The sequence below is a fragment of the Thermobia domestica genome, chromosome 7 (assembly GCF_964235325.1).
Source record: "Thermobia domestica chromosome 7, izTheDome1.hap1.1, whole genome shotgun sequence".
Lineage (NCBI taxonomy): Eukaryota > Metazoa > Arthropoda > Insecta > Zygentoma > Lepismatidae > Thermobia > Thermobia domestica.
In genome coordinates this window covers 29,108,485-29,180,573 of record NC_137460.1, presented here as the reverse complement: position 1 = coordinate 29,180,573, position 72,089 = coordinate 29,108,485, and the positions used below count along the sequence as shown (strand labels likewise).

Genomic DNA, 72,089 nt, shown 5'->3' with positions numbered 1-72,089 from the left:
AACTGATTAAATTCGCACTCCCACATTTCATGTACAATGTACCCCAATTCACGCAGTCTTGCATTTTTGCGTTGCGTTCGTTCATAACGGAATTCCATGGTGTCTTCTGGATTGCTGTAGATGGGCTGATTACGGCCTGTAGTAAAACATACTTTACACCCGTGGTAAAAACAGCCGGCATGCTCGTAGACGTGCTCCTCTAACGTCTCAGGATCTTGGTAGTAACCATCAACATGGAATCCCGCAATAAACACTTCTTTTTGTCGGGCCGCATGTAAGATTTGTTTTTCTTCGGTTTTTTCAATGTAGGCCAGCCATTGCATTGCAGCGATCGATTGGGTACTTCTCCATCGATAGCCATGTGCCGGTAGAATTCCAATGGTGTTGGGTTTAAGGAAATTCCGGCGGAATACTAAATTGGAAGCACTGGCAATCGTGATCGTCTCCAAGAAGGGATTCACTTTGGTTTCTGTTTCAAATGACGTCATAAACGAAACGCATGCTTGTCGCAGTACATTGACATCTTGAATACAATACTTGAGAATTTCTTTCTGAAAATCAAACGTGTCATTACGATGATCGTTGTACCACTGCATGAACTTGTTTCTGTCTTCGACGGCCATTTCATCTGCACCATAATACTTCGTTTCTGGAAGTGGTCCAATATACGATTGATTCTCCTTGGTGTTGAAGAAATGCGGGAAGTAGCCTTTGGTTGCGGGTAAATTGAACGCTTTTGACAATTTACTTAATGCCATAGGTAGGAAGTTCAACGAGTCAATGAACGTCAGATTATTCAACGTTAAACTCAGTATCTTGGTCCCATTTAATATGACGTCAGGTCTCCATTGGCATTGTTCTACCATAGCCTTTAAAATGAAATGTCCATCGTAGCCCTTAGCGTTGTGAGCGACACAGAAAATCCTATTTATATTGGGACGACGTTCCCGCAAGTACTGGAGAAAATTATAAACTGGATCCTCTCCTTGGAAAATATGCTGGCGCTGACCACACGTACTGCAAGACTGCTGGATATTATTGTTTTCAACACATGCGTAACATACTTGTTCTGCAACCAATAAATTTGGAATGTGTACATACGTATTATCGCCAATATTCGTGTCCTGCATAGATTCTATATCATAGAATATCAACAAGGCTTTCTTTGCGTGCATGAGTGAAGGAACACCAGGTTTCAAGCATTGGCGATCAGGAAGCATAAAACATTGATGTGATCCCGGAACAATCTTCTTACAAACATTGCAAAAGATCTCATTGCAATCATGATGTCGTTGTCCAGTATGCACAAAAGAATATACTCTGTAACATCTAGTACATTGCTTCACCATTTTGCATATAGGTTCCCCTTGATGATATACAATATTACGATGATTGTTAAAACATTCTTCGCCGTAAAATTGCCGATTGCAGTCGTTGCATAATATCAGCGTTTGATTCTTGTCGCATAGAGGTCTCTGTAAACATTTGGAGCACGTTACAGGACAATTTTTTACATGTCTGTTACGATGATCATACTTTTTATGGCACGCCTCACAGTAGAACTTGGTTGCAAAACAAGCAGTTAAAGATTGGATGATGTCAAAATGGCCAGCCAAACAAATCAAATTTATGGGAGTGCGATTTTCATCATTCGGTCCCTCGTACATGATGTCACGGCCTGTGAAACTAGTATACACAGTAATTTTATATTCTTTGAGGTATGCCTGGAATTGTCGAATTTCATTTACACTGGCACCATGATCCAAATTCACTCCTGCATTTGCACATAACGCATTCACTTCATCGTCCACAACACATTTCGATTGGCGTTGATATTGCCAATAACGTTGCATATCTACATTCTTGTATGCCTTCAGGCCAATAGCAATAACAAGGGCGTACGCCAAGCACCTTGAATCTTGATTTTGTACACGTACAATCCCTTTTTTGCAACGTAACAATTCTTCATTTTGAAGTACTCCTTGCCGCAAACCACCATAGCCACGTGGAATATCGACACGATGGAAATGCACGGTGAATGGCTCGTGCAGGAGAAATGCATTGTTACTTTGTAACACTCTTTCGAACGAGGCCCACATCGTTTCCAGTGTCAAGTTTCGTGCTTGGCGAAAACTCACCCAAAACGGTTTATTCGTGTTGCGTGGTGATATTACTGATAAACCAACCATCGCCTCATCGTCGACATTGGCTAACAAATGGTCTAGCATTGCTTGGAAACTATTATGTACATACTGTATGATATCGGTTCCTACGGGCGGTGCGTTGAATTGAATTTCGAGCATTCTGCCCTCAATGTTAAATCGTCTATAATGACGAGTGATTTCATTGCGAACAGTAAAACCCGATTCGGCCATATTAATAAAAGGAGAAAACAAACAGGTAGGTACGGTAAAACAAATATGTAATGTGGGGAAAAAAAGGAATTATGCAGCGTGAATTTACTACAAAAGAAAAGAAGAAAGAAAAATCTTAATCACCTGATAACATTCATGATAAATTCTTAACTAAGCAATTCATGTAAAGGTCCTGAGTTTGATTCCCTGGCGGTGCCGTTCAAAATCTCATTATGAAAGCACGTGTACTAGAAATCAAAGTTTTTTTTAAATAATTATGTTACTGAAATGAGTGTTTTATTGTCGTCAAACTCGAGAGCATTACATCAGCATATAACTGACCTACGATTCTATAGTGATAAAAAGAATGCATGAATGAATGTTTCATCAGTGCTGAGATGTGACAAAGTACGCGTCAGCATTTTTTCTACCCACAACGACCTTTAAATGATGCATTTGCAAGTTGAAGAGATTCATCAAGCATTAACGATACACATACGTAATTGTCGAAACAAAATCTGTATAGCGTATTTTTTTTATTATTATTGTGACTAAGCGGTTAGCGTACATGGTTCGGACGTGGAAGGTCCTGGTTCAAGCCTCGGTGGGTTGCTTTCCACGTCGGGGCATGTCAAGCCTATTCTGTAATTTAATATTCTCACGCGTTATCATACATTCTTTTCAAAACTAAGCTAAATGGTTGACGTGCACACCTCATAATACATAAACGTACATAAATCGTCTATAATGACGAGTGATTTCATTGCGAACAGTAAAACCGATTGGACCATGATTAAAAAATGAAAACAACAAACAGGTACGGTAAAACAAATATGTAATGGGAAAAAAAGGAATTGAGCAGTGTGAATTTGAGTTGATTTTTTGATTTTTTAATTTAGCGTCCCTTTCAGCAGCGAGGCTATATGAGACGTGGACCTACTGATTAACGTGGAATCCGAACCACATGAGCTCCCCGCCGGGAATCGAACCCTGGTCTCCCACGCCAAAGGAGCGTATGCTAACCGCTTAGTCCAGGAAATCATAACATTCATGATAAATTCTTAACTAAGCAATTCATGTAAAGGTCCTGAGTTTGATTCCTGGCGGTGACGTTCAGAATCTCATTATGAAAGCACATGTACTAGAAATCAAAGTTTTTTTAAATAATTATGTTACTGAAATGAGTATTTTATTACTGTCAAACTCGATCCCCGCCGGGAATCGAACCCTGGTCTCCCACGCCAAAGGCGCGTATGCTAACCGCTTAGTCCAGGAAATCATAACATTCATGATAAATTCTTAACTAAGCAATTCATGTAAAGGTCCTGAGTTTGATTCCTGGCGGTGACGTTCAGAATCTCATTATGAAAGCACATGTACTAGAAATCAAAGTTTTTTTTAAATAATTATGTTACTGAAATGAGTATTTTATTACTGTCAAACTCGAGAGCACTACATCAGCATGTAACTGACCTACCATTCTATAGTGATAAAAAGAATGCATGAAATGAATGAATGTTTCAACAGTACTGAGATGTTAGAAAGTACGCGTAAGCATTTTTTTTTCCCCACTCACAACGACCTTTAAATGATGCGTTTGCAAGTTGAAGAGATTCATCAACCATTAACGTTACACATACGTAATTGTCAAAACAAAATCTGTATAGCGTATTTTTTTATTATTGTGACTAAGCGGCTAGCGTACATGCTTCGGATGTGGAAGGTCCTGGTTCAATCCTCGGTGGGTTTGCTTTCCCACATCGGATCGCTGTCAAGCCTTTTTTGAAATTTAATATTCTCATGCGTTATCATACATTCTTTTCAAAACCAAGCTAAATGATTGACGTACACGCCTCTGGCCCTGGTTCAATCCCGGGGCGGTTGCTCGAATATCACGTTAAACTGAAGGGGCCGCTAATGCTTTCAAAGGGTATCGAACCATATTATTCTCAGACATAGTTTCTGAAATTTTGTAATGTATTCTTTTCAAAACTAAGCGCACACATCTTTGGCCATGGTTCAATTCCCGACGGGTGCTCGCTGAAGGGACGCTAAACCATATCGTTTATCGTGCTTAGTTTTAATGTGTGGAGGTTCCTGATTCGTACTCCCACTTTCCCATTCCACTAATTTCTTCATAGTCTAAATATTTCGTACTAAAAGTAAAACAGTGTATGAGTGATCCACCCCCACAAATATGAAATAAAATGATTTTCGAATCTTGGGTGACTCACTGAACTTACCTCAAATTCAATGAACACAAAGTCGGTGTAGTAAAGCTTCTTAAATGAAGACACTTTTCAAGAACAGATCTTCTTCACTTCACAGTTGAGAGCGATGTAGGATTTGAAAAATGAAATTTAGATTTTTATTTAGGTCGCTGTGAAAACGATGTCACCGTCAGCCAATCAGAAACGAGGAAATTTATAAAATGACATCACAACGAACCAATCAAAACGCTCGCTGCTTTTGTCATGAATCACGAACCAAAACGATGTGTAACAATCGATCGTGACGTCATTCAAGTTTCTCAATAGTTACAACATCTAGTATCGCAATTCCGATGCCAATTCCCTTCTGTCAGGATCATGTCACTACTTGTCGTAACTGTGACGACATTTCATTTTCCTCATATTCCATACGAGAATGTCAATGTTTGCTTTTTTTTCCATGAATCATGCTGACACGTTCGTAGTAAAACAAAAAGTAATGCGATCCGCTGACGTTTGCATTTTTTCAATCATATGTGCTTCTATGTCGTCACACAAAGAAGTCTATCAGCATTTTATTTTAATCCACGTTACACTGTCAGATTTATTTTCTTAAAGTGTATGTGTATCCTTTTCAAGAACCATGGTTCGAAACCCACCAAGCATGATTAAATCCGAATTCATTCATAGCTAAGCGGTTAGGATACACGTCTTTGGTTTGAAAGACCTGAGTTCGATTCCTGGAGAAACATTTCTTAGGATTTTTCTAAAACTTGGTTTCAATTTCTAGTTCGAAAATTTTAAAAGTTTAGTTCGATAAAAAGTTTGATTTGAGAAGTGTTACACTGTCAGATTTATTTTCTTAAAGTATATGTGTATCCTTTTCAAGAACCATGGTTCGAAACCCACCAAGCACGATTAAAACCGAATTCATTTAAGCGGTTAGCATACACATCTTTGGTTTGAAAGACCTGAGTTCGATTCCTGGAGAAACATTTCTTAGGATTTTTTCTTAAACTTGGTTTCAATTTCTAGTTCGAAAATTTTAAAAGTTTAGTTCGATAAAAAGTTTGATTTGAGAAGCGTTACACTGTCAGATTTATTTTCTTAAAGTATATGTGTATCCTTTTCAAGGACCATGGTTCGAAACCCACCAAGATCGATTAAAACCGAATTCATTTAAGCGGTTAGCATACACATCTTTGGTTTGAAAGACCTGAGTTCGATTCCTGGAGAAACATTTCTTAGGATTTTTTCTTAAACTTGGTTTCAATTTCTAGTTCGAAAATTTTAAAAGTTTAGTTCGATAAAAAGTTTGATTTGAGAAGCGTTACACTGTCAGATTTATTTTCTTAAAGTATATGTGTATCCTTTTCAAGGACCATGGTTCGAAACCCACCAAGATCGATTAAACCGAATTCATTTAAGCGGTTAGCATACACATCTTTGGTTTGAAAGACCTGAGTTCGATTCCTGAAAAAAACATTTCTTAGGATTTTTTCTTAAACTTGGTTTAAATTTCTAGTTCGAAAATTTTAAAAGTTTAGTTCGATAAAAAGTTTGATTTGAAAATTTTTAGATGTGATTTACATCTTTAGTTCGAAACTTTTGTTTTTAAAAATGTTTTAGTTCGACAAAATTTTGTTTCAATTTTTTTTAGTTCGAAATTTTTTTTGGGTTCGAAAATTTTTTGTTTGAAACTTTTTTTGTTTCAAAATTTTTTTAGTTCGAAATTTTTTTTGGGTTCGAAAATTTTTTGTTTGAAAACTTTTTGTTTCAAAATTTTTTTGTTTAAAATTTTTTTTAGTTACAAAATTTTTTTAGTTCGAAAAATTTTTTAGTTTAAAATTTCTTGTACTCTGCGGAACCGTTTCGAAAAGAATCGGAGCAGTTTAGGTAGAAAAAAATCTGGCAACGCTGTTTCCATAATTGAAGCGCTTACTGAGCGTTTAAAAAATCGCTTAAACTCACAACAATGTGTTATAAGAAATCTACAAGCGACACCTCTCTTTCACCATTGTTACTTCCAGAGACATAGACTACTAATTCAAGGACAGGATCTCCATCAAGGTAAGAATCATCTTATCTGTCAAAGAGAACGATAATATTTAAGGTAAACTTCTGTACAATATCATGATACCAAAAAAAGGGTTATTTAAGGAGGAGGTTGAGCCCTCCATGGGAACTTTAAGGATAACCATAACAGGGAACAAAATTCTAAAATACAGGATCACCGACATATCGCTCTATATTTCACTCATGGGGTGTGTGGCGGGTCTAAGAGCATGTGACCTCTGTCGGCCAATCAGCATCGAGGTACCAAAGGACTCATCTTACTCATAAAAAGGGAACGAATTTTAAAAATCCCAGGGCTTAAGATCACGTGACCTCTATCATTGGGGTACCAAAGGATTCATCTTACCCGTAAAAGGGAACGAATTTTAAAAATCCCAGGGCCTAAGATCACGTGACCTCTATCAGCCAATCATAAACACTCATCTTACCCGTAAAAGGGAACGAATTTCAAATATCGCAGGGTCTAAGATCATGTGACATTTGTCAACCAATCATAAACACTCATCTTACCTGTAAAAGGGAACAAATTTCAAAAATCCCGGTCATAAAAGAGAATGAGGGATTTCCCCGCAGGGTGACTCATGACGTCATACCACGTGACCTGGAAAATTTGAATTTCCCGCGTGGGCGGGGCCTAACGTCACGTGACCTCTCTCAGCCAATCAGAATCGAGGTACCAAAGCATTCATCTTAGCCGTAAAAGGGAACGAAGTTCAAAAATCCTGGTCATAAAAGAGAGTGAGGATGAGTCATTCGCGCATACGGGGGCCACTACTGTTGTCATAGCTATTTTTAACTTCTGACATCACTAAACTGCGTAGCAAACCGAGCTGTTGCCTAGCAACGCGGCGAGACGGAGAGAAAAGGTGCTTTAGTCTGACGAATACACTCAGTGAAGTTACCACGAGAAACTGTGCGAACAACTGAAATGAACAAGCAACTTAAAATAATGTTTAATTTTTGTTAAGTGCGAAATGTAGTAACATTAAACGTCGTAATATTGAATCAACGCTATAATAATGAGGATTACCAATAATTTTAAAATGTTCGTTTAGGAGTGTAAATCTAAAAGTTGTTTCAGCGACATGGTGTAGACAAGCAGCAAAAACCATGTGTTCATCGGAAAGAAGATGGAAGGAAACCAACCCGCAACCTTCTGGACAGCCCCCCTGGAATCACTAAAAATAGTTTCTCTTCAAGTGTCACAGTGAGTAAACAGTGTTAGTGAAATAGTAAAAATCAACAATGTGACGAAATATAACGAATAATTCGTGGCAACCGCGTCAACTGCGTTCTCAATAATAAATGGGCCTAAATTAAAATATCATTATCATTATTAGTTATCCAAACTAAAGTGCCTTTATTAATGTAATATTTGTTCGTGAAGTTCAAGTGTTAATTAAATCAAAAAGTCGAAATCTGAGTATCCTTTCAAAATAATAATCATGGTTTAAATATATATGTGTTACTTTTAAGAAGCAATCTAATTCACTTTTCTTTACAGCACGAGTGATTAGCGCCTATGCAACTTAGTAATTCGTACATTAATAAATTGCATCAGCGCTAAATATACAATTAGAATCTACTTTTATGCTGGTTCTTTAAAACGTTCTGGTTCGAACTCCGAAACATGTGTCCAGTAGCTATATGGTAGGCTTAGATGGATAATCCAAATTGTTGATAAATACTAAAGGAAACATATAAGTTGCAGAGGATCGAATCCCTTACCATTGTAGATGTCCGAGCCCACCTAGGGATATGTAGAATCCGAACTACGTAATGTTATTAAAGGCTTTACTCCGACAACGGACCCCATAAGGATCGAACCCAGTACTATCACAATAAAGGCGTACCGAACAAGACACGAACCCAGACGGGTTATAAATTATGTCTTCGAACAGGGACAGGTTAGAATCGAACCTATCTGTTATAACATACAAGGGAAGAAATCAAACTGAAAATAATATATATGTAAAAACTCAAAGTAATTATATAATAGAAAAAGAAGCAGAACTGTGTGAAGCTGCCGGTGTATATCTCGGTCATGGTGGTGGAATTCCTGAAATTTGTAATTTTCAGGAATATTTAAAGGATTAAAAATTACAGTGTATAGGGGATTATCAGGAAGTGATGTTATGTTTGATGCTCCACCAAGTAATAATGAGACAACAACTTTAAATTTACTGTTCATAGATAATCATTACAACGTCATTGAAAGCTTGACAGCATGTTTTAGCTGTAGTTATTAATGCGAAAGCTGTCATAAGAAATATGAAAAAAAGCATGAACATTTGAAACAATGTAGAGCTGTGTTGTTATTGATGTCATCAAAAACCACCGTGTGACTTTAAAGAAACCCATATTACTTGCAATGATTGCAATCGAGAAATTTATGGCCAGTCATGCTATGACTATCACAAGTCAGCGCCGTATCAAAATGGAAAGCCTTTATGTTCCATTGTGCCCAGTGTTTGTAGGTTTATGTAGTAAAAGAAAAAGGATCTCACGTATGTAGAAAAAAGTATTGCAATGTTTGCTATACTATAATACCACCCAATCATGAATCTTAAATGAAAGTGGATGAAAGAAAATCGAAAAAAGCCAATGAAAAAATTATCATAGAGAAAAAAGCCATGATTGTGTTTTATGATATTGAATGTACACAAAATACGAAAATAGAACATGAGGACGCAAACATATATGAACATATACCTAATGTCTTGGTTAGTCAAGATGCATGTTATCGTTCTTATGAAGATAACATAAAAAATGTTTCGTAAAATAGCTGAATTACTACTACATAGAATGAAACATGATGATAATATCACGTGGGATAATAAAGGAACTGTTTACATCAGAGGTGATAAACTAGAAGGATCTCACATTGTAGATTTAATTTCTGATTTGTCGCGACCCCGAAAACACACAAATCCACCGGGATGGGAGAAATTTTGAAATTATTTATATTCTAAAAACACACCTCAAGAACTTATTGGAAATCCAAAACGTTTGTCATATATTTTACGATGAACTAAAGCATCACCAGCAACATCATCGTCAAGGGAAAAATAGCTCTGAAATAATTTCCAGAAGACGACGACGACGACGATCAAGAAGAAGAAGAAGTGGAAAAGGAAACGTGCCTGTAAACGTCCACTATGGCCAAGATGGAAACCATAAACAAACAGTTAAGCAAGATTTACTAAAACCCTTCACATCCTGCATCGTTTTCAACTGTTAAAAAATTGTGGATAACTACAAAGAGGAAAATTCCTATACATTGTATAAGAAAATGGTTACTACAACAAACAACATATACGTTATTCAAACCAGTACATCGTCGTTTTAAAAAAAGGTTTCTATATAGTGAATAGCATTGATGATATGTGGGAAAGTGATATTAAAGATCTTCAGTATCTTCATAAATGTAATGATGAATATTGTTAATTCTTACAGTGATAGATGGGTTCAGCCGATATGCCTGGGCTGTGCCATTAAAATCTAAAAGTACAAAGGATGTCTTAAAAGGATTAAAAATTGTTTTCAAAGACAGAAAACCAATTACACTAAGAACAGATAAAGGAAGTGAGTTTACTAATAAAGCAGTACCGAAGTTTTTAGAGGAAATCAAAATAAAACATATTAAACTAAAAATCCTGATATAAAAGCTAGTATTTTAGAACGTTTTAACAGAACTCTAAAAGAAAAAATGTGGAAGTATTTCACAAAGTATCAAACATAATTATTTAAAAGTATTACCTCTTCTTGTGAAATCATACAATGAGGGATGTCAATCAAGCATTAAGATGTCACCTGCAAATGATTCTCAAAGTAACCTGTTACAAGGGTGGCATAATCAGTATGATAATAAAATAAAGAAGAAGAAGAATCCAAATTTCTCAAAACATCTTAAGATTGGTGATACAGTACGAATTAGTAAAACTAAACGTATATATCATAAAGGACACATGCAAAACTGGACGTAGGAAATATTTAAAATGAAGAAGATAATAGCAAGAGATCCACCTGTTTATGAAATAGAAGATTTAAATAAGGAACCTGTGGATGGATTATTTTATAGAGAGGAATTACAACCTGTGACGTTATCAAAGAAGTTTTACATAGAGAAAATCATACGTACAAGAAGAAAAGTCAACAGAAAAGAATATCTTGTTCATTGGAAAGGATATCCTTCTTCTTTCGACTCCTGGATACCTGCATCATCCGTAAAGATCGAGAAATACAATGGAACCTGATGGAGATTATTACGTTACGCTTCCCAGTAACGGTTCTATGGAATATTTTCCTGACAATACCTTAACATCATACACTACGAAACATAATGAAAGAATGGAATTCCGTGAAAAGTGGGAAGTGGCTATTGTTGAAATTCATTACCCTAATTCAATATTAAATATTAATGAAAAAATAATTAAATTTTTTACAAACTTGCAAAAAGTGATGAATGGAATTTGTAACTATTCCTGTACGTTATTACACTGACATATCAGAATTGATAAAGTTAATTGATACGAAAAACAGATTCACAAATTTACATGTTTCCTATACTCGTTATAGTAATACCTGTTTTATACGACGTCTTTATAAAGACATAAATGTAGACGTTGCATTATCACCAATGTTAGTACGATGTTGGGATTTGATCCAAACGTTTATTTAAAGGATATGCAACAAGGCCAAAGCATTCCAAATTTATGTTTAGGACTTTCATCTACAATGTATGTGTATTGTGATATGATTCAATCTGTATTTGTTGGAGATACAGTAGCACCATTATTACGTATCATAAATAAGAATCCTGTTAATCATAGGTTTGGAAGTAGTGTTATAGAAATTTTTAATCCTCCACATTATTTGCCTATAGAGAAGATGCATTTTGAACACATCAAAATATATATACAAGATAGTACAGGCTCTCCACTGGCATTTACTTTCGGAACTGTATGCGTTAAACTACATTTTTGACCAGTGCGTCAACATCAACAAATATAAATAATCCATATTCACAACAACATCAATATTCACAACATCTTTTTCTGGAACTGGAAACATTTATATTGGATCCCCTTATCAAGTTGGACATGATATTGGAAGTTTCCTTGGAGGATTATTTCGTTCTGTCATGCAATTAGTAAAACAAGGAGCTAAAACAATAGGAAAGGAATTATTAAAATCTGGAGCAAAAGTCCAGATGCCATCGTCGATAAACAACATATTAACGAATTCTTTCATCAACGAATGGGTGAAGCGAGATCCGTCTTGCAAGAGAAAGCAAAAAATAAATTGAAATCTATGCTAGGATTTGGATATCAACGAAGGAAAAGAAGAATTACACATCATTCCATCTTTAACCCTTCATCATTACACATCATCAAGCGCAAGAAGAAGAAGAAGGGCAAGAGGAAACGTACACAGAAAACAAAGAAAAATCAGTCGTATAAGAAGAGGAAAGTATCACACGATATCTTTGATTAAATCATCACCATCATGGCTTTCTTATATCATCAATCCTGTGAGTGTGTAAAAAGTGAACTAGAAATTTTTTTCTACAAAACCAATGCAAACCAGTACATTGGATAATCATGTTGTTATATACAAACCAATCAGTTCATTAGCTGATAATGCTCCTATAGAATATGTCATCCCAGGAGCAAGTGATGAATACATAGATCTAGAACATACTCTTTTTGACATTGAAGCTCAAGTCGTTAAGCCTGATGGATCAGCATTTGTTGAAAGTGATAAAGATGTGGCTCCTGTTAATGACTTTTTAAATTCTACGTTCAGTGCAGTGGAAATGTATTTAAATAACCAAACTGATTTCATTTCCATCTCATAATCGTCCATATCGATCATACATCGAAAAACTGTTAAATTATGATGATTCTGCTAAAAATACTCATCTTCATTGTGCAGTCTCGTTTCAAGATACTGCCGAACTTATGGACGCAACATCTGGTGGTAATAGAGGATATCAACAACGTTATGAATTAACAAAAAAGTGCAAAATTCGACATGCTTGGACATATTCATTGTAACATTTTTAATCAGGATAAAATTTTAATCCAAGGAGTAGAATTACGCATCAAGTTAATTCCTGCAAAGCCAAACTCATATTCTACTCTTTTGTCTCATCGCTAGTGACTCGTCTGTTGAAACTTAATTGAATATTTTAGACGCTGCTATATATATTAAAAAGATTATTGTTAGTCCTACAATAAAACGAGCACATAAGCTTCTACAATCAACAACAGCCAAATATCCTCTCACAAGAGTGCAAATGAAGTCATTCGTCATTCCAAAGGATCTTCAATCAAAAACAATTGATAATTTATTTATGGAAGTATTAGGAACTCTAGTGATTTTGGCGTTTACTCAAAATGATGCCTATACAGGAACAAAAACTTCAAATCCATTTCATTTTAAACTTTTTGACATCAATTTCTTCTCTCTATACGTTGATGGAAAACCTGCACCTTCAAAACCTTTACAACCAAATTTCGAAAACAACCTCTATGTTTTCTCATATCATACCTTATTCTGTGGATCAGGTATTCACTTTTCCAATCATGGCAACAATATTCCTCGCCTTGCCTTTCCTCAAGGATACACTATCTTAGTTTTCGACATTACTCAAGATGGAGAAGCCAGCGCTGTTCAGTATTGGAATCTCATCAAACATGGATGTGTTCGTCTGGAAGATCATTTTAAGAATCCCCTAAAAGCACCTGTCTCATGCATCACATATGGCGAGTTCCAATCTCTCTTAGAAGAGGATCATCAGAGGAACACCATCAAAGATGTTTAAAGGTACGTTATTTAAATACCTTATCATATATGTACATGTCTGCATTTTTATACATGATGTCCTCTACACTAGATTTATTGAATGCTTTGCAAACAATTTCTTCATTTGACAATTATTTCGTTGGCTTATATGCAGCCAATCAATTACCAACACATGTTCCACTACTTACAGCTATCATAAATACAGATCCCTCACAAAACTTGGCACACACTGGAATTCCGTATATATTCATACTGATGGACGTGCCCAATACTTCGATATATTTGGATTTCCTCCGTATGTAATGCAACATATTCAATTTCTACGTAGAAATTTCATTTTTTATACATTTAATAATAAAAAAATTCAAAGTGTGAAATCGTCCCTGTGGACATTATTCATACAATTTCCTTTGCTTCAAAGCTAAAGGAAAGTCCTTAAATGAATTTCATTACACTTTCTCATCAACTCCAGAAAAAAATGATCGCTTCTTGCTGTATTTAATTTTACAGGTAATCATTTCTCCTGTATACATATCATCATGTCTTCATTCTTCTTCTTCATTTGTTTTGAATACTTTTTATTATAGATAAAATTTTAGCAATTACTATTGCAGATAGTCACTTCTTCTTCTTTATTATAATGTGTTTGTATATATTATCATTTGTTGTTTTTTATTTGTTCATGATTATAGATAAAATAAATTTCAAGCTATGTTTTTCAATTTTTTTTTCATTTCAGAAAACAAAAGATCGTCAACGTGTATATGGACATCATCATTGTACATAATAACGTGTATCTACGATTCATCGTCATCAACAGAAGTAGTATCATCTGTGAAGTTATCATTAATTGAACAATGAATTGTGTATGTGTAAAAACAACATAACTGTGTAAGTGTGAATGAACAGCATCAGTTAACAGTGTATGGCAAATGCGGAGTTATCATCAACTGGACAATGTAAAAATCTAAGGTGTTGTCTTTTAAAATTGTACTATACTTGCTCTCGTTTTAATTGTGTAAATATCTTCATCAACATCAATAAATACTTTGTATTCTTCGTTTTTCTCTTTGAAAACAAATATTTTATTTCTTATTTTTTCCATTTCCTAAGAAATATGATTTATGATCAATTATGTAATTAACTACACATATCATAAATCTTTTTTTAAGTCATTGAATTAAAGAATTTCATAGTTTTTTAAAAAGAATCTAAAACTGATTTTTATTCAATGATGTAATCACATAACTACTTAATAATAATAATAATAATAATAATAATAATAATAATAACAATAATAATAATAATAATAATATTGCAGATTGTCACTTCTTCTTCTTTATTATAATGTTTGTATATATTATCATTTGTTGTTTTTTATTTGTTCATGATTATAGACAAAATAAATTTCAAGCTATGTTTTTCAATTTTTTTCATTTCAGGAAACAAAAGATCGTCAACGTGTATATGGACATCATCATTGTACATAATAACGTGTATCTACGATTCATCGTCATCAACAGAAGTAGTATCATCTGTGAAGTTATCATTAATTGAACAATGAATTGTGTATGTGTAAAAACAACACAACTGTGTAAGTGTGAATGAACAGCATCAGTTAACAGTGTATGGCAAATGCGGAGTTATCATCAACTGGACAATGTAAAAATCTAAGGTGTTGTCTTTTAAAATTGTACTATACTTGCTCTCGTTTTAATTGTGTAAATATCTTCATCAACATCAATAAATACTTTGTATTCTTCGTTTTTCTCTTTGAAAACAAATCTTTTATTTCTTATTTTTTCCATTTCCTAATAAATATGATTTATGATCAATTATGTAATTAACTACAAATATCATAAATCTTTTTTTAAGTCATTGAATTAAAGAATTTCATAGTTTTTTAAAAAGAATCTAAAACTGATTTTTATTCAATGATGTAATCACATAACTACATAATAATAATAATAATAATAATAATAATAATAATAATAATAATAATAATAATAATAATGAATTCAAACACTTAATCAGTTATTCTTTCGTAAATTAAAACAAGTATGTGAATTCAATATTATTATGATAGGACTTTTGTTTTTTAAAAAATGATATTAATTATTTTAGTTCATTTTTTAAAAAATGAAAAAGTTCTATCATACTTAAGACAGAGTTATGTAATAATATTAATAATGTCAAATACTAACTTTTATTTGAACATTCATTTCTAGAATTTGACTTCATTATTATTTTTATTATTATTATACATATCATATATAGTATACGAGGAAAAGTGTGTTAGGATTTTCTCTTGTCATAAAAAATTAGTACACTAATTAAAAATCCTATCATATTGAGGTGTATGAAGCGAACACAAAAAAGACACACACAAATAAAACACTTCACTTTCACTATATATTTTTATTACATTTGTTATTACGTTGTTTAATGTGCATGAAAACCAAATCAATTTTCTTCTTTATGAAGAGACGATCACTTCATTGATGCTATCGGAAAGTTAAATTTCGGTTTCCCCTACCATGGCTGTGTCTGTACACTATCAAATAAATCAGCCATAGTTGAATCTATGATTTTTGTTTGCAAAATACTTTCGTATCCGATTTTAATCTTTCACCATCAATGTTCACATTACTGTTTTTATTAAGAGAGACACTTGGAGAACTGATATTGATACCACTAATTATACTCTGTTCATCTACACAGATATGGATTCCGGCAAGTCCTCTGCATGTAAGACACTACGATTGTACATGATTACGAATAGTATCTGTACACAAGTCAAAATATTCACGTAGCACATTACAAACTTTACTGTTTTTCACAGCATGTTCAATACACGGTAATATTTCCAAGAAATAAGGCCAATCACTTGAAGTTAAGTACACAGTGTTTCGAGGAGCATGAAGTGTTCCTTTCCTCTCTAACATCACTAATTTTTCACCCATTAGTTTTCGCACCACCAGTTCGTTTTTTCGGCCAAGAGATTTTATAAATGTAATTTCCACTTGAGTATTTAAATAATCCGTAACAAACGGGGTCAAATGTACAAGTTTCTCCCACTCAGCCACATTTAACTCAACTCCAAACACTAGTCCTTTGCCAACACGAATCACTGGTTCAAATGTATCACTATCCAGACCAATAAAAATAATTTCGTTTTCATTGAATTAAGTCCATATTCAACATTTAACAAGTACTCTTTCTTGGTGTCTATAGTTGATGCACAAGCACTCAAAGATATGTTACTCCAGTAACTGATCAACACAGAATAACGGCACTATGCATACAGATGCCTGTGTATGCATGAAGGGGGGAGGACGAAGCAGAAAATTCATGTTTCATCTTGTTTGTATATGACACCATACACTTACGATGAGTATACCATCGTAAGATCGTGCACGTTACGTCCAGATACATTAATCTTCATTCATTTATATGTTAAACAGACATTTCCATTTTGTAAATACGTTAATAATGCACCATTATCTGCTTCCAATTAATCCACCATTATCTACAACGACCTGGTAAAATAATTTTTTCGCCTCCTTCAAGTGTCACACATGCTTTCCTACCGTTACCGTTCCTACCATGCATAAAACCGTAGTAATTATGTGAGAGTTTACAATACGAAGTGGTACTCTAATTTCCAAATCTCGAATTTTTGTAAAGGGTACCAATGATGACTTATTAAGCTTATCTAATAAACTCATTGACGATGCCATCTTAAAATTTGACGTTTTTCCTTCGGAACAGCTGCTAACAGAATGATCTACACAAGCACATACGTTCCGCTTACGCTCTTTGCGGGAGGGCGGGGCTTGGGGATTCAGATTACTAGCCAATACACTACAAGAACACGAAAAAGGCATGTTTTATCTTGTTTCTATAACTGGTAGGCGTCTAAGACTATGAGCATGGCAACAACGGGTCCTCACAACCAAAATTTTCCCACGGGGCTCAAATTTCTTCCATAGTGCCTCTATTCTACTATTACTTCCTCGGGTATTGTAACGGTGAATTTCTGATCTACATGTTCATTTATGATGCAAGTAAGGTGAATTTATTTTGTGTGAATTTATTTTGTATAGTAAACAACAGTATCGGAGATATCGTCTTCGGGACATGGTTAAGATACTGTTTTCATTAAGTACCGGCAGAATATGCTGAGACTTTCTGTAATTGAGAGAGAAGCGTATAGAGTAATTCTGTATTTTCTGAATTGCCCTAGTATTTTGAGTGGAGAGAGAGCTACCATATATTGAATCGCAGTAATCGAACAGAGGCAAAATGAGAGCGTTAAAAAGACATGGTATTGTTTCTTGCGAAAAATAGCCTTTTAACTTATAAAGCTGTCGTAAGGTGCGCGTAACTTTAATACACTGTTCAGAAATGTGTTTATTCCAGCTAAGCCCTGGTCCATTATTAAGCATAGATCTTTTACAAAGGGAGAAAATGGAATATTGGAATTCTTTACAGTTACTTTTAGGTCATCAGGGTTGACTTTGCTCAACAGATGTGATGTTCCCAATACAGTGAAAACACATTTTAATGGATTAAGTAAAAGACCATTCTTAAGGCATCAGTTGCTAACAGCTAAAAGATCCGTAATAAGTAACTCTATTGTGTCCATAATATTTTCAGGCGTACAACTGATGAAGATCTATGTATCATCCTCATAGAAGTGAACTGATGAATGTTTTATGACTGTAGATAGATCTGCTGGAAAGAGTGAAAATAATAGGGGACCTAATATTGAACCTTGCGGACCTCCTGCCTTTATCAAAGATGGAGTAGATACCTGAGTCTTTTCTCCTATTAGTATTACTTGTTGCTGTCTACAAGAGAGATAGCTGTGGAACCACTTAATAACTGATTCCGAGAAGTTGTAATATTTCATTTTGGCCAGTAGGAGTTCATCATTTACCAGGTCGAAAGTCTTCGAAAGATCCAACAAGACCAAAACTGTTACCCTTGAATTTTCTATTGAATTCAAAATTGAATCTGTAATTTCTAAAAGGGCTGTGGATGTGCTGTTCTTTACGGAAGCCGGATTGAGTAACAGGCAATATTTTATTTTTATTGATATAAGTTGTTAATTGCTGAAATGCTACCTATTCTAATACTTTAGAAATAGCTGGAAGTATACTGATGGGACGAAGTTCATCAAGCGACTGTACAACTGTCTTCTTGGGTAGTGGAATCACCTTCGCTCGCTTCCACAATTCTGGAAAACAACCTTGAGTTAATGAGTAATTTACTATGTGAGTAAGAGGAGTTAAAATAAACGGAACAGACAGTCGAAGCAGTTTCCTGTTATTCCATCAAAGGCACATGCGTTGGACTCAATACTGTGTATTGCAGTTTTAACTTCTGTTTCGTTTACAGTGTGAAACTCAAACGTATCGATATTGTTATTTAGTTTAAGCGATGAAAGCCAATGCGTTTGTTGATCAAGTACTTCAGTGCTTGTCTCAGACAATTTATAGACTCTTGTGAAATGTGAATTTATAGCTTCAATGCCATTTACATCATCCGGAATAATCAAACATGAATTGCCTTTACCTACACCAAGATCACGCAAAGTTTTCCATATGTTTCGTGCATCATTAGTAGATCTCATACGATCAGAAAAATACGCAGCTTTTTCTTGTCGAACAACAGCAGTTGTGAAGTTACGCAAGCGTCTGTAATGCTCGCAATGCAACTGATTCTTCATTCTTTTATATTTTCTCTAAGCACGGTCACGCAACTTCATTAAAAGTTTTGTGTTACTTGAAATAAAGTGAAGAGTGTTCTTAGATAGCCTTTTCGTTTTGAGCGGTGCATGGTTATCAAAAATATCGACTATAGACTCTTGTAAAAATTCAACTTTTACATGTATCAGTGTTAGACTTAGAAGTTTTACATGTAGCGTTTACTTCTAATAGAAAGTAATTTGATAGTTTTGGAAAGATATGGATTATGGCTGTAATTTGGTTAAATAATAATAATAATAATAACAATAATAATAGATCTAATAAAACTGAACTACCTGTGATGGTAATTTTGTACTTGAAACATCACCCCGCAGACCATACCCTGAAATTATTATTTCCTATATTAATAGTATCGCCCCCCGTGGATGAGTGGTTATGCTTGTCGCTCAGCAATCAAAGGGTCCCAGTTGGGACAGAAGTTGTTCGGATCTACGTTAAGTTGTAATAACTTTTTTGCTCTCTTTCCATTCTTAATTAAAATAGTTTTCTTTTGTTTAGATAGAAAAAAAGGAGATCGAAAGAAGTTTTACCATTTCTAAAACTCAGAAAGATTTCATTCAATTCCTTCTGTCCGTATTTTATTCCTTTTAACTACCTTTTTTCGTACTTGAAATCAGTGGAAGTGATCGACAGTAATGCGCTCACGATTGACACTCTGGTGAAATTTCTCGGCAGTATGTAATGTTACATCTGAGCAGACAATTTTAGTTACATGCTAATGCAGTGGCAACGTTCTAACAGCCGTTACGCATATCATATCTTCCCTCTTCGAGTTTCAAAAACAAAAACTAGCCATTGAAAGCTAATTAAATACTTTTAAGGCAAAGAGAACTTATAAAAATTATTTTTGTATCGTCGGTAAATATTTAACATTTTAAAAGATAAACTAGAGTATTGATATCTATTCTGTTTAAGGGGTTAAGTACACAGAAGGACTATAAACGGCCACAGTACAGACCAAACTTTGGATAGCCTATACAGATCATTGTCGAAAAATTGGGAAATACAACTGACATGGCACATTATATTAATAATTCATGGGTTCGAAACATTCCTGCACAAACAAATTGATATGACTGTGGGATGTTTGTGCTATACGCCGAGAGCATTATTAAAAACTTCCATGCAGTTTTACTACACAGATCCATTGTATAACTAGTAGTAGAAGTAGGTTTAGCAGTAGGGTAAAGAACGGGTTAGAAGCCCCGCAGGTGTTTGTTGGGCTCTGTTCTCGACATAACGTGGCTAAATTAAAGACTTCCCTAAATTTTTATGGGCTATGTACATATGTGGATCCACATAGTAAACCTGCAGCAAAACTTTGTATTTACTTTTGACTACGAACACATTCTTTTGTACAGGAAAATGATTCAAGAAGAACTGATAGTTTTGGATTCTCAGGAACATTAGGTTTCGTGTTTATTGAAAAGAATAATTTAGCATTAGTATTAGTACTACTGATGATAACCCAACTCCGCTAAGTAAATAAGACTTAGTAAGCCGGAAATGCTTAAGAAGAAATAGGTAAAATCGGTATCGATCGATTTGTTTTTCAAGCTGAATCGACTGATATGTAGATTGGGTGAGCCTTTTGCAGAATCGTTTTGTAGTATGATTAGCGTCATACTAAAGGCCTGACTATTGCAGGAAACATATATTAATCGAACTCTTTACTATGGCACTAAGGACGCGTCAGAACGACTCTGCAGAAAGCCCTAGGCTATATGTTTTGTTCCTGATTACATCCCACTCCCAGGAAAGAAATTAGGTTGAGTAAACTGAAAGTGGTTAGCCGGAAGTAGTTAAAATCGGTACCGATCAATTTGTTTTGTCAAATTAAATAGATTCATATATAGATTGTATGGGCCTTATGCAGCGTCGTTCTGAAGCGTGATTAGTGCCATACTGAATTTTCACTAACATATGTTTCTTACAGTAGTCAGCCTTTTAGTATGACCCTAATCATTCATCAAAACAACTCTGCATAATACCGTATATGTTCCGTTGCTGATCATTTGCCACCCCCAGTAAGTAAATTGGTCTTAGCAAACCGTACGTGGTTCTCCGAAAGTAGTTAAAATTGGTATCAATCGATTTTTTTCAAACTGAATCGAATGACATATAGATTATATTCGCTTTATGCAGAGTCGTTTGAAAGTTGATTAGAGTCATACTAAACGGCTGACTACAACAGAAAACATATGTTTAGTCAAATTCTTTACTATGGCACTCATCACGCGTCAGAACATCTCTGTATTAGACCCTATACGTTACCTTGCTGATTATATCCCACTTTCGGATACTAAATTAGAATAATTAAACCGAAAGTGGTTAAACAGAAGTATTTAAAATCGGTATCGATCGATTTATTTTCTCAAGCTGTATCGATTGATGTATAGATTGCATGGGCCTCATGCAGAGTGGTTTTGAAGTATGATTAACGCCATATTAATGATTTGACTGCTGCACGGAACATTTGTTAGTCGATTTCTAGTATGGCAGTAGTAAGGCTCAGAATGACTCTGCATAAGGCCCCATACGTTTCGTTCCTGATTATACACCACCTCCAGTAACTTAGTTGGGCACAGTACACCTAGTTAAAATCGATATCGATCTATTTGCTTTGTCAAGCTGAATCAATTGACATACAGGTAGTGTATGTTTCGTTTCTGATTGTACCCCATCTCCAATAACTAAATTAGTCTCAGTAAACCGTAAGTGGTTATCCTGAAATAATTATAATTTGTATCAATCGAGTTGTTTTGTTAAGCTGAATCGACTGATATACGATATAGATTGTACATGTTTCGTTGTTCATTATACTCTACCCCAGGAATCTAAAGTATTCCTTTTTTTCTGTTTTTCTTTTCTTCTTCTTTTTTAACAACTTAGATATCCCGGTTTAGGATTTTATATTAGTTGTACATACCAAGGAGATGTGGCTTCTTTACAGCTAAATCCGCTATGGCCATGAAATTGTTAAAAAACAGAAACGAGGTTAATATCTGTAAAAGGAATTGCATAATAATTGTAACTCCTTGCGTTCAGTAAAGGAAATAAATGTTATTATAACTATTATGCAGATTACTGCAACATTAGCGTTGCAGTTACACAAATCATTACTGAAGTTTCCCACTGTCATTGCATAGAGTCCTCTATCAGTACCAAATAATTTAGATAGTACTGGCACTCTGCGCGAAAAAGTACCTCCCTGTAAGGCCGCGACTCCATTTCTTCCGTATACGATTGCGAAAGCAAATGTGAACTGTGAATTCATGTGCCTCTACTATATCCGAAGTTTTCCGAATGCGAATGAAGTTGCAATGCCCTTTTGAAAGCTTCAATGTGATTTTTTTTTCTTTTGCTTGAAAATTCGTACCTGAAAGTCTTGAGAACACGGAGAAGACGAATGTGGATAAATTACATATTTTAATTAAGAAATGAGACTGGAGAATTTAACTTATTGCTTCAGCTAGAGTTTTTCGAGTATTTTGGAACGACGTCTGCATCATTCTATTATATACTCCGCAAAATCTCACCTGCACTTACTTTCATATTTTAAAGACTAAACAAAGAAAAATATGCATACCTTCTACTCCAAGTTCCATGTTTACATCTGTCCATAATATTTTCACGATGTGTCGTTTGTGGTAATCTGGATTAGCTTGGTTCCGAAAAAGTAACTTTATCAAAAGCACAATTTATTATAGAATCAATATCTATTTTCATCTTTATTTTTATACTTATTTTTATTTTTGTTATTATTTTTTATCTCCTCAAATCACAACGTCGTCTGCTTTTACGCAAAACAAACTTTCTTCTCTCACGTAGAACTCAATTCCTCTGTAGACCACTGTCCATTCGTACGAATTTGGACAAACATTCCCAGCAGGTTGGGATTGTTCCCATTGGCATCTTTTCGTCGGTTTTCGCAATTCGCAGGTCGGAACTACTCGAGGCACACCAATTTATTTACACGTATTTGGAAATTCGCATTTGCATTTGCAATCCCACTCGGAAGCAATGGAGGGGCAGCCTAACCTTTGATAACTTCAGCGACGTGTATCTTCCATGGAGGGTTTACGTTGGTCTTTCTTCTTAGTTATGCTAAATTTTTGACCTCGTGTTTTCTATACATTGGTGTCCTTTGTATCTGTGATTTGTGTTCACCTATCAGTTTTTTGTGTAGCGTTCCTATCTACTCTATACATTCTTGTTTTCCGCCTTGATGGCGGCAACTTCCGACGGTTCTGTGCCTAACCAGGCCACTTTGACGACGACTACTTCTACTTCTTTTAAAGCCATGGCGATCGATTCTATAGATAATCATTCAACAACTGCACCTACTGTTCCTAATAATGTTTATGCTGCTCATTATTTGGGCTCTTATATTGTTTATGTCACGGATTCCGGTAGTATTGGTAGAAAACCCTATGAAATTGGGTCGTTTATTACATACACATGGTGTTGCAGACGTATTGGATTTAAAAAAAGTAGGTCGTAGCTTACTTAAAGTTTATTTTCGTACTGGTTCTGCAGCGAACCATTTCCTTACAAATCCGTTATTAAAGGCAAATAACTGGAAAGCCTGTGTGCCTAACTATCAAGTTTCTCGCAAAGGTGTTATCCGTAATATGTACCCGTTCCTCAGTGAAGCCAATCTTCTGTCACATATAGAGTTCCGCTAAAATAACGCACATGAGACGCATATTTCATACAAATTCTCCTGCTCTGAGTTCTCACCCTCCCTCTGCAGCGGTCGAGGGGGCTCCATCCCCCGCGCTCCCTCCCCGATCCCCATATACATCATCTTCTTCCTCTCCGAAAACACCTACTAGTACAGTTGTTTTTTCCTTCCATACCTATATTCTGCCCGACTATTGTACCCTTTTTTTAGATGCTCTTTCCAGTGGCCACTTATATACCTAAACTGAAACAATGTTATAAATGCTTCCATTTTGGTCATTATTCTCAAAATTTAAAGGCCGCTCTCATTGCACCACTTGTGGCTTAGAAGGGCATACTTCATCTGTCTGTAAAACAACTTCACTGTCTCCATTGTTCTTGTGCTCATGTTGCCACATCTTGTAACTGTCCCGAACGGACCCTCCAAACCCAAATCAATCAGCTTATGGCCCTGGAAAACCTCTCCTTTCACGAAGCCAAACGTCATGTGCATAATACTACACCCCGAAAGAAACGATCTTTTGCCCACGTCCCTGCTAATCCTTCTAAGGATTGGGTTCAACCCGTTTTCACGGCTTTCGTCGCCCACGCACACTTCTGTTAAATCAGATTTTAGTTTACATTCACATTTTCGTGCATCCTTTTTCTCTTCCTCTTCTCCTACCAAACTGAGTGGCATTCAACCCCATTTCTCCAGTGCTCTTAAGAATATCCTTCAAGCTCTGGAAACACATCCGACACAGTTTACCTACCAAGTATTGAATACCTGTTTACAAGTACTGAAATCCCTATCTTCACTTTCATTATGCAACTCTTAACTGTATCCCTTCCCTCCATACTTCAATCGAACTTGCGTAGTTGCACTCACAAGATTTCTGCTCTTCAAAAACTCTGCTCCTACTTTCACCCTGATGTTATATTCTTACAGGAAACATGCCTTAAAACTCCTTCTCCCAGTCTCCTTTCTAATTATAATTGGCTTCATGAACTTCGTGCTGATGGTTACGGTGGTAGTTCCATCGAAATCCGTAAATCGCTTCCATCTTTTCTCCTTCCCAACCCCTTTCAACACTCCGAGATACATTGACAGGCTTTTCGAGTTGGCTCTGTCACTTTCATTGATATTTAAACCTTTACTCTCTTTTCTCTCTTTTTAAACCTTTACTTTCTGCGTGGTATCTTGGTGGTGACTTTAATTGTAATCATCCCCTCTGGGGCCCTAAATTCGCCAATACGGCCGGTAAGGAATTTTATGATGCTTATTTTCATTCCTCTTGTTATCTTCTAAATGATGGTACCCCCACTCATATTTCCCGTCTTTCCGAATCTCCTTCCGCTCCTGATCTGTCTCTGTTCTACTTCTCTCAGTCGACTCCTCTGTTGGGAAGTCTTCGCTGAGATTTCGGCAGTGATCATTTCCTACTTCTTATCCATGCCTCCTCCCCCCTCTTTCTCCGTCTTCGTCCAAGGCTTTACCTCCCTCTTCTGCCTCGTTTACTTTCCTATCCACCTCTTTACATTGGGCCTATTATCAAACTTTCCTCCAACATTTACCATCAGCACCGCCTTCCACCTCTTCGCACAACCAAGCAAACCCTTTTCGCCATGAAATTGTTATCAGCACCCGCCAATCACGCCGACTCCCATCTGTTTCCCCTTCTCCTCCTCGCCGTTCCGCTCCCTCGTGGTGGACCTCTGAATGTCAAAAATGGATAAATCAACGTTTTCTATGCTCAGCATACCTATCTGCGTATCTCAGTATACCTTTACCCACGTGCACATTGTCTTGCCAAACGTCATATCCGCCTCTCTCGTCGCTTAGCCTGGGGACGTTTCTGTTCTACTCTTACTTCCGGTACTAAACCTTCTAAACTTTAGTCCTTTTACCGCTCCCTTACTCGTCCGGTTCGTTCCCTTACATCTGGGATACATATTTCTTCCTCATGGGTTTCCCAATTTCATGCACAATTAGCCCCGGCTGCGACTATGTTACCTCCCATTTGTTTTTTCCTTTCTTTGAAAATTCTACTGTTACGCCTCTGGATTCACCATTTTTTCTACGTGAATTAACCATAGCCCTTTTAAAATCTAAATCCACCGCTCCCGATAAAGACGGCGTCTCGTTTAGTTACATACAACATCTGCGTTCTCCTCTTCTATCCGAGCTTTTACATCTATACAACACCGTCTGGACCAGTGAACATATTCGTCCCCTTTGGAAGGAATATGTAGTTCTTTCTATTTTAAAACCAAATAAAACCCCAGGGTACCTAATTATTACCATCCTACAGCTCTTTCTTCCTGTTTTTTAAAAGTTCGGGGCATCTTCTTAAAAATCGAATACAATGGTTTGTGAAACATCGTAATCTTCTGTCCCAGTATCAGTTTGGATTTCGTGTGAGGCGATGTACTTATGACTGTCTCACTACCTTGGTTTCTGATGTCTGGTTGGCCTTCACTCAACGTAAATCTCTGTTCGCAGTGTTTTTGGATCTTGAACGAGTTTATGATACTGTTTCTTTCTATTCTCTCTTAGACGAACTCTGGCAACTAGGTCTTCCTCTTAATTTCAACGTGTCATACATAATATACTCATTAATAGTACTGTTTGCATCCGCATTGGTCACCAGTATACTTCCTCCAGGCTTACTTCCCAAGGCCTCCCACAAGTTCTGTTTTAGCTCCCCTTTTATTCAATTTATTTATCGCTCGTCAATTCCGTCATCTTGATACTACTGTTCGTGTTTTGTGCTTTGCAGATGATATTGTCATGTATACTCCTGCCTCTTCTCCTTCCCTAGCCTCAAATCTTCTTACTACGGCTCTAACATCCTTCGCTATTTGGTGTGATAACTTTTCAGTTAACTGGACTAGAACACATCTTGCGGAGTTTACTTTGAAACGTTCAACTTCCCCTCTCCAACTAGTCATCCGTGGTTTCAATGCGTCCGGTCTCATCTGTTAAATCTTTAGGCATGTACTTGGATTCCTCTTTGCGTTGGACTCCTCACTTTCGACTCCTACAAACTAAAACTGACCGTTATATTCATCTTCTCCGAATAATCAGTAACCCCCGTTGCAGTGATGAAATTCGTCACCTCCTTAACCTATTCCGTCAAGTTTACCTCCCTATGATTACTTATGGCCTTTTTCTTTTTCCCCGAAAGCTGTCAAACGTATTAAAACCATTCAATCCCTTCAATATCGCACCCTTTGTCGTTCCTTCTTACTCCCTCCCAATACTGCCGCCACAGCTCTATTTACGGAAGCACGTGTTCCTCCCTTAACAATATATGTTAAATTTCTCAGTGAAACCTTCTGTCTTTCTCGCTTCCCCAGTACCTACACTGTTTTCCTACCCAAACTCCAATTATTATCATGCCTACATACATCATCTCATTATCGTCCCTATCATTTCTCCCTTCCCTTTGTTTTGTTACAGTTATTCCACTCTTTCCTCTCTTCTTCCCCTACTTTCTCGATCTCGGACTTCTTTGCCTTACTTGTATGATTATTTTCTTTCACCCTTAGATCTCCATATCGAACTTCCCCTTACCCTCCCTCTTCGATTCTCCAATATCCCAGCATTTATGTTTCGATTTTCCATTCCTGGCTTTCTCATTTCCCCTTCAACACCCGCTATTTATATACAGATGGCTCTAAATCACATGACTGTGTCGATTCGGGTTTCTACGATTCTTTTCTCAATCAACATTTCAGTTACAAATTGCGCTCTTCTACTACTATCTTTCAAGCAGAAGCTTACTCTGTAGCTACTGCCCTCAGTCACCCTTCAACATTCTTATGCTATAGTGTGTCTTGTTACTGATTCCAAATCCCTTCTTTTCACATTACAATCATACCCTTGGACTTCCAGAACTGATAGTGTTATTTTAGAGATCAAATCGTTGGTAGTTCTAGGTACCACTCATGGCTTTTCGACTTTTTATTAGTGAAAAGTCACGTGGGTGTCGTGGGCAATGAATCAGCTGACCGCGCTGGCAGTTTGTTTGGTCACCCGATTTCTCTCAAACTCACATCCTCCTCTTACCGCTCACATTCCCTCTCTCCTCTACAGCGTAGGAAACATTATAACTCCTAAAGTCCTACAACTAATGGATACTGGCATCACCCTTCCCCTCTAACCTCCACTCCTTGCTTTCTTTCCACCTCCCTCACCACCTTTCAAATTCGTCTCTTACTCCAACTCCGTCTTCATGTCGCACCTACTCACGTTCGCCTCTATTGCCTCCGTCAACGTCCCTCTCCCCGCTGCGACTGTGGAGTAGCCCTTGGTACACTTAATCATTTGTTTTTTCTTCATGTCCTCTCTATTTTCTCTATCGTTCCCAGTTCTACTCTCTCTTGTATGTTAGGAATTTCAACTTGGATTCCATTCCATTCATGGCGCCGATTTCTCTTCTCATTTTTCCTTTTATCTCTCTAAAAATCGCACGTTTCCCTGTAGTTTATACTGCTGTCTCTTGTCAGTCGGATTGGATTTGACATATCTAACATTTTTGTTGTTACCAATGTAAATTGCCGATATGTCTTACTGAAGACGGTAGCAACATTTCTACATCATATTTGTCGCAACAACAGTGAAAGTGCAGTTTTACGTTGGTGAGGGATTTATTTAGTTTCCTCCCCAAATTACTTGTAATTACTCAGTTACAGCAAGTAGGGATTCACTCGAGCAGGCGATTCTACCAAATAGAAAGTATATAGGTAAAATACGATGTGAAATGATTTTCATGAAGGAATAACAGTGTGAATATAACTAACTACTGTCAGTGCACAGCATATTAAAATAATTTTTTTGTGATAGTGACAAAGTATTGCGATAAATTTTGAGTGACAGTGAAGGTATTGTATATGTAAATGTTCTCTTCTACTATCCTCGTTTATGTGTATCTTCTCGTTGCTGACGCGCCTGCTCACTACATACGCACCCTTCTCGCTACCGCTCGGGCCCCCTGCTGAACTGTGCCAGATTAGTGATGGGTAAATTCCTGGGGAGATATTTTTCGGTAATATTCCCAAAAATGGGGATTTTTCTGGAAATGTATGTTCAATCGCAAATAAGATTGCATTCTATTACTATATTGTGATTTCAAAGTTAAAGTCGTTTTTATATCACCGTATATTTTGAACGATGTTGTTATTGTATTATATTTAGAGAGTACGCATAAATGGATATTTATTAGAATATGTTCTATGGAAGTAAATATGATTCAAAAATGGTATACTAATTCCGCATACATTTAAACCGCTAAAAAGTTTAAATTTATATGTAAGTGGATTTTCTAAACTTGACTGTAGCACTGACATAAACATATTAAATTTTTAAATGTTATAAACAAATTAGATTAGGTAACTGCCAAAAGACACATGTCCCACCATTTTCTCAACATTTGCGCATAAATATGTATGTTCACAATATTTGCAAGATATTCTCGTATCTTTATAATTTTGCATGTAATATTGCCACACACGACCTTTCTTTCTGCCCATTTCTCGAAATTTCATGCGTTAATTCACATGTAAGGGAAGCCCGAGTACCTCCTCAGAAATTCGAGTCAGAGACAGACCGACACTAACGGTTGTTTAGGGTTCATTAATAGTATTTCGTCTCTTATTTCTAAGTAATTCTACATTACTTTACAAAATGGTTCCTTTTCATCATTTGTAAATTAGTAGGCTACTTTACTACTTTTGGTTATTGTTTAGCTTTGGGGGTGGCCAGCTTTTGCGACTACTTTTTTGCGACATCCCATTCCGCTGCGGTTGTTTTATGTTTTCGTACGTTAAATTACGTTACCAATATTAAATTCAGACAGCGTTGCCGAGCAGGCGTCAGTGAATAAGGCCCACGCAGGGCACGTTGTTTTCTATCTTCGTTACTAACAATTCATTTTCTTTTCTCGCATGAATCACTTCCACTTACCTTTATCGTTTGTACAAATCCCCTACTGCCCTAAAAATATATTGTACAATACTTTCTTTACTACTTGAACACAACTGTCAACTCATTTGTTCCGTAAATCGTCCTATTATTGTACTAGGTGGCAATTGAAAAGCACGAATGCTACCAAACCGAATTAGAGCAGGAGTTCAGCAGTGGGAAACAGCGGTAACGAAGAGGTGCGTCCGTAGAGAGCAGGCCCTAATAGCACAAAATCTTCCCTAGGATGTCCCATGGCCCTCCCGCCCGGGAAAACGGGACTATCCCGGGACGCTCCCATAGGACTCCTGCGACATCCATGGGACTGACACGCGAATTCCAGATGTCCGCGTTTGTCCCGGGAAACGGGACGACCCGTGGGACTCCAGCGGGAGTCATGCAGGAAGAATCCCGTAGGAAACCAGAGGATATCCTCAGGCAGAACCACGTACGCGAATGGGATAATCCCGGGACGATCCCGTTGGACTCCTGAGACATCCGTGAAATCCTGATGAGAATCCTACGGGACTTCAAACGGAAGCTCATGTGTAACCGTGTAGCATTGCACCAGAAAAGACGATGTGAATCTATTGACTGTTTTCAGGCTCTGGTTTCAGATTTGCAAACACAATGTACAGTGCAAATCAAACGGAATATGTGTTATTTCACGTGTAGCTACTTGAGAGGCGCCTTTGAAAAGCCAGAGCCTAAAAATAACCAATAGCTTCACTCTGTAATTACCGATAGAGCTATCGTGCAATACCACATGGTGGCCTGTACATGAACTTCCGCTTCAAAGTCCCAGTGAGTCCCGTCAGCTACATATTTATAGGCTATAGGCAGTGGCGTATTTACGATTTTGTTTCGGGAGGGGCTTTGCTATCTTTCGTGGGGGCTTTCCCTGGAAATGTGAAAATTCTGCAAGATATTTCATTTACTTTACTATACTAAGTAAGATTTCGGGGGGGGCTTAAGCCCGGAAGCCACTCCCCTAAATACGCCACTGGCTATAGGTAAACATTTCAAAAGCAAATGTTTGACTCGTTGACTTGCACTCTCTATTACCGAAGTAACGTTTCCAATGATATTAGCTATGGTTAGGTAAATTTAAATTTCGTGAGAAAATATATCAATTGGTGCCTTTGGACAATCTCCTTGTTGGCGGGATAAACTGAAAAATGTAGCCAGTGGATGCTTGACGCCACATTGTATCATCATCAAATCCTTCAGACGTCTTCCTTGTGACAAAGTGATCTGTACGATTCAACATAGTCATATATGGGACTATGCGAAATAAGAGCGAAGATGTAGCTATTTACAATATATAAGTTATCTGCATATAATATTTTTCCACATTACTTGTAATAATAACTAACTTAGTGTTGTTCAGCTGAAAATTTCTCCTCAAGGGATAGAAAGAAAATAAGAATGGAACATGATTCAACTAGGAAAAAAAAAACTGCCTTTTCTGAAACATGAACCTAATTAATCATTAATAACCGAAGGTCACGTTTGGATCGTAGTTATCTAGCATCTGTGTAGCAAAGAAAGATATGATTAATAAAACAAATGGGTTACACACGTACAATCTTTTATTCAAAAGCTATCATACATGAAGGGATTTTTTCACTCTTTCAAAATATACATCTAGGGTTTTATAATGTGAGCATTTGCATGTTCATCCTGGCTTCAGTCACGTCGCACTTTATGTGTGTTCATTTGCCTGTCAACATCGCGCTTTGTTCATCCCCTTTCCCTACAAAATGGAAAAGGAAAAAAATTCTGTTAAAAGACGAAGTGAGTGCAAATATTCATAAAAAAATAGCCACAGAAAAATCTAATAATTACGTTAAATACGTATGGATGTATGGAAAGTAGTAGGGAGATGACACTTGTTGGAATTACTCGCTTTATTATTATGATCCAGTCATAAGACAATGGGACCTGTTTTGCTTGAATTGAAAAATCTTTTCGCTAGAAATATGTAAGTACATGTGATGCTGCGAATCAGTCGCGCTTCTGACAAGAAGTGAATATAATACTAAGAATTAATTATAAACCAACAACGAACTTTAAAAAGCAGAGAAAGCACACCAAGTTTGGATTTAGTTCGCATAGCGATGAATATATAAAGTTAGCCTTTAAATCAGTAATCAAACCAAAAGGCAAAGACAAGCAACATAGCTAACTGTCCAGGCCAATCGAGGCACACACACATTCCAGTTCGAGCTTTGGATAATGACGTTTGTCTCTTTTATTCATTGTTGAACATTACTATCCCTTGACGTAAGTAAAAAATTGTTTCAATGAAAGAAAAAAAGCTCTATCCATTGAATTCATTTACTTTCTTTTGTATCAGATGTCATGTAAAAAGTGGAAAACGGAACATATGAAGCCAAATTACTAGCATTACTTTGTTACAAACCTTGAGATAGAAGTTAGAAAGGAGCAACTAAGTAATAAACAAAATACAATATTGATACAAGTATTTGCAATGGGATGACCAAAAATTACCCGAACCGTACAAAAAAGAACAAGATTTCCGCTGGACACACACACACATACACACACACACAATGAAGATAATGTGAATCAACTGTGGTGTAGAACAGGGTGTCTACTGGTACTTGAAATACTGGTAATCTACTGGTATTTGATTTTCTTACTGGAAATATTGGAATGTACTGGAAATTATTGTCTAATACTGGAGAAATGTAAAGATTTCCTTTGAGACCCTTCAAGATGGCAGTCCCATTATCTGGGTGTAGGTAATGAAAAAATTAATTGGTCAAACATTGAAAGAACTTGGTAAGTCGAGAAAGAAAATCAATAGTGTTTTTTTTACCCACTAGTTTCTATGCATTATTTCCATCAGAATATTGAAGAACTAGCTTTATCAACACATTTTAGAGCTTCTTGAATATCATAGTATGACCTCTTTTTTTTTTTTTTTTTTTTTTTAATCCAGGTTGGTGTTTTGAAAATTTGTAAGTCTAGACGTCAACTCCAGTAAACACCCTGTAGAATCCCGAAGGACGATCGCCCCCAAGCAGTCTTTTGGCATGTTTATAGTTTATGTGAAAGTATATCGTGTAGGATTTCTTGCGACATGGCAAAACAACATTAAAAACGAAGACTGCCTGACCTGTATGGAGATAAAAATACAGAACTATAATAATTACAATAGCCATCTACACTGGCGTGCGTTAAAAGTCATAAAACGTATTTAGTAGACACATCCCACTTCGTAAATGGGTTTCCATGCCTATCGCGGGTGCGTTACACATGCAAAGAGAGTGTATTATTTATTTTACAACGATTTTCTGAACTATTAAGTAGGGTCGCACAATGGTGTCTTTGGTGCGACATCAACAATACATTATAATACAGAATAATTTTCTGTATTATAATTGATTGCTTGAAGCTTCCGTTCACCACGTCGACTAAGCAAGAGCAAGCAATTTACAAACCTAAAAGTGTCAATATGTTACGTTTCTCTCTTTTCATTCTTTCCGTTGCGTGACGAAGCCAGCTTTGAACTGATCTTTTGATCTCAGCATCTGTAGCAAATTTGCTGGACGCGTGTTGCCTCACTGTCTCTGGAAATATAATATTTCTGAATGAGAAAAACTGGCAAATTTCTGCAATAGATATGTGTGATAACAAGAAGGAATATGAAATATTCGACATCCATTTCAATAGGTGAAATGAGGTTCCAAAAGTTATGGGATACAAAGATAATAGGTCTATCGTGCTATGCCTTCTCGAGCATGGCGAGTGCAGCAACTTGGAATGGCATGGACTCGACAAGTCGGTGGAAATCCTTCATAAAATCTTGGTTGTTGGCTATTATGACGTGATTGTTGCAAGTAAAGCGTGTGCACAAATGGTTCGTACGATGATATCGTACATGTTTCTATTAACTTTATGTCTAGCAGTATAGTTGGCCGATTCATTGTTTAGAATGCTCTGCAAATCAATCGCGAATAATTTTGGCTTGCTGATATTTTCTAGGTCAATCGGACTCGAGGATCCAATAATGCCATATAAACACGCACCACATAATTACAGGCCACAAGCTTGTAACTGCCTTGTTGACAACTTGAGTCTACGGCGTCTAGTCTCTGCCACATACGCACTCTACCATCAGTTCGTATCAACTGGGATCATGATCAGTATGGCTATCCGGCATATTGGCAGTTATCAAGAGCAACACACACATTGATAGTTTTCGTCGTAGAAGGAACATCACGGTCAATGACCTTTTACAGAAGTTCAAGTAACAGAAGTCGAGTGCTATGTGCATTTATATTTGTTTTCCGCAACACATGAAGTGGTTCTATACCGCTATCCCATAACTTGTAGGACTTTAGTGTATTTCAAAAACAACATCCTAATTTTATTTAAAATCACGAAGCATTTCAGACACGTGGTAGCTTGTAATTCTACCTTATAACTAAGTTTAGAGGTTTTTCAAAACATGAGAAATATTTGTGTACTATACCGTGATTAAAAAAAAAATCTCCTGGATAACGCAATCTGCTCAACATTATAAAAAAATCTACCATCCATTCTTCTTTCTCAAAAATAAATTTTAAAATAGAATGAAACAACAGTTCACGATCATTAAATTTTAAGAAAAGTCAATTATGATATTAAACAAGTAGTGAGTATCAAGAAACTAAGAGAACAATTTTATGTAAGCTGGTATAAAATACTAAATTCACAAACCTCAATTTAAATTCTCGAAACATATCGACATTTATTTTCTCATACAAATTCTTTGGAAAAACTGAGCTCTGTGAACAAATTACTTCGGAGAATTGTCTTACAATACTAACCTCTGGATAATTTTTGTGGTGGATGGTCGAATCGAGTGGAAACACATACAAATTCTAGTTAATCGTATTAAATAATAATAAAAGAAAATATATAATAAATCATAATATATTACCTGTAAGAACATCACAAACTGCAAGGGCTGAGAATGATGTCTTCGTCTTTCCGCCTGTCCAACTTATTTCCGCTGCTAACATGTTGGTTAGAATTCGCTTCATTATATTCGTAACAATACTGTCAATATTAGTACCCCCTATCTTACGGAGCTCTGCAATCTGAAATATAACATTTAACATTAAATTACGCACCAAATTTATCAGAGTACAAATATAAAATTCTATTGATTGCAAACTTGGTAATTTCAGGAATTATCAGGTCTTAGCACTTTAAACGTTATGAACTTCATAAAATTTTTTTAGAGGTATTCTTTGTAATTATTTTTGAAAAAAGTATTTAAATTACAATAGCGATACTAACACATTAAAGTATACTTCATTCTTATCGAAGTTGGTTGTTTTCAATGGTTCAGTTAAAAATATTTCTTGGACATTAAGAAACACCAAAAAATACTCAATATATTGTACACATAGCGAGAACATATACCATTATATTCACGATACATACTAAGCTTTATCGCACAACAAAAAATTTTCGAAGACTTGGCTTCGGCTAAATGTTTGTCTCCGACGGTGTGGACAAGAAAAAAAAAGAAATTAAATCAAGATAAAAAAGAAAGAAATAAAGCAAATTTTTTAGACACTCAAGGTGTATCTGACATATTCAAGCCGGTTGTCTAGTTGTGTAGATTTATTAGTTTCATTTGGTGTCTCTTGTGGTTTGTTTTTTGAAAAATGTTGATTGATTTGTCTGTTGTAGGTATGGTAAATGCCTCTTTTATTGATGATTTTTTTCCGTATGTAGGTTTTTTTTTAAAAAAACATATTGGCTGAGCACATATGTAACCATGATCAACGTTTTTAAAAAATGTTTTAGAAGGGTCTTAGCTCTTCGTAGTCTCCTGTGGCAACGAGCCTGCTACATCTTAAACATACACATATCGTTAATAAAACTGAATTAGAAACATATTTGAGGCTGGCTACTCTTTTGGGATTTCAAAACTCCCTTACTCCAAGTTTTCTCACAAAATTTTACACTAAGTTACTCAAATGGGTACTTTCGAATTTTGAAAATAAATAACACACTTCAGCTATACTATAGTGGATAAGAAGAGCTAAGTAAGGAATTGTAGAAGCATAAGAATATTTTAAATGTTACAGAAGTTATAAATATGTATCTCTATTTGGCAACTTTCAGTCTGAAGCTTAGCACAATTTACATTACCATTAGTGCACCACAAAAATACAGTAGTCTACCTCTGTATGCACGTTTACATTACAAGAAACCTAAACTAAAAGGAAAACGTAAATTTCAAGATGATGATCAACAACAAGAACTGAAAAACTGATTGTTACTACTCTAATTTAAATTTAAAATTTCACAGCATGGGACCTAAAACTGCAAGCAAGTTACGCCACAAACGTTCCTTATACATTTAAAAGTGATCACCAGCATAACAAAAACGAGTAGCAAAAAACTGCACAATTGTAAGTTAAAATACTTCGATTTGACAAATGTACATAACTCGCACATGTCCTGTTACCTATAATTTATATGCATAACATAGGAGAACCGAACTACCGCTCTTCTTTTAATCACGTAATAGTTTACTTCTTTTAGTGCTCAGCCAACAGAAATGGGGATACTATCTGTCTCACCCATAAGAACAGTATGGGTTCCTTTACAATAAGACATACAGAAACAAACTGGTTTGGCAGTGATTCTTATGTTTTCAGTTAAGCTCAAATTTCCCGTTTTTTAAAAAAGAAATCCCTGACTTTTCCAGAATCTTCAAATTCACTGGCATTTCGCGGTAGGTGGCAATCCTATATTTGTCGTTTGTAAGAAAACATACATTTTCTTCTCCTAACTAAATATATTCAACAAATACGGAGCTAAACATACCAAACGTCTCCTAAATGCTGGATCATTTGCAATCCTCCTCTCACACTCATAGAGGTCGTCCAGCGTTTGAAGAGGGAAATTTTCCAGCGGTGATCTTCCGTTATATTCCTCTACTGGTTGGTTATCATTCGTCTTGAACGTTTCAATAGTGTCTAACTTTTCTTCTGAAGACAATCCACTTCCCGATATGCTTTCATCATATGTTAGCCTCTGTGAAGAATATAGGGGTTCCTCCACATCTAAAGTATTACCTCGAACATTTGCTGACACGTAACCAGTGATCGGGGACGTTCCATTGTTTGATTCAATATTAACTTCCTTATCTGATGATACAGTCTTCTCACAGATAGTTAACATTAATTCATCTGTCACTTCTTTTATCCGTCTTCGTAAATGCCTCGAAGATATGCAGTCTGCGGATTTTCTCTTTCTTTCCATTTCCTAGAATTAGTGAAAAAAATCAATGCTTGAAATTTCAGCAGGACTCGCAGAAGCCATGTTTGAAAACAGAAACAGCTTTGAGTTTAAAACCAGACTTTTTTTGTTAGTGTTTAAACCAGGTTTTTTGGTTTAAATTGATTTACTTTAATTATTTAGATTACATGTGAATAGAACTAATTTCGTTTGACCTTAGCAAGCTCCCTCATGGCTGTATGGTTAGCGTACGCGCCGTTTATGCGGGAGACTCGGATTCGCGATGGGTGTTCATGTGACTCAGATTCCACGTTAAGCTGTAGTTCCACGTCTCATATAGCCATGCTACTGAGAGACCCTACACTCCAAGCCCAGATTGTCCTTAACATCTTTATGTAACAGCGGAGACCTTATGAAGGATGGAACCTAAAGCTTAAAGTGGGATCAAATCACTTACCCAGTTTCACCCAAGAAAAACTGTCCTCCGCCTGGCCCCGAACCCAAGACCTAGCTCGACCCTCTGTAGACTCATATACAGAGGAGACCTGAAAGAAATGTGTTATATTGATCTTGCGTACTTGTGAATATTTTAAGTTATTTTAGAAAGACAACTGCACAAGTGAAATCACTGTACAGATTATTGAGGTGAGCGAACCTTTTTTTTTTAAACAGAACTAGTCCCAGGTATTTGGTGACCGAACTTGGCAGGATCATAGCCGACTAAGTTTCAGAACTAGAAGTTGCGAAACCTTATTGGCTACATCCACATCTTATCAATTGGACTTTTCAGTTTTAATTTTAAAGTTCCAGACTTTTTTAAGAAATAAACGTCGCTTTTAGCGAACTTGCTATTATACAGTGACAATAAAATAAATTTTAACACCATGTGCGTTGATTTCCTCGGGGTTTTCCCATTTCCTTACATTTCTTTCATTTCACCATTTAACTTATTATTATCATCAGTCTCCTTTAGCCTAGGGCATAACCCTAGGAAAATTAGTATGCAAAATATCTGCTTATCAAAAATCACACCGGCACGATTAAAGCGGGAGCTTTTCGATGTAAAATATATATATACCGCTCAGCTCTGTACTGAAACTGCACAATCCCGATTCACAGAATACTATCCGCATTAGAATAAAGTGAAGTGGGCGAAGCCCAAATTCTGTTGTTCCCTAGTAAAAAATCAGATTGTAATTATGCTAATGTACTGATTGTACCAAACTGAACAAGGTGCTTTTTACGAAAACTTGTATTTTAAGCGCATGACTTATCTTCATTACGTCATTTTTATCGATGTCTACTTTCGGAACAGCCTTTTATGTTGTGAAAGGGCTCATCAACCTCCTGTTGCATAAGGATGTTAACGCTACACAAACTTAGTTATATGTAACCTAAATTAATAAAGAAATCAATTTGAACAAAAAGTAACAATGTAAAAAAAAATATGGTTTAATCAAATTCTTTTCTTTCGACAAAACATGGTTTCTGCCAACCCTGGCAATAAGAAGGATTTATGAACAGTAAGCACAATACGTTGTAGCTTTCCATTACTTTTACATCCAACATCACCTTCCCTCACTCACTGGCCGGTGTAGGACAAAAGCTCACTAGACCTTTTGTCTAAGCTGACTAAACATATAAATAAAAGAAACATATGACTGGGATAGTCATCCATATTTTTCGATTATATTTGCGAATTACCACTTTTACGTAAATCACACCGTGCAGATTAAGATAAGGTAACCTGTTCCATCCAATATTACCCTTCACAAATATTGTTTTTCTATTTTCCTCCTCTTTTCAGAATACAACCCTCGCTCAGCTTTTACAATTTGAGTTACTGCAGTACTTTTATCTTTTCTTATATTACAAATCGTTGTCATAAAAAAATCTAAACTAGTATATTTTAATATATTAGCATTAAATTAGGTTTGCGTATTTTGCGAATAAAATACAATGAAGAGCGTGAAGAGTGCAGTTGCCTAACTGGGATGGCATTCAGTATCTCCCCCAACTCGATCCATGACTTCGGAACTGGTACTGCAGCTCAGTGAACCATTGTGCTAACGAAAGAAAAAAAACTGCAGGGTTTCTCACCCCTTTCGCTCGTTCAGCTATATTTCGTAACGCAACTAAGTCACTGTTTTTCAGGGTAGGCAAAAACCATGGTTTTTATTGAAAAAACTAAAAAAAACGTTTTTTGGGGTTTAGACCAGGTTTATTTGGTTAAAATTATTTGCTCTATATATTCATATCATATATGGACAGAAATAAGTTTGTTTCGCCTTGGTGTTATTATGCAACAGCCGGGTTATGCTGGAAGGGGTCACATAAGCTTAAAGCGGAATAAAAACTGCTTCTCGAGTTACATCCGAGAGAAATTGTCCTCCATTTGAACTCGGAACCAGGACTAATTGGCCACAAATGCGATACGTCTGCCGACTCACTCACGAAGGAATCCTGATAAAAATACGTTGTACTGATCTTTACATGCTTCTTAATATAGCTCTCAAGAGTCATTTCAGAAGGACAAAAAGATAAACAGTTGCACAAGTGAAAACATTATACTGAATTACATATGGACAATTTCAAAGTACTACGGAGTACAGAAGAACAAATTTAATTCAAGTTAGTTAACAACGACTTATATTGGTCCAAATTAAAGAAATACAACGACTTAATTTGCATATCACAAAGATACGAATTTTTGGGTCCACTTTGGCTCAGACTCATTTATACATAAATAGATATCGAAGATACTTCTCATTTCACTAAATGCCTCTCGTGGGGTCTGTATGACCCTCCCCCCCACACAAAGTACGGAATTTCGGTGCATTTTATCAATAGTAAACATTGAAATAAAACAACATTTAGAATGTTTCTTTGATTGCAATTACATAACAATAATAACTACAAAAAAAAAAAAAAAAATCACAAAACAAACATTTATAAACTTACATAAAAAGAGTTGCTTTTGTAGTATAATCTTTTTGAGTAATGAATGAAAAAAACAGCTGGTTTAAACCAGCCAACCCTGCTTTTCTTTAAATCAATATCACTACCGTAAAAGACTGGAGGAGAAACAAAAAGCAACCCCCTAATTGAATTTCATTAAGACTTTAGTTCTTCGCATAAAATCTTTCGTCACTGGTGCCTGATAACCCGTATCACGCTTCACAGTCTCGATATTTGGAAATTCTAACCTTTCAACCTCCGTTACGTTTTGAAGGGGTTCGACTATTATTTGTAGTTGTAATTCGCAAATATGTTCGGGGGGTTTCTAACACCGTTCGCTCGCTCAGGTAAACCTACATTTCGTAAATAAATAAACCACTTTTAATTGAAACATTAATGTAGTGGAGAGATGTAACTCAAGCTACGTAAAAAAAAAAAAGCCTCCACCGTACCCTTTAAACGGTTTCATTGCATCGTCTTTGCAAGTTTCAACACTATGATGAAATTTGCATGATACGTCAGGTTAAAATTTGTAAAAAGGCAGATTCTGCTGCGCTGCTTTTAAGTGCAACACTGTTGTGTTTGCTTAAGTCACTTCACAACAGAAAAGAAACACAAAACATATGATGAAAGCAGTTTTAATTGAAAATAATCAATGTTCATCAATTTCGCTAACTAACACCTTGACGGGTTAACTTTAGCAGACGGCTCTACGAAAAGAAAAATTTATAGGTCGAAAAATATTAGTAGTAAAATAGTGAAACGGTAATATAATTGTTTAAACTCATAAACCATATGGGGCCGCGGTGGCTCAGAGGTAGAGGGTTTATCTCTGGTGCTTGGGGTCCCAGGTTCGATCCCAGCTCACACCAAGTGAACTCTGTGGTGGACAAACACCGTGTGCGTGGGTTTTCTCGGGTTCTCCCGTCTCCTCCCACTTTCTTCATTCCACCAATTCATTCATTTCTGACCATCGCCGTTTCCCTTAGCCTCGGTGCACAATCGTGAGACGTTAAACTAGATATTTCATTTCATTCAATTTCATAAACCATATATGGGAGTAAGTAACATATGAAAGTATGTTATGGTGGAACTATTTGCTATGGCAGAAGGCGGCTGAATACAAGTTAGGAACGAGATGGTAAGTGTTGTATCTGAAGATTTGGGAAATGGTTAGAAACAATGGTTGCAGTGCAAAGGCAAGGTTCTAGATTACTGGTCCCCCTTCCCATTGAGCAGTAATAAAGACAGAAAACAACGTGCCCTGCGGGGCTCTAACCCGCCTTCACTCGCTAACGCTCGGTCGGCAATACTGTATAAGTTAAATGTATAAACTTTAGTACAGAAAGAAATCTACCCATCTACTAATCCACATCGGGGACCAGTAATCTAGAACCTTCCCCACTACCGTGTGTCACTTCAAAGGTAGAAAACAACTTACCCTGCGGGGCTTCTAAGCCCCTTCAGTCGATCAGCTATAAGCTTTGAGGAGCGTTTTGTAACACTAGTGCTCCAAATCTTGTAAAAAATAACTAGACAATATTTGCACATCTTCGCTTTACCACACATATCATAACAAAATCCCAGAGGCTGGTGCTGGACACTGAATGGCTGCTTATCAGTTTGGTACATCAGGTACAATGCAGGTTTTATGGTAAATCAGTTTGCGTGCTTATTCTTAAACTGTACGCCATAATTTCAGCATGAAATAACAGTGTGAAATAAGAGTAAGAAGGTTTTAGATAATTATTTGAAACTTAAAAAGTGAAAAATATTTTAAAAGATTCCGACCTATTGTAAATCTGCCCATATTAATCCATTGTTCATAGCATTCCTGCTCCGTTGAACTTTAAACATTGAGTACTACGGCTGTACGATCACCATTTCATCATTTTTTTTACAACTAGAATAACAACAACTCTTTTTTTTTTAAATCACTAAAATTTTCATTTCACACACTTACCGAAATCAATTATGCTGCAGACTAAAATCTGTTGGAACACAAAATATTTCACTAACATCTACCACTGCGTCACCGCTGAACCTCACGTATTCCCTCCAATACCACAAACCACAATGCAATTATGACAAATAATTGACGGTTCCGAACGCGCACCACAGCACTGAGGACCAGGCGAAATTTTATGGTTTATATTTTCTTTTCTGCAGATTTTTAAACATATTCTTTTATTATGAGAGAAATACGTATAATTTTGTGAATTTCTATTTCCCGTTGCTAGTGGCCATCCTGCGGGACAACCGTGGGATTCCCATGCATATAGACCCAAGCCTGTCCCAAGCGGGACTTCCCTGGGATTACCTATTTATATCCTGGATTTTTTAGGATCGTTGTGGGTCGTACGGGATCATAATGGGACGTCCCGTGGACTACTTGTGCTATTAGGGGGTGCGTCAGCGATGGGAAGTATACGCATAAACTAGGATAATGGAAGAAGACACACATCAATACTTTCACCATTACTCAAAATTCGGCTTCAGTCGAGCAAACGGTTCTACCAAAAGCAAAATTTATAGGTAAAATACGATGTAAATAGCATTTCTTAAAAGTAGAAGAGTGTGAATATGAGTAATGTGTTCAGTGTATCATATTGAAATACATTTTCTATGCCAGTGAATGTATTCTAAATGTAACTATTTACTGAAGCGGAAGGAGGAAGAATACAAAAATGCGAAGATGGAAATAAGCGGCGGGAATATTCTGTTTGTGTTAGCATTGGACGTTTGCGATGGAAGTAATGTGTGATAAGGAACGATATCTTAGAAAGTTTTTGCAGCGTCATGGTATTTTGAAACGTAAAATATACTGTGCAAAGCAATGATGCCATTTTGAAGATAGGAATTATTACAATTATTTAAGTGTTTTTATTATTATTTTACAATTATTTAAGGAAACCCAGAGAAAGCCATGCCGGAGAAGGGTTCGTGCTTACGCTCGATCTAGCCGAATGCCACTTGGCAAGCAGGCTTGCTATCCCTACACCACTGCCTGCGTCAGTATTGTCTAGTCCTGCACAAGGTACAATGCCGCCATTGTCCTGCTGCGACCAAGGGAGCTTCCATCCCCGCCGTCCAGTCCATGTTAGTTGAAATATCGTTTTCACCCTTCGTTGGCCCAAGGTTGATAACTAGTAGGAAGTTGAATAAAGGTTGTGTTGTCTGTGGCCCACCGTCGATCTATAGTTGATAAATGCTTGATGTTTATTAACGGTTGTGTTATCATGTGTCCTATCGTTGGCCCAACGTCGATGTATGGTTCAAGTGCATTAACGGTCGTGTTATCATTTCTATTGTCGTTGACCCAACGTCGATATATGGTTGATATCTGTACAAACTTGAACAATGGTTGTAATTACGTTTGATTTTTTGTTGGACCAACGTTGTAAAATGGTAAACGTTGTCAAACGGTTGCAGTAACGGTTCATCTTTAGTTGTCCAACGTTGACACGAACATTAACGAGTGAAGCGTGGTTGAACAAATGGTTGACGGGACAGCAACAGTTGGGAAATTGTTGAATAACAGTTGTTTTCGCTGGCTCAACGTTGAGAAATGGTGTGTGGGCCCAACAAACGGAAAGCGGACATACCCAACCATCTCTTCAACGGTTGATAATTGATGTCAACCAAAAATCATCATTGGGCTAACCATTTGTGGTAACATGGGTATATATATTTTGTAGATAGAAACATTTTTGTAGATAGAAAAATATTGGTCTAGGAATCTAGTCCTTCACCGATATATTTTATAAAAATAGAAAATAGTCTTTGTGTCTAGAGTTTGATGCATCTCCCTTATCACAAAGGGTGAAGGAACTAACGTTTCATACGGGAAAACCTTCGCTCATAGCAGCCACCGGGATTTCATGTAGCGATTTCAGTTTACGGTCCTAGGTGACCTCGGCTCATGGCTGCCTCGTGATATAGTTTGCGTTGAGGAGTCCCCTTTGCTTCAAAGGAGCATCTAGGGATTTTAGAACTGGTGAAACAAATTAGTCCAATGGAACTTCCAGAGCTGTTATGGGTTAGGGATCAGTGGCCAACTGATACCACGGTCTTCTTTGGTTTCTCTTTTATAGGCATTGTTTAGCTGGCTCGTCCTTTTACGATCGCCATCGTATTGATCTTCGTATCTTCCTGTTCAGCGTATCGTCTGCTTGTTTGCAAACGTTAGCAAGTGTCGTCCGTAAACGTGTGCTCATGTTGACATATGAGGATCCTAACGCCCCCTCACTGGAAAGAAATAATCTATAAGATTATTTTTGAAAGAACATATTTGTAATGAACTGAGTGTAGTTTCACAAAAACACTGACACGCATGAAAAACACATATTGTAAGCACTATTAAATACATTTTAAAGCATTACAAAATCAATAAAAACACGCTTTGACATATATACATTAAGAGCGTAATAACGGGCAGAAAGCACTACAACTGTATTTAATAAATGTACACCAGTTTACGAATTGTGGGTATTAGTGAAGGTGAATTTCTTTCTTCAGTAAGATCGACGTTAATTTTAATGTCACATTCGGTATTAGCAGTCTGAACTGCATGATTACACTAGTTAACAAATTTAAACTTTTTGTTTGTTACATGAGAAAAATCACCTGATCTTAAAGGAACTTTTTGCGCTGAATTCGAATATGCACTCGGTTTCTCTCCATCACGTAGTTTTCCCGTAACAGAGGGATTTTCGGGAAATTCCCTCAAAAATTTCCCTTTTTCAGATATTTTATTCCCCTAGCTTCTGTCCCCTTACATATAGTAACATAGAAATTATACCTAAGTATACCTTGATTTATATTTAATAAACCCTAAAAGTTTCGTAAAAATCGCTTTGTTCTTTCTAGAGAAATAAATATATTTGTATGTATACTGTGTACACTGTTTATTGCACCTGATAGTAATCCTTTCAGATCTCCTGAGTTGGGGTAAAAACGATTTGCTTTATTACTACAAACACAGACATAAAAATGAATATTTACAATAGTCAACAACACACTTGTATTGCTGTAGTCAACAACATATCAGTGTACAGGAAAAGGCATGTTCAATTTTCAAGCTATTTCTCAATGCAAGATAATGTGTGCGTATGTACGGATATAAATGGGCTGATGGCGGAGCTAGGAATTCCTTACGTTCCAGAAGAATGGAGGTTATTTATCGACGCGTCAAAGGTCAGCCTTAAAGCTGTCCTTTTACATAATGGAAATAAGAAAACCTTCAATACCACTTGCGCACTCAGTGAAGATTAAGGAATCCTATGACACCATGTCAACTTTGCTAAATCTTATAAATTACAAGGACCATTGTTGGCAAATATGTTGTGATCTCAAGGTAGTTGGTATTTTATTAGGACTGCAGTGCGGTTACACGAAGTACCAATGTTTTTTATGTTTATGGGATAGCCGAGCTGATGACAAACATTATGAAGTGAAGGAATGAGAACCTAGAGTGAATTACGTACCTGGAGAATGCAACGTCAAATACGCTCCTTTGGTAGATCCTAATAAGATATTACTACCGCCACTTCATATCAAGTTATGACTTATGAAAAACTTTGTCAAAGTCATGGACACATCTGGTGAAGGTTTCAAGTATTTGCGAGATAAGTTCCCTAACTTGAGTGATGCTAAGATTTCAACGGGAGTGTTTATTGTTTCCCAAATTAGGAAATTAATGCTTGATGATAGCTTTGACAGCAAGTTAAACAGTGCTGAGCTAGCTGCCTGGACAGCATTTAAGTGTGTTGTGCGCAACTTTCTGGGCAATAACAAAGCTGAGAGTTACACAGAAATCGTACAGGACATGATACAGAAATACAAAGAGTTGGGTTGTAGGATGTCTTTAAAAATCCACTTTCTGCACTCCCACCTCAGCTTCTTTCCTGCTAACCTAGGTGCTCTCAGCGACGAAAGATTCCACCAAGATATAATGGCAATGGTGAAAAGGTACCAGGGACGATGGGATCCTTGAATGATGGGGGACTATTGTTGGGGTCTTGTTAGAGAATGCAACATTTTTTACAAAAGAAGGAAGTAGTGTACGTTTTTGTAACCCAATGGAAGTTTCATATATTGTGATAGTTTTGATTGTCTTTTCATGACCTTTTGGTACATTTGTATTATTGTTTATTGTAAATTATATTGTATTATATTTTATATATGTGTTTGTGGTAATAAAGCAAAACGTTTTACCTCAACTTAAGAGATCTGAAAGCATTACTATAAGGTGCAATAAACAGTACACACAGTATACAAACAAACATATTTATTTCTCTAGAAAGAATAAAGCGATTATTACGAAACTTGGAGGGTTTGTTAAATATGAATCAGAGTATACTAAGGTTTAATTTCTATGTTAGTATATGCAAGGGGACAAGATCTTGGGGTGTAAAATAAACGAAAAGAAAAATTTTTGAGGGCTTTTCCCGAAAATCCCTCTGTTACGGGAAAATCGTACGTGATGGAGAAAAACCGAGTGCATATTCGAATTCAGCGCAAAAAGTTCCTTTAAGAACAGGTATTTCCTTTTATGTAACAAAACCTTTGTTAACTAGTGTTATCAATTTGAACAGCAGACGCCGATAAATTCTTTCCAATGGTAATGAGATGTCTAGACGATTTGCTAAATCTGTACCGTTGTAACTTATTAAAAATAAGGCATAGATAGATTATTATTCTTATTATATTATTAGGAAAGAAGTATAATTGGAATCAGAATGTCGGAAGGAAAGTAAAAAATGGAAATATTCCGGTTTTTCCCCTGGTATATAAATTTTCGGGACTGAATGTATTTCCACTGCTTCATTTTCTAAAGTATAAGTATTATGTGATTACTTAATTTTATTTACTCGTAGGTTTTAAAATAATTTGGAGATTAGAAAAATAAAATATCATTGACTGTACTTTATATAAAAATTAGTAATATGATCTTTAAAGTTTCATTTCCGTTTGCACCAGAAAGAACCAAAGTACAGATTTACAAGTAAGGAATTGTACCAATTCGTAATGCAGACGTTCTGTACAAATGGAGGTGAAGTAACTACTATCAATAAACCCCGAACCACCGTAATAATAGACGTCGATATACCTGTTGTCTCTGACACGAATTTCTGAATACGTACTCGGACTTCTCTTACAATGTGAATTAACCTATGAAATTTCTAGAATTGGACAGGTAGAAGGGTCATGTGTTGCAACGCTGTGTGCAAAGTTTAATCCACAATTCAGTACCTTCAAGTGTTGTTGACATAAATATGTAAGAGCAAATATTGAGAAAATGATGACATGGGTTTTTGGAAGTTACTCAATTTAAGTTGTTTATAAAATTTAAAAATTTAATGTGTTCACAAAATCAGCAATAGGGTCATTTTAGAAAATCAACTTACATATAAATTTCGAACTGTTTAGGGGTGTAAAAGTATGTGAACTCTCTATATGAAATGTTTGTTTGCAACATACTCACACATTTGTAAATATATATACATTCGTGTGCACTCTCAAAATATAATAACGAAGAAAATAACACAATACCATTCAGAATATACATTTTAAAGCATTCTCTCTAAAGAACAGTAAGAAATATACTGACAATATACGAATCTAATTTTGAAATCACAACATAGTTGCAGAGTGCATTTTTGTTTCTACATAAATTTCCGGAAATTTCCCACTTTTTGAGAATCTTCCCGAGAATTGTTTTCCGGAAATTTGCCCATTACTACCTACCAGTTCAATATCTGACTTGAGAGGTGTATCCAGAGCTTTCTTTTAAAAGTCTTATACATACAAATGCACAATTATAAATGAATAGAACTCAAAAAATGCGGACAAGAATTTGAAATTTGAGCCTAATTTGCATCCAAAATATTTACTTGTATGAGTACATAACGTCATACACACAATAAGTGTGAGAGTATGCTTTGAAAGAAATTAAAAATTTGCGAGACAATATGCAGTTGAAACGTTTTGATATGAAAAATAAATTGCTGAATAAAAATTCGAATTCTCACATTAGCTTATAGGAAAGCATTTTTAGAGCGCTATTACAAAAATGGTTTGAGATCAGTAGTACAGCGTTTTAAGTCAAGATGTTTCACAACATCTAAATATGACCAATTTATTCCCGCACTCTTAGCGGCTATGTCGTTTCTCAAGTGTGTCTGCATAATTTTGTTTTTTAATAGTCAAAAATAGATTAAACTCTTTCTGACAATTCGATTTGTTTTTAACAGTATCTATATCATATCCGTTATTGAACTGTTTTTGGAACAAGTTGTTTTCCACACATTTAACATACATGATGACATCTTTATACAATGTTACCACGTGTTAGGTTTTGCACTTCATTTATTAACGTGTTTTGCCACACGAGATTTCTTACCAAATACCAGTCACACCATTGGCTCATCAGGGATTTTTTAAGTTTACATATTCATATGTATTTTGTTAAGTGTTGATTTGGAATAAATAGCAGAGCACATTATTGGCAAGTACGATGTTTTGTACAACTATGTTTTAACATGTGCGTTGTCAAATTAATCTTTTGCCTGAACTTCTTTTTACACTGTTGGCACGTGTTAGGTTTTACACTTTTATGTATTAACATGTGTTGCCAAATGAGACTTTTGATTGAAACCTTTACCACACTGTTGGCACGTATACGGTTTTTCACCTGTATGAATTATCACGTGTTTCTTCAAATATGATCTTTCACGAAATCTTTTCCCATATCCATCGCATGTGTAAGGTTTCTCACCTGTATTAAGTAGCATACGTCTTGCTAAAGATAAACCAGTAGTGAATCCCTTGCCACAGTCCTCACATGTATGAGAATTTTCACCTGTGTGAAATACCATGTGTTCCGCAATATGTGATTTATAAGCAAATCCCTTTCCACATTCATCACAATTGTAACGTTTAACATCTGTATGAAGTAACATGTGCTTCACTAAATACGACTTTAAATAAATTCTTTTCCACACTGTGGGCACAAGTGGGAGTAATCCCTTTTATGTATCAACATGTGTCTTGCCAAATGTGACCTTAGACAAAATCCTTTTCCGCATTCTTTGCAAGTATGAGGTTCCTCATCTGCATGCATTAATATGTGGGTTGCCAGATGCGAGCTTTTACGAAATCCCTTCTCACACTTTAAGCACATGTAAGGTTTCTCTCCGGTATGTATCTGCGTTTCGTTAAACGAGATTTTTCAATAAATCTCATGCCACACACTTGGCACGTGCAAGATTTTTCACCTGTATGTATAAGCATGTGTCTTGCCAAATAAGACCTGTTACTAAATGTTTTTGTACATTCTTGACATGTGTACGACTTTTCATTTGTATCAATGAACATGGGTCGTGCCAAAGGTGACCTGCGTCTCAACCCTTTTCCGCATACATGACTCATGCGAGAATTTTCACTTGTAAGTGTTCGCATATTTCGTCTCAAGTGTGATCGTGTAAATTCTATGTAAAACTCTTCGCAAGGATGAGATTCGTCATGTAAGTCGGCAATTATTTCCTTTTGTGTAATAAATATATCAGCTGTTGTGGAAACCGTATATTTAAGAAAGCTGTAAAAAAAATCAATAAACAAAAAAATACAAATTGAAATAAATAAAATGAACAGTAAAAAAGTCTAACGCTTGTGTACCAAAAACAGTAAAAAGAAATAGGGTTGCTCTTTTAGTGTACAAAAATGTTTTGAGTTTGCAGACTTCCATACGTTATATTACGTGACAAACGGAAGCGAGACCTATCGAGGAGTGCCATGTTAGTTCTATTCTCCAAAGAAAAATATGTTTTTTTTTTCACAAAATCTAAAATTTTATCTACATTTACATATACGATATCATACTTAAGTACATACCAAGGTTCATGTGTTCCACTATCAAATGAATATATTGTTTGTAGAGAAAAACGGAGATAGGGAGACACTGAAGATTTTTATGTATTGTATCGTTAATTTTAGGGGGGGAAAAGTCAGTAATTCTGAGAACCTAATGCAATTACTACTACCAGAAAGAAACAAAGGAAAGTTATAAAAATTTTACATCATAAAGTACATAATTTCAAACAGTATACATATCTTAACCTCTGGTTTTTAATATCCTTGCAATACTTTCACATATTAAATTTGAATCCACCTAATGATCATTACGCCTATTGAAATTTAACTACGTGGTTTGATAGATACATACCGACGGATTTTTCCGAAAAAAAGCTTTTTCAGACAATGCGTTTTTAATTCGATGGAACTTTTCACCCATTTGTAACACATACCTGTCATTAGTATTGTAGACTTTGACTCTAAGGTAACGACTAGTTGTACTGCACCATTCGTCTCCCTTGGGCTATTACTGTTAGCAAACTATGGGATATTGAAAACTGTCTTGCGGTAACACCCTTAGTTCGCAAGGCTCAAAAATGAGTGCTATTGAACATTTTCTCTTCACTTGATGCTGGTCACCTGCGTAGCATAGTCACTAAACTCTCGACTTCGGTGCGAGGTCCCGGATTCTATTCACTCAGTCCAGTTCGGGGACACTCAGTCCAAAAAGATTTTCAGGCCAGCCTTAATGAAGTCACTTTTACTCCTTGTTTTTTTCATATCAGAAAAATATTCGGCCGCTACCAATGATATAGGTCCCACGACGCTTCCCTCCTTTCCCAATCCTTTCTTCATTACCTTGGCGCGTATAGTGTGATCGCCGATTGACGTCATCCTTCATACGTGATGGACTAATACGGTCAAAGATGCGAAACCCCAGAAGTCTAAAACTTAAATCCCTTTCACCTAATGATGTGCCATTCAAGAAATTCCAATTCTAAGTGACTGCAACACTACTGTTCCAGCAATGCTAAACAACTTTGCCGAGTCCAATTTGCATCTTGAGAACCTTCAGTGTTTATTGTTTAAAGGGTGTGTAAGTTAGAAGGGTGAATAAACAAAAATGCTACAATTCTGAATGTTAGAAAAGCAAGTTACACATTACATTTAAAAGAAAACGAACGCAAATGTATTATTATTTAAAATAAATGTTCTAATATCCTACCTTCAGCTAGGTTATAATAAGGTTACTTTGTTTGAAAAGAGTATCATAAGGAAAGGAAGATGATTACAATCTCTGTCAAAAATTCACGAGTATCTCTTTTTACAACTTAGTACATAGTACTTAGCACATAAGATTAACATTGAAAATAAACTGTCCCGTTCACCAGTTTTGGGAAATACTGTATTTGAGAGGGAAATGATGAACAATCTTCATATTACTTCTCAGTACATCTACTTGACATCCAGATTGTCTGCAATGAGCTAGTGAATCGCTTAAAATTAAAATTTACACTGCAGATATCACTGTCTCTCAACAGGCTTTTTCCATTTTTTTAACGATACTATTATTAGAATGAGAATATTATGAGCAACAACACAAGTTTAAATTGTACACCAAAAATAAAGTACCTGAGGAATGGTTTATACTAAGAAGGAAAATTTGCTACATAAAGTCTTTCCTGAAAGTGGGCAAGTGATCTTTGCTTTAAGAGTTTATATACTTATTACCAAAATTGCCATAAGATACGAAATTAATATTTATTGTTCAGAATCCACAACACATCATATAATGCAACTTAGTAACAACAATTCTCCCCGAACAAGAAATTTTAGGAAAACTATGATATTACACGGATTCCATGAAATGTTATTCAGCTGCCAACCCATACATCTAAAACAAAACGTACACTTGTTTCGATATTTTAACATGTGAAGTGTCTAAAACTTCATGATGGTGGCATAATACTCTGGAAATCTCTTCAGGCAAATAAAATAATTTGATCACTTTTCTTCCAAATAAGGCCATTTTGCTGTTGTTCACGTGTCCTGTCATTTATGTAGAGTATTCTGCATCTTGCGAAAATATGTCAAAGAACAACACTTTCTTCCTGAATAATTCACATTCATATTACGCGTTTCATTCCCGAGTTATTACATTATAGCGACGGGAAGGAATTTGTGCACCCTCTTTACTAAGTATATCTACTTAGATTTAAGAGCTTCATACATAATATAACTTTCTAAACATACGCTTGAAGGCAGCAGAAGATGTAGCCTATGGCCGGAAGGGCCCTGGAACTCCAGATTTTTTGGTGACAAGAATAATTGAAGTTATTATTTATAGAATTTTGAAAGTTTATAAAAATTCGTGGTATACCAATTGTAGTTTGGACTCTGGTTGCTCCAGTTTTTACCATCTAGATCCGCCATTCTTTGAGGGAGTAAAACTAAGGAGATAAGGCTACCTTTTTTCCCACCCTTAGCAACACATTCTGAATAAAAGTACATATTTCATTTACACTATCACAGTTAAAGTGGCTTTTCTTTATCAAACTGTGTCCTAAAATGGGGGACAACACGCATAAAGTTACCCCGGTTTGGTTTTATAGAACGAACTCTGAAATTTATGTTACACTTATGCAATGGTTTTCTGGGCATTCCTCGTGTGTTCCGCTTGCTACAAAAAGAAAAAGAAATTATTTTCTATATATTTGCTAAACTATGATTAAAGGCTTAAAAAAGTTAAATATTTGCAGCACCTCTGACCTTTATTAAAAGCTTTGCTAGTAATTTACACTGTGCAAAATTGCAATGTGCAATTTTAAGAGCAAACGTTAAACACTAAAGAAAACAGACTATATATTTCACCGTTAAACATTAGTACACATCCGGTAATAGACGAAACTCATTTACGTCGTAATTAACCAAACTCAAAGTTTCACTGCCTTAGAAATAAAATTTTTCCACTGAGTACGATCCTTTATTAAACCAACCTCGATTCTTATCACCTACATTCATACAATACTTCTGTATAATATTCTCCTAACATTTCTTCAGGTACAAAACCACATACTTTCTCAACAAGAATTTACAATTCACATGCTTATTACTGACGCAAGTAACGTGACCAATCTGTCTTTGAGAACTCGTTATTTATGTAACAGTATTAGATGTTTTCCTATTGTAAAAATCGAGTTTACATATAACAACGAAAATGTTCTTTTAGCTCACATCACGTTTACTCAAAATTTGTGTCGAAAATCCATCAGCGTTCTTTCCAGCGTGTTAGTAACCAACTGCGTAATACGATGGCCTGGATAATTGAAAGCGACAGAAAAGTCGGAGGAATCATCTTTCTTATCAAAGTGGTCTTGCATGTCTTGCATTGCGAATTAAAATAAACTATTTATTAAAGCTGAGTTTATTGTTGCTCTAGTAGCAGTTCGTTCGAGTTACGATGTACATTTAAATTAGAACAATCACAATAAGTGAAAGGGTTCCGTAACGTTAACACTTTAATAAAGAAAACAGGAAACCTTCTTCGTATCATGTATATTTGACATTCTTATTAACTAGTATGATTCTGTAAAAAAAAAAAAAAAATGCTACAGTTTCAGAAATGATAAATAAATAAAACACAAATATACGAGTTTTTGTATCAAGAAATATTTTGAGTGAGAGGGAGAATTTATAGATAAGAGAGTGAGGTACTACTCGTAATAATAGAAAACCTATTACTAAAATTTTCTGCATACAAAATAAACATACCTCATATTGCAATTAGTGTTTCACAAACCTTAATTAAATAGTCTCGATACTTAACAGTAGATTATATGTAGTTTAAAATATTAATGAATGAAAGCTTTATAAAGATCATTATTTACAAAAAATAAAAAAAAAGTTTTCTTGACATTACTCAGAACCGTGTTAGTACTCTTGCAAACACTCAAGGCTTCTTGCAAGCAAAAGGTTTATAGTGATTTCCGTTACTGCCTCACCTCTTACAAAGCTAAGCATTCGGTTGCGTTCCTTTATATGTTCAATTGTTTCCGAATTCATTAACTCAGTTTAAGGTAAGCGAAACAAGAAATATTTAATAAAGTATTGCAAGTGTTGAAAAGAAATATTAATGCAGACATAACTCTGACAAAATAAATGCATTTAAATGTACCTAAGAGCGAGAGCATTGTTACCTGCATCTGGATTATCATTTTCTTCAACGTCCGGTTCTTGATCGTTCATATTTCCAATAGGGCAGACATGTAACTGCTTGACTTTTCCATGTTGTGTGTAAAATCGGAAGATTTTGGCTTGATGTTACTGTGAAAACTTGTAGGAAGTATTTAAAGTTGATAAACACTTGACTAATATATTTCTTTCGAATTTAGTTTCCAATCTAATATTGTTCAATTTTCATTACTTTCAAAATCGATATTCTCTTCTTCCATTCCACTTTTCAGTTCCTTGCGTTCCAAAGGTATTGTAAGAGGATCTTTAAGATCATTAAAGCCACTAGTACATTGTTTGTAATTACATTCCTCAAACCACTCGTTTTCTGTTTTCATTTCAACTTTAATAGGAACGTTCTCCGTTTCCATTTCGACTTTATTAGAAGTTAAAATAATGAAAAGATTTCACGAACCCCAAAACTGTTCAAGTTAGACATTTGAAATCTTCAGCACTTGATGTTAAAGGAAACCAGATAAATCTCAAAGAAATGGGAAAAATATTATTCGTTTTAACCAAATTTATGAGCTGAACCGAGGGAAACCACGGTCAGTGCCATTTCAGTTTAATTGAGTTATTGAAACGAACGATTTGCGATGAGACTTGGGATATAAAAAATATTGAAATCAGTATTTGAAAATGTCCAAAACTTTGTCACAATCCACAACTATCGGTAATTAAATATCGAAAACATAGAACCTTACTGAAATATGAAAATGTTGGTCAATATCGCATTCTACCCTCACTTTATCACTTGCTAAAGCAAAACCTAACATATTTTTCTTCTACTGTACACACAAGTATATAATATTCCTATTTTAATCCTCACATACATTATTAATTTTTGTTGCTGATGTACATAGGTACATTTTATCGAAGGACGATCCTTGTTTTTTTTTTTTTTTTTCCTCTCTCTCTCTCTCTTTTCATTTTAACCGAAGCTATGAATTCTGAAAATTACGATCAGTGTTGCATGAGGATCGAGAAGTCAAAAACTAAAATTTTCTCTTTTACATTAGCTGATATTTCTCAAATAAAATATGGAAAGTAATATAAAATTTTATTCAAATACATGTAGCACAAGCACTTTCTATCAAAATTTATTACTTTGTCCTTGCTGTATGTGTTAACTTCCAGGTCTTGCATTTTTTTCGGTATTTTTTTCAATGTTTAATTGTTACTCGATTTTTTGCAGTAACTTACGGCATTTTTTGGTTGTATTGATGTATGGCGTCCATTTTAGTATCTATGATAAATGATGCATTGAACTACTGGTTAAGGTTCTATCCTAACAACAGGAGTTATTCGCAGAAATGAACGGCTCTTTCGCGAAGAATACGTTCGGGTTACACAAAGAACATCTAAAGAGCGCTTATATGGTGGTGCAATGGAGGATATACCCACTTGAACTATAAATATAGTCTAGAAAACCGCGGTGGCATAGGTGCAGATCGTTCACCTCTGATGCATGTGGTCTTTGCTTCAATCTCAACTCGGGCCAAGTTAGTCTTGTGAAGGACAAACAACGTGTGCGTGTCTTTTCTTGGGTTTTCCCGTCTACTCCTACTTCTTCGTTCCATACTTTCATTAATTTCTCATCATCGCAGTCCCTTAAGTCTAGCCGGCAAAATCGTGTGACGTAAGTCTTAAAGATTTCATTCCATATTTTTATAGTCCAGAGCATACTTACCTTAAATTAACGAAATAACGAACGTATTACGAGCGTAGGTGCGCGGTACATTTTACTGAACATTTCACAAAAAGAAATCTGATCTTACGGTGTTTTTTTTTTTCATGTAATTATATTCTTCGATATTTACAACAGGAAAATTAGTATCAGTACACGAAAAATTCAATTTCTTTTGAAAATTAAATTAACATAGAAAGGTAAGAGAATTAAATCACCATTCTATTTAACCAAATTTCTGAAATAAACTTATTTTACTAAGATTAATCGCTATCCATATTATAATTATTATTTAAATTTGAACTGTTATTTCTATTTGGAAGCAGTAAACAATATCTTTTCTACCTCACAAAAACAACATTATATTATTTTAATTGTTTTATAAATATTGGTTTGAATCAAATGTAGCTTTTCGTACCTTGTATAATAATTGCCAAACTATCTCCTCCTATACCGCCAAAGGAGTTTTTTCTCCTATGACAGTGAATGCCACCTCCGGGAGTCACGAAATACCCCAGAGACTTTTGGGATCCAGTTCCTATCGCAGTATTCCTTGCAAGCTCCGGGAGAAATTTTCTGAATTCATCACTGCTACTCTTAGTTAGTCAAAAGGGATATTAACACAGTGAGTGCTAATTACGTATATATACGGAGTGACAGAACATACAGAGACTGCGATCACGCATAAAGACGTTTTTCAAACCTACATATATTTTATGTATTCTTTCATATTTGTACATAGTTATCAATCTTTGATTACACAGACCGTAATTTAGTTAATAGATCATGCTGAAATGCTCGTTACTGTTTTGTTGGTGTTCTTATTTAGCGATGTGAATCTTATGTTACGGTAAAATGAAGAGAGAATATATCTGATGATACGTTCTTCTAAATTTGAAGCAGAAATTTACGGAAAGTGCTGGTAATCTTTTTGATGCAGGGGTATTTCACACATTTTAATCGTTCTGATAAGGTTTTTCATACTGTACAACAGAACTACAAGTAGCAAACTATTCGTTTGGAATTTATGAAAATATTTGCGAGGGATTGGTTGTACAAGATGGGGTTCAGTGCAGTTACCTTCGGAAACTACGAAATCACTAGACTGGTCTGAGAGAAACATATTCTACTGGAAACTCTACCACAAAAGCTCCATACTGCAAAGAAATTAACTTTGATTTTTTACATTTATGAAAACATTTCCATCATAAATCAATACATTCCAGTGGAGTGAAAATAATGATGGTTTTTAAAAATATACTATAAGAAAAATAAATTGCACTTGCTTCCTTTCTGCATGTAAGCCATGTTAACTTGTTTATCTTTTGTGAATTCTATGTAATATGCAAAGCACTTTCTACAATTGCCATAAAGATGAAAACACAAACTTCCAAACGATATTTGTCACACAATTTTAGCATTTCTACGTTTCAAGATTTAATAGTTTTAATGTAGAAAAAGGTTTCTCTTTAGAAGGGAGCCATTCGTTTAAAATATAACTTAACCTAATATTACTAGATTTTGCTAACTTGTAATTTTACTTCGATTCTACAAAAAGCCTTGCTTGCATCAACTAGATATAAAACCAGAAAAAACTACCTGTAGTTTTCGGAATGCGTCTGTCTCGCGTTTCCACTATTATTGCTTATGAGGAAATGCAGAGCGGCTGTCTCCCTCGTCATATGGACGCACACCCAAACTACCGGGCGGTTCCACTAGTTTCGCACTGCCTGCTTGTTATAGAACATTTGCACTGTTTGGTGACAACTTACAACAATTCGTTGGTTTATTTTTATTATTATTAATCTTGAACCAGTATTATCACGCAAGTCAATATTTGTTATTTAACTATTATTTAAGGTATACCCAGTTAACTTCATCTATACCACGTAGGATATAGTCTTGTAGATCAGCGAAAAATATTGTTCAGGACAATGAGAAGGACCGTTGGGAGTAAGAAATCTTAGCGTGAAACACTAACCTGATTTATAAATATATATTCATAACTTTTATTAACTTACGCTGGCTTATTTTCATTCTTGTGAAAACACTAACGGTTAAAGAAAAAAGTACATCAGACGTATATCCTATACGCAGTAACTGTAAAACAGTTTTATATATATATCTCACAAACAGGACATCTTGAATTAAAACTAAGTTTCCCCGTCATAGTGGTTCTTCCTACTGGTTGTCATTAACCTTCAATCAACTCTCCTTCCTTTTCGCCATCTATTTTTCTCTATTATCCCATCTTATTGTTTTCCATCAGGTACACTTAATTTCTTTATTATTTGTTCTAATGAGTTTTTACTTACATTTTAAGATGGAAGACCAGAAGCAAATAATCCCATAAAATAGATGGGTTATACCTGATCAATGCAGGGGTACGCTGGGAGAAATTTCGTACTAGCTCCGAGTCTAAAGTTGTCACCTGCTTTGGTGGTAGGTACAGAAATTGACCTCCTTACAAACGTGTAAAATAAGTACATGGTAGCAAGTCAAGATCAGGTCATATAGTTGTTTAAGATGTGATACCTCATATGTACAATTTTTGCGATTCTGAATTTTGGCATAAACCTGATCAGAAAACAATAACCCATGTTCTACCAACCCTCGTACGTCAAGGAATCGATTGCTGAGAAACAATCGATTACTGTATTGGTTTTCATGTGGGTTGTGGGGAATTTCAGGTGATACGTTGTATAGCACCTAAGTCAAAATATTAAAGCCAATTCTGGCGTGAGGACAGCAGCTGCATCAGCGTTTAAACACGGATAATCAGCTTTTAATAAGCTCTGAATTATAAATATATTAAATATAGATAGTGAAGTTTTTCTCATCTCCCGAAAAATTAACAAATTTGACATACGAAATATCACAGATAAAAATATGGTAAAACATTTCATCGTAAGGTATAAATTTCTGAGAAACCAACCTTTATCAGCGAAGTTAACTAATCCATATATTAAACTGTTTAAAAAAGCTGAATTACTGATTGGTCTAGTACGAGGACATACATACAAATTAGCACAATAACAGTAAATGAAAAGGTCCCATCATGTTGATACGTTAAAAAAAAAGAAAAAAACTCAATAATTTCTTCCTGTGGTCAGTGTTTCGTTTCAGAGTTAGCGTTTCAGAAGACTCGTATTAAACAGAATTGAGATTTGAAAGCAGTTTATATATTGTTTAAAGTATTACTGACTGATCATCATATTTAATAGTACCTTTTTATAAGAATTCCCCTTTTCATTATTCAGAAGCGTGTCAATATTCCACATTAACACTGAAAACACGGTGTAGGCACGAGGTTTGTAACAATTAACTGCTATGTTTGGATACTTATTTCACTGGCAAATCGTCTCATCTCTTACAAGGCTAAGAATTAGGTTGTTTTTTTTCCGAATTCAAATGTTTGCAACTCTATTAAGTTAAATGAAAATAAGGATATTTAACTAAAGATTAAAAATGTTGAAAAGGAATATTTATACAGACATAACTCAGATAAAATAACCTGATTAAACGTACCTGCGGGCATGAGGACTGTCATCTGTTTTTCGATCATCATTTTCTTCAACGTCCTTTTCCTGATTGTTCTGATCCGCAACAGCGGCAAAGTTGTAACTGCTAGACTCTTCTTTGTTGTGTGTAAAATCGGAAGACTTTGGCGTGATGTTATTCTCTTCAGCTGTTGATGACCACTCAGGTAAATATATTGAATTCGAAGTTAGTTTCCAATCTGATATTGTTTCATCCTGGTTACTTTCTGAAGTGATATTTTCCCCTTCCATTGCACTTTCTCGTTTTTTACATTCCAAACGGATTGCAAGAGGATCTTTATCATCATTGGTGTTAGCAGTACATAATGTATAATTACATTCCTCAAATGGCTCGTTCTCTGCTTTCATTTCTAATTTAATAGTGACATATTCTGTTTTCGTTTCAGTTTTAATACAAGCAAAGTTCACATAATGAAAAGACATTTTGCAAGCACAAATCTCTTCAAGTTCTAATTTACACCTTCAGCACTTAATGTTAAAGAAAAACAAACAAATCTGAAAACAATAAAAAAATATTATTCGTTTAAACAAAATTTAGGAACGTGCCGGGAGAAAATAACGGTAACTTCCATTTCAGATGGAATGAATTTAGTGGGTAGAATTGTTTGGGATCAAGCTAGGGATATAAAAGGTATTGTAACCAGTATTTTAAATTATCTGAAATTTCCCTAGAAGTCATACTAAAATATCTACATACCTAAATACTGAAAATGCAGATATTGAAATATCGAAATACTGACTCATATCCTATTTCTTTCCTTATTTTCTCCCTTGTTAAAGCAAAACCTAGTATACTTTTTCTCTACTTTACATAACAGTATATTATACAGACATATTATGTTTCAAGCACATTATTAGATTTGTGCTTGCTATCCATAGGTAAATTTTATATAGGAAGTAATGGGACATTCTCTATATAGTTTCTTATGTATGGTGTAATGGGGCATATAACCAGTTAATCTTTTTACAGTTCAGCGCATACCAACACTAAATTGGTGAAAGAACAAATATACTACAAGCGTTGGTATACGACAAATTTTACTCAACTGAAACATTTCATAAAACGATATCCGCTTTCTTATTATTTTCGTTTTGCAATGTAATGATGGTTTTCGATATTTCAAACGTCAACGTCAATATCACTCAATCGTAACACCGAATAGCCCTATCGGCACATGTGCGAAAGAAAAATTCAATTTCTTTTAAAATTTCAAATAAAAGAGAAAGTTTAGAGAATTATATTACATTTCTAATTATTCAAAGTTTTAATATTAATTTAGTTTACAAAAATAAAAACCTATTCATATTAATAGGTTCCTTTACGATTTGAACGCTCAGTTTTTCTACCTTACAAATGACAATATTATTTTACTTCTGTTTTATAAATATTGGTGTGAGTTAGACGTACTCTTCAGCATTTATATAATTGTTGCTAGAAAACTCTTCTCAAAACCGTCAAAGAACTTTCTTTCAATATCACAGTGAATACGTCCTACCGGAGCTATGAATTCCAAGGATGATTATTATATATATGAACAAACTAAGGCTACCAGTGCTGTCCCAGTATCTCTTTCAATCTCAGGGACTAACACTCTGAATTCATCATTGTTATAATTAATGATTCGAGTGACTTATTAACACTGTGACTACTAATTACGTATATATACGAAGTGGGAAAACGTACGGTCACTTCGATCAAGTATAAAACGTCTTCCAAATCAAAATATATTTTATCCTTCCTTTCCTATATGTACACAGTTTGCAATCTTGGATTATATTTAGAGTTCAAAGACTGTATTTAATTACTAGGTGATCGGAAATTATCGTTACTATTCTATTGCTGTATCAGATAGTCTTGTCAATGATATCTTACGACGAAAATGTAGAGTAAATATGGCTGCTGATGTCCTACCTATAAATTTGGAATAGGAATTAGGCAAAAGTAAACGAAATCTTTTCCATGCAGATGTATTTTACACATTTCAATGGTCTGGCTTATATTTATATACTGTACAACAGATCTACTCGCAGCAAACTATTATTTTTTAATTTGTGAAAATTATTTGCGAGCGACTGATTGTACAGAGGAGAAAATCAACGCGGAAAACTTTCGAAGGTACGCAATTACTAGGTTGAACCCAGGAGAAAACATTTTACACAAAACTCCACCATAAAACTCTAACTACGTAAAGAGACTTGCTTCCATTCTTTCATATATGAAATACATGAATTGATACTATGTACTGGAGTGAAAATAAAAATGTCTTTTTTTAAAACAACTATTAATATATAAAATCAGGCAGGTGAAATATAGTGCATGTCTTTGTTTTTTCATGTATGTTTCGGTAACCTTTTATTTTATTTATTTGTTTATTATCTATTTATTTATTTTTTGTGAATTCTATTCACTTTCTAATATTTCCATATTCTACCAATGTATTGTGATAAACCAAAATAAAGTGGGAAGTTATAAAGTTTCGAGTGATGCACGAAAGAGAGCAGTTTTTAGTGATGTACGATATATAATTATGGCATTCCTTGGTATCGAGATCTAACTGTTCCAATATACAGGGAAAAGTTTCTGTTTAGACGAAAAGGTATAACCGTTTGGAATCTAATCTAACACAAAATCTATACAAATTTGCGAACTTGTTATTTGGATTCTACAAAAAGGCTGGTCTCCATCAATTAAACATTACACTAGGAAAAAGGCCAGCATCCTTGGGAATCATTTTGTCTCCTGTTTGTACTGTTATCGCTTATGAACAAATCCAGAGTAGCTGATTTCCTTCTTCCTACGGCGCACAGCGAAGTTGTCGTACGCTTCCACTACATTCGAACTGCCTGTGTCAGTTATATAGCATTCCTGTTGTTTGGTGGCCACTTGTGTAGGAACATATGACGCTAAAAGGATTTTTTTTACTCAACGGATTTCAATGTCAGTGTACACGCATTTTTATTTTTCGTTTCAGTGCTACCTTTCGGTAGCCTCATTCTTCCGAGAATTCCATCTGCACGAGTTTTACTAGAAATTTGGTAAAGTTTTGCATCAACGACTAATTACCATCCACCCACATATGAAATATGCCAATTAATGTAATGAAGCCTGCATTTAATATGTTTGTTTCAGCAAAATAATTAGTGTTTGACTAAGTCGGATAATGCTAAGTTTAACATTTGAATAAGTGATAATAATTATATTTTGTGTGTATTAAAAAGAACATTATTACTTAGAAGAATGTTTAAAATCCAATGGAACTAATTTTAAGTAAAAAACATTGTATTTATCGGACATCCTTTGCTCAAAGCAAGGAAGGTACTAGGTGGCGACATTCATTTACCGCCAAGGATTCCAAATGACAACTTTTTAAATGAAGTAAAGAAGTCTCTCAAGTGTTATCTTAAGAATAAATTATCATTTCTAAAATGTAGATGAAATCTTAAAATAATAATTCCCAAAGTAGTTAATAAATGTAAAAGTGCTTTGCATCACGATTATAATGAGGTAAAGTTTTGAATGTTACTTGTGCTCAAGATTTCTTAGTGCTATGAAGTGCACCGTAAGCTGAAGCAAAACACTTAATTAACCTGGTTTTAAAGGAAACAATAATGATCATCTACGCCCAGCAATGTCTAATTGGAAAAAATTTTCATCACATCCCGTAAAACTTCTGAATAATTCACGCTTGCCTTCCCGCCGGTTCTCGCGTAACCTTTGCCAGGACCAAAAGCTGGATTAAATAATTAATAAGTATTTGAAGTACTCGAATGTTTGCTTGGTGCTCGTGAAAATAATATCTCATGTCGGATGAAATATTATATATATATATATATATATATATATAAATCAACTACAACGAAAGTTAGTAATACCATTACATTAAATACCTAATTCATGTGAGTTATTTGTGTTGTTCTTTTGACAGGTGAGTCATAAAGAACATATTTTGGAATATTCATTTATGTGTTAGATTAAGAATATTTATCACGTGTTTATCTTACTCAGCGCAGTCCGGAATACATCCTTTTCGACGCGATATTAGGGTCTAACTTCGTGAGTTCAATGTGAGCTTTAACTTCCTCATTTCCCTGTGTGGGACATTAATAAAGTTTGAACCCAATACTTATTGAAAATATTTTTTTTTCTTCACTGGATGCAGTTAATTAATGCTAGTTAAATCTTTCGGTAAGAGAATAATTCGCGGTAGATCTCAGTTTGTGTTTTAATGCTCAGAACTGTGACACAGTTGTCTTCGGTAAATGGAATCGTTGAAATAATACATTTTGGTACCTCAAAGGAAACAAATACTAACTACAGATACATATACACTCAATACAAGTTCGCTCGTGTTTTGCATTTCAGCTCATTACTATTATTGTATAGCATTTCGAATTTCTACCAACGTGATAAATGTATCTAGAACTTTGTACCTTGTTTTTGTTTAAATTGTGATGAACGTTTAAAAAAAAAAAAAAAAAAAAGAGCTCTGCAGGGCTTCGAACTGCTTTCGCTCGCTCAGGTATATATTCTGTAGTCAAAAACACTGGAGATCTTATATGTGCAAGATTGGGGAAAAAATTAAAAGCTACCTTAATTAGTGATGTACAAATTTCCAGAAAAATATTTTTCGGGAATATTTCCAAAAATGTGAATATTCCGGGAACTTAAGTACGAACATAAATTGCATTCTCTTACTATTATGGTTTCAAAATTAACTTCGATTTTATCACAGTACATTTATTATTCTTGTCTCAAGAGGATTCTTTAAACCGTATATTCTGAACGGTATTTCGTTTTATATTTTCATTACATTTAAAGAACCCGTAACTGCTTATTTACTTACAATTTGCTTTGTCGGATTAAATATGTTAGAAAAAATATTTGGTATAGCAAGTGCACATATTTTTATACCGCTAAATAGTTTAAATTTATAGTAAGTGGATTTTCTAAACTTCATCCTACTACATATATCATAAACAGATTATTTTTTTTACATATTATAAACAAATTAGGTTGGGTAACAGCTTCAAAACATGTCTCACCATTTCATCAACATCAGCACATACATATTTAGGTCCACAATATTTTTAAGATAGTGACTTCTCCTTACAATTTTGCGTCACGTTGCCTCACACGACCTTTCTTCCTACCCACATGCGTTAATTCACATAAAATAGAAGTCCAAGTATCTATTAAGAAATTTGAGTCATATATAGCAGATACATAAACGTCTTCTACTAACGGTGATTCGGAGTGTATCGATAGTACTTCTTCGCTATCTCTACAGATTTTTTACAATATTTACATCAGTTTCTAATCAGTAACTTACTACTTTCTAGTGCAAATGTAAATGTAACTTAAACAATCATATTATTTATCACTTATATAAAGTACAGTCAATTAATTTTAGAGATTTACCTCCAAATTATTTAAAACCTAGAAGTATATAAGATAATAAATTAAAGTAATTAGTTATGTGGTTCTTATAATTTGGAAAACAAACCAAAGAAATGAAATACCACGGGGAGAAAAAACGGAATATTTCTATTTTATTTTTATTTTCCATCTCACTGGGAATATTCAAACTAAACATCACTAAACTTATTATCATTCTTATTGAACCTTATATTATCACAATAATAGTGAAACAATTTGTTATTTAATCATTACTTAGGTGAAACCGTGAATTTCAACTTTGCTAAGGACAACCTTGCCATGTGAGTCAAGGAAAAATATTCTAGAGAACAATGAAATGACGTTGCTTAATTTGTCAACAGGTAATAGGGGCAAGGTCTCTTAGACGCAGTGTGTTACTATCATATGAAATCTTTGGTCCTATCTAGTGATGGATAAATTCATGGGGAATATTTTTTCAGTAAGATCCCCAAAACTGGAAATGTTTCCAGGATTTAAGTACAAAGATAAAATTGCATTCTAATGCTATATTATGATTTCAAAGTTAAATTCGTCTTTATATCAGAGTATATTATTACTCTTGTCCCCACAGGAGACTTTAAATCGAATATTCTCAATGGTATTATGTTATTTTGTTAATATTTTATTATATTTATAGAGTACGCATATATGTATATTTATTTACATTATGTTCTATGGTAGTAATTATGTGTGAAAAACGGTATAGCAAGTCCACATACTTTTAAATCGCTAACCAGTTTAAATTTATATGTAAATGGATTTTCTAAATTTGACTGTACTACTGATATTATAAACATATTAAATATTATAAACAAATTAGGTTGGATAACTGCCAGAAGACACATATCCCACCATTTTTTCAACATTTGCTCATAAATATAAATGCTTACAATATCTGCAACATACTGACATATCTTTAGAATTTTGAACGTAACATTGCCACACAGGACCTTTCTTCCTACCCATTTCTCGAAATTTCAAACGTTAATTCACACGAAAGATAAGTGCAAGTAACTATTTAGAAATTCGAAGCAGAGAGAGGAGACACACCGACGTATATTACTAACGGTCTCTGGGTTGATTTATACTACTTCATCTTTGTTTCAACATAATTTCTACATTACTTTACAAACTGGTTCCTTTTCATGATTTGTAAATTAGTACTTTGCTACATTCTAGTCCAAATGGAAATGGAACTTTAGAAATCTTATTATTAGTTATATAAATTACAGTCAACGAATTTTAAATTTTTTAAGCTCTAAATTATTTAAAACCTAGAAGTAAATCATAATAAATGAAAATAAAGTAATTAGTCATATAGTTCTTATAATTTGGAAGATAAAGTAAAAAACGAAAATGAATTCCTTTCCGGGAATTTATATGCCAGGGAATAATCCTGGGAATATTCCCATTTTTATTTTCCTTCCCACTTGGAATATTCTCACTGCCCATCACTAGTCCTGACGCTAATCTTCTGATAATCTTCGTCATGGGCGGCGATTAGGGGGCAATGGGGGGCAGTTGCTCTTGCACTTATTTGAAGTAATCCATGAATGTATATAGTTTAATTTGGAAATGTAAAGCTTGTGTATGTGTTACTACTTCATAGAAAAATAGTGCTGCCATATAATATTTGACGTTGCGTAACTACGTATTGATTGTCTTCCCGTGGAGTAGAGAAAACTATAAGAAACGTGTTTTAATTGCCACAGAAAATTACCCAAAATTCACCTATTTTAGAACAATTGCAGGATACTTTCGTTTCTTCTTACAAGGGCTCGATATGTTAGTCAGCCGCATTGAAACTAATTGAGAGAACATTTTGCAAAGAAGTCTTTCACAAGTTATACTTTAATTCCACAAAAATTGACAGTTTTTTCTTCTTCTTCAAACGTCTTTTCTTCTTTCTAATAGTAATGAATATTGATTAAAAAGAGTGTAATAAGAAACAACTTCTACTTTTTCATTGTCTTGTAGTGCAATATAAGAGTGAAGTGGTGTGTTTAGGAGTGTACAGTCAGCGACAGTAGAAACTGGAGGTTGGATACATAAGAAATTATAGCTTTTTCCAGTAGCAGAATAGTTTCACTCGATGTCTGATAGTTGGACAGCCAACATGACAGCAAATATGTGCCCGAAAACATAACATTCCAGGATATTCCTCCATTTGGAGGAAAAAGTATTACTATCTGAGAGCATCACTTAGAGAAACAACTACGAGATAAATCTGCAGAAAATCCATTCACTTTAAGATCAAAGAGATAGGAATTAATGCAAAGAAAACGAAAAGAATAATACGCATCATGCAGAGACCGAAAAAGTATGGAAAGCTAAACAAAATGAGAAGAGAAGGAAAGAGCAAAAGACATGGGAATAAATTAAATTTTAACGCTTAAGGATAAACAGTGTCCGTCTTTCCTCCTGCCCGCTGTATCCGTCCTGGTTTTTTTCCCTTCGTAGGATAAATCTCATTCAGCATCAAACGCGAACATCATTTATAGTGTTTAATTCCTTGAAAAAAGTTAACTCCATCCAGGCCGCGACACGAACACACGTAATATAAATAAAGCTTCAAAACCAAAAGTTACAAGTTCTGCCGTGGCTAAGTCGGTAGGATGTCTGTTTCTTGTGTGGAGCAACGCGGGTTCAAATCTCGGCTGGTTCATTTTGATTTTTCTTTTTCTCAAAATACATTCCTATATGTTTGTATTTGTCAATAATAATTGCTTTATTGCATTTTTTGTAGAATAACTTAAATTATTGGAGGTTAAGTAAAGTCAGGAAGGTTAAGATAAATATATGACTGCTTTATACGTGTGTGCAGTCCAGAGATGGAGTGACTCAGTGGGTCAATTGCGTCAAGATTTGTAAGTGGGTCATGGGTCAACAGGATTTGACTCACTGCGACATACAACCCACCGTGACTCACTCTGATCCAACTACCCATTCTGATCCACGCTGACCCACTGATCCACTCTGACTTACGAACCCATTCTGCTCAGTGCATTGTAGAGTTTCTTCTGACCACTGGTGAATTTGTCTACCTTTTACTTTCAAGGCCTCCCTTTTTCTTCTTTTTTCATTTATCTCTATTGAAGAAAGAATTTCAGGCACTCTTGCAGAACTTCAGCCAATTGACCATATTTGGAATTGTAATAATAGCAATAGGACTTACTTCTTGACTTTTCAAACACATCCCGCGAGTTTTTAGAGGAGCTAACTACTGGAGAAAAAAATGTGTATTACCTATAATGTACGAATTATGGTGTATACCTATAATGTACGAATTATGGTATTACCTATAATGTATGGAATTATGGAAAATTGAATATAACTATGTGTGTGTGATCGTCATGATCAAATTGCAAAGTCAACTGAAATGACATTTGGGATATACATAGTTAGGCCCTGATCTCAATATCATTTTTAAAACTCTTTTATTGGGAGGGGGCATTTTCTATATATAGGGTTGATTTCTAAAAATAATCGAAAACGATCAATATTAGTTCAGAAACAAATTGAAAAGCAATTATTGAGAAATAAAAACTACAGTTTTATGCATTTTACATCTACTGCTTTTTATTATAGTAACTGCTGAAACTTGTGTTTATGTATGGAGCGTTCACAGCATAAGGATATCACGTCATAAAGTTGTGAGGAAAATTTACATAAAATTTGTACTGTAAGCTTACTTACGTGGGAATTTAAATTTGTACGGGGTGCTTAATTATATGACCAATTTTAGACTTCTCTTTACTTTGGTCTACTTTACCTTGATTTGAGACTTTCAAATTTCATCCTATTTTCCACTGAAAATGTCTGTAAGTTGTAGCGCCCCAGAGGGCCCTAATCCCTGGCAGGCTACGGCTAAGTTTGATGTTCAGTGCCGGGGCACTGAGTTGATAGATATAGGAAAAGGGGTCGCCACCTGTGATCTGCTCGGAACACAAGAAATGAGTAGACAAACTCCAAGAACAGAATAAACCTCCATTAAAATTATCTAAAAGAAAAAAAAACTATAACTATGCAACGGTAAACGAATCCAACCTGTGCGAGACTGCACCCTGTGCGCTCTACGAGTGCACCGAGAACAGCCCTTTCCTCATGTAGTGATTTCCTTACCTATAGGTATCCCAAGAGAACCCAGCCGCTGAAAGATAAACCTGTAATGTTTGGTTTCATGGAATATAACACTTATGGTTATGGTGTTGTAATATTTATTTGGCTAAACGTATTCTCACAATTAAGATTATTCATTATACACTGGTAAATAGAACAACGTAATTATACTGAAATTAAGACTGAAACCAGTTTTGAGAATTTTCTGCGATATTTTCCTTTATAAGCTATACAGGTACATGACCGAATAAAATCATACTACATACAACCATACGCTGGTGGTAAAATAAACATACGATAAGCGATTAAACATACACACAAATAATATAGCTTATAGGAAAAATGTCATGCTAAGGAGTTCACCATGGTTTTGACAAGTATTAGGACAAATAGCTCGAGCGAGGTAAGCTTTACTGACTACGACTAGTCGGGTGTACACAAAATTAAGTAATGCTTAAATTTAACCATTATATAACAGTAAGTAATTATTAGAATACTAATAAACCCCAAGGAAACATCATGCTAGATCGAGTTTTCGTTACATTATACGTCGTCATAAAACAAATGAACTACCCTAATTGAATAAGGCTATTAAAGTGGACAAAAGGTGGACAAATTGGACAGATATGGACACAAGACGTTATGACCGGTCCTGACAATAGGTTGCTAACAACCACGCTCCGATCCTGATGCTGGACATAGTGGATTGCCATATTAATATAGACATAGTGACATGCTTAATAAAACCCATGTAATCATTTCACAGAAGGACACTGCTGTGGCTTAGACACACTTTGGCAGAGATTAAGAGGAAAGAACTAGAGAGAAACCAACATGAACTTGCCAAAGTTAACTCAATGGTAACACAAACATAATAAGCTAAAGGGACAACATTCTTGACCAACTCGTGCTAGATAGCCAAGCGACTCTTAAACGCGAGAGACGTGCTCGTGACTTAAACAGTGATAATCTCAAAGGATAGTAATTAACTATGCACTTTATATTGCTTCCAACATGGCTGAAACTTTGATAAGTGCAAATAAATACCTGCAGAACAACATTCTTTAAACGTGCACCAGCAAATCCACATGAGGGCGCAATATGTACACGTAATTCAACAAATCACAAATAGTGAAGACAAAAATTCTGTACGAGGCAGAATTATTAGCCGGCTACGAAGGCGGGCTCTTATAACACAAGGTACTTACCCTTTTGGCAGGTATAGAATAAACAAAAATTATTATAATTTTCACAAATGCACTTTCGACACTAACGAAACACATTTCCAACAGGAAACAAATTACACGATATGCACACTAACTACTGCTTTAGGCATACACAAGGCACTGAGGCTTGGATAAATTAAATAATCACTGCTGCTGAGTTGTTCCTCTAAATTATTTGGCATAGGAGATTAAGCGTAAGAAGACATCTTCATTTTACACGATCCAGCCTGGGCAGGTAGGAGCTGGTGTGCATCCACTTCCTGGAGGTCACTAGACAGTCTGGATGATGATGATGATACATCTATTTAAGATTATAAACTTGAATCCAACTGGTAAGTAGAATGAACATAAGGTTGTAACAATGAACTGGCGACTGGACGCCTTGTTCATATTTCATAGAGATGATTAATGAAAGTATATGAAAGTGACTCTCATTGGCTAACACTCTACATACGAATATATACACAAAATTCCACTTTAACTACTTGACGTGATGCTGCATTTTTAACCTCTTGAATAGCCAACAAAGATGATTGCTCACATTGATTAAAGGGTTACATAAGATTAAGTGGCTGAGCAGTTCATACAAAATTATTATGAACATACGGTAGCCCTGCAGCCATGCGTGCTGTTCACGTAACTTGCTGCGGTAGCGGCTTTCTGGACTCCATTCACAGAAAGTTATATTATCACTGGTGAGTTTACTATACGCTCTTGGTACTTCCATAGTAAATAACTGCACTGATATAACTAAATAAAACAGACATAGAGAATGCTTAATTTTGCCTTGCTTCACGGACATTGTGAATGGGTTGGGGGCCCCGCTACTAAGAGTTTAGCTGCACATAAAGTTACTTGATTCAAGCTGCAAGTTAAAAATGTGTACTGATACTAACATGATTACTAAATCACTCCAAAATAACGCACACTGGATATCCAAATATGATAGTATAACAGAATGAAGGCAAACTTGAAACATGCACACATACAAAGACAGCTCACGTGTGAGCTAGGGCGGAGGACTATTTCCCAACTCCATTCAAAATTTGATGTTATTCAAACTAGTTGCACACGAAAAAATGTGAGAAATTGTTCACCAGGTTACGAGGTAAAGTAAAACCATTTTAAATACTACGATGATCACTAGCGAGTGAGATTTAACAAAATTTTGTTAGCAAGCAAAGGTTACTGCTACCATTGCGTCTTCATGTCCCTGATTGAGTACCCAGAATCCTTTGCGCGAACCCGCGAACATGATGTTTCAACAGGGTTGCCAAATACAAAAAGTTACAAGAAGTATATTGTAAATTGTACTAGTAATACAATTGTAAATAAGTTATATAGGGGCGTTACAAAGTCAACAAAGAACTAATTATATATAATAATTAAAGTTAAATTCATCGCAATTTGGCCCATAACAAACACTTTATCATTGTATATCGTAAAGATCACATCCACCGGTATTGTAACAGAGCAGTGCTTGAGCTTTGAACCGTAGAAATTCAAACTCCGATTAGTGATAATTTCACAGCCTTGTTTTATTACAATTGTAAACTTTATTTAGTTTTGAAGAGAGCGTGGATCATGGGTCAGAGTTGATGACGATGGGTTTTGGCGGGTCGGAGTTGGTCACAATAGTTCAGAGTGGGTCATAGTGGGTGGTGGGTCACAGTGGGTCACATGTTGTTGACCTACTTCACCCACTCCAACTCTGATTAACGCTTCGACATCTGGAGTAAATAAGTTCTGCCAGGGGACCCTTTTCCTTTCAAAATATATTTTTATATGCTCATATTTATTATTATTAAGTACTTTCTTGCATTTTTTCCTATATTATCTTAGATTAATGACCGTGGTTTAGGATAGATTATATAAAGTGAAATACGGT

At 35.3% G+C, this 72,089-nt stretch overlaps 1 protein-coding gene across 4 annotated transcripts; it reads right to left on the bottom strand.

The window, feature by feature from the left end:
- Positions 1-31,470: 31,470 nt before the first annotated feature.
- Positions 31,471-64,708, bottom strand: LOC145689954 (uncharacterized). 4 transcript variants are annotated; one of them, XM_081764332.1, is made up of 5 exons: positions 59,388-59,524; positions 36,716-37,156; positions 34,809-34,968; positions 33,325-33,453; positions 31,471-31,610 (listed from the first exon to the last, which is right to left on the bottom strand). In XM_081764332.1, the coding sequence occupies exons 2-5, from the start codon at positions 37,151-37,153 to the stop codon at positions 31,570-31,572; spliced, it is 768 nt and encodes a 255-aa protein (XP_081620458.1). In that variant the 5' UTR covers positions 37,154-37,156; positions 59,388-59,524; the 3' UTR covers positions 31,471-31,569. The 4 variants fall into 4 exon arrangements, with proteins under 4 accessions (XP_081620458.1, XP_081620459.1, XP_081620460.1 ...); XM_081764333.1 differs by having other exon boundaries at positions 33,346-33,453; XM_081764334.1 differs by lacking the exon at positions 33,325-33,453.
- Between the last annotated feature and the right edge of the window lie 7,381 nt (positions 64,709-72,089).

Bases quoted from the DNA above. Each gene is read 5' to 3' on its own strand.
- LOC145689954 (XM_081764330.1), bottom strand. From the start codon at position 59,842: ATGTCTTTTCATTATGTGAACTTTGCTTGTATTAAAACTGAAACGAAA. The intron at 49,686-59,387 runs GTACGTTTAATC...TTTTTTTTACAG, and splicing joins GACAGTCCTCATGCCCGCAG to CTTTCTTAAATATACGGTTT.